This window comes from Sinohyriopsis cumingii, chromosome 19 (genome assembly GCF_028554795.1).
Source record: "Sinohyriopsis cumingii isolate HCF-2022 chromosome 19, ASM2855479v2, whole genome shotgun sequence".
NCBI classification, from domain to species: domain Eukaryota; kingdom Metazoa; phylum Mollusca; class Bivalvia; order Unionida; family Unionidae; genus Sinohyriopsis; species Sinohyriopsis cumingii.
In genome coordinates, this window is record NC_142979.1 from 44,496,497 (window position 1) to 44,566,160 (window position 69,664).

General features: G+C 37.4%; 1 protein-coding gene across 1 annotated transcript; it reads left to right on the forward strand.

The window, feature by feature from the left end:
* Positions 1 to 13,224: 13,224 nt before the first annotated feature.
* Positions 13,225 to 51,407, forward strand: LOC149775606 (sulfotransferase 1B1-like). The gene is made up of 5 exons (XM_089943040.1): positions 13,225 to 13,457; positions 17,296 to 17,616; positions 18,451 to 18,548; positions 48,888 to 49,068; positions 51,133 to 51,407. Exons 1-5 carry the CDS (start codon positions 13,283 to 13,285, stop codon positions 51,240 to 51,242), a joined length of 885 nt encoding a protein of 294 aa, XP_089799166.1. The 5' UTR covers positions 13,225 to 13,282; the 3' UTR covers positions 51,243 to 51,407.
* The last annotated feature ends 18,257 nt before the right edge of the window (positions 51,408 to 69,664 follow it).

The following is a 69,664-nucleotide window of genomic DNA, read 5'->3' on the forward strand; positions in this document are numbered from 1 at the left end:
AGCCATGATGACTTCACATACACTGGTTAGTCCTCGCTGAAGAGCATTTGAAAATTATGGTTGAGGACTCAACGTCTGTTCACATTTTGTCATGAGAACAAGTGAAGCCACGGGACAAGACACTGATATAATCCAATTGCGGATCAAAAGCGATTGAGATGATTTACCAATCCAGAGTCGTGTCGAAAAATTCAGGAAAAGTGCAGTCTCTCTTGCAATCAGAAAAAAACATTGCATGACACGACATACAGTATATATGTGCGCCAGCATTCGTGCACAGTGATTCGATGCAATACAATTTGAGTTGTGTGGAAACTAAGATGATGATGTGGAGCATGATAGCTACTAAAACAACCACAATCACACTTCCAGAAGAGAATGATTTTAATTGTGATTTAGCCTATTTGATTTCCCCTTTGCAAAAATTTATACCAGCACCAGTATCTTCACCACCTTCTCCATCCTTACCATGGTAGAGGATTCTAGAAAGAGACAGAAGGAAGAACTTGAGACATTTTTACAACAGCAGAAAGAAGCAGAGGATGCCTTTGTTATTCAAAAGGAACAGAAAGAAGTGGGAAAATGAAAATGAGAAGAAGAGAAGAGAAAATACCAAGGAGCAGGAGAGAAGAAGGATGGTAAAGTCAAACTTTGACTGTGCTACTAGCCTTTTTTCAGTGTTAATGTATCTGAGACAAATGTATCAGACTTCTTTAACTCGACCCAAGAGAAAAAGATCTTCCAGTGCCAAACATTCCCACCCAGCTATCACTACCTCTAAACTCACTACCATTGATATACCATCATCAGCAACATCTACCAAATCATCCATAGTATCAGGAGACGTTGGACTTTTGCATCAGCAAGGGTATAAGGCAGTTAAAGCCCATCATGTCTAGTCCAAGAGTTTGTTAAAATAACAAACATCCAAAGGTCTTTTCGAGGGTCTTGCACCACTATAGAATAGAGATACTTTTCGAAGATTGTTAAATCAAATAAAATATAAATCCCTTTTCTCATCATATTTTGATGTAGTATTTGATTTTTTGCCATATGAGTACTGGGACCAGGTTAATACTGATAAGCCAGGGACTCATCCTGACATGTGCAATAACTTTCAAATACTTAATTTCTAACTTCAAAAAGAATAATAAAATATCTTAAATTACAAGTAAGGAAGAAATAAATTAGATCTCTATGAAATTATCTTGAATTTCCATTTAGTAACTGAAAACCAAATTACTTACAATGTCGCTACCAAACAGCAGCAATTAGATTAAGATGATACCGGCTAAGACAAGTAATAGGAGTTTAAGCACTGACACTAGTAAAAAGACACAACCGGCTCAGAGAAGCAATAGGAGTTTAAGCACTAATACTAGTAAAAAGACACAACCGGCTAAGAGAAGCAATAGGAGTCTAAGCACTGACACTAGTAAAAAGATATAGTTACTCGCCTTATAACCGCACCTAATCACATGGAAGTATTCTCATCATGTCCGAATGGTAAGGAAACCGTGTTTGTCAAAATTCTACGGTTTAATGAGACATTTCCACACAAATCATCGAATCCAGAGAATCAAACAAGTACAACCTAGTGACGAAACGAATCAATAACTGATTGACACAATCTTGATGATGTCATAAACTCCCAATATATATTTGAGAGAAGAAACTGCTACCTTAAACCCAATTAAAGGGATTGAACGCGCCGGAACGTGGAAGCTGAGTGCGACTGTACATGAGTTAACACTCTCGTCAGACTAAAGAAAAAAACCGTCTCGAGATAGATATTAAGCTTATCCAAGAAGAACACAACACAATCTCTCAGGGAAATGCAAGAGAGGGAAACCTTCATGCCCTAACTTGAACACATCCCATAGCCTCTCCACCTCATAAGTCAACAGAATCAGCACAAATCCTAGCCAATCTGCCCCATAACGAAACGGAACCAAAAACCAATATCCCCCTACCAAACCTATGCATCAGTTCTGACAACAGTCGGGGGAAACATTCCAGCCCCAAACTCTCCATCATCTCGGGGAAAGTAATCAACTACCACCATCATACCTACCTTACCGAATTAAATGAGCACGGCAAAGTTGAAAAGAACAAAACAGGAGGAACGACGGGAAACAAGTTTTACCATAAACATAGAGTTACAAAGCATAATAACAGTCATTCATCAGCGACCTTATGCACCAGCTATAACCAGTGCAAATATCACCCCCCAAAACAGACGAGATGAGGACAAAGGTAAACGTAGAATGAATGGTCAACATAATAAAAAAAACTCACTAAATATTATAGAAGGAAAGATAGAACAGGCGTCAGAGACGACATTAAATGATCCACCTATCCAGTGGGAAAGCCTGCAGCAAGACATGTGGGGGGGGGAGGGGAACCCTCCCATACGTTAAGGGATTGCCAAAACAAAATAGCAATGTTCGGGGATAACCAGGTCTCTAGAAGAAAGACTCGTCAATTAGCCATATTTTTGTTTTGTATGTTTGCATGCTTGTATGTTTTAGTATTTGCATATCTTTCACAAAATATTTTTACCTTGTGTGTATGAATGTGGGTGTGATTGCATTTGTTAGTATTGTAGTGTGTCTATAAACACTTACTACCCTTGCTTTTGAGATAGTATTTGCTTTTTGTAAGTTTGGTGCATGCGATTATATCTTTTGTTTTTTTTCCTCAAAAACAATCCCTCACCCAATGTACGTTTGCATGTAGTTAAGTTTAGAAAGAGTTTCTTTTCATGTCCTCGCTATTATCTCTTTTGGATAGTTTGTGTGTGATATGTGATTTGCGCATGGGGATATTCTTCTTCACGTCTGTGTTTTAGGCATATAAAGCGGAGAGTTCGTCAATTGTATTCATTCAGCAGCGAACAGAACAACGAGCAAGACATGTAATCAGCAAAGGAGCTAGCGATGGAGATGATACCCGCCTAGGCGTTGAGTGCCCTAAGAGGCCTTGGCCTCTTAGTAGCCTCCATTTGGAGCTTAAGATCACACACAAGCAGGGCAACATACTATGGGACAAACCAAAAGAAGGAAGAAAATAGCCCCAGAGTCGTAGAGGTGGCAAAATGCAACAACAGAGGGAGCAACCTATGCAGACCCAGTTAGTGAGCAGCCTTCCGACTACAACCCGTGAAAAACACAAAATCAAGCAGCTAACCAAGCCATACACAGTAACTTCCCCAAATAAAGGAGTAGAAGTACATTTAGTGGACTGGCCAAAGGTCTTTACTGCTCAGGAAAAACTTGATCATGCTCCGGAAAAATAGTAACTACAATGTCAGGAGACATTTGCGAGTGTGGTAGCACAAACTCCTAGAAACAAAACACCACCAAAATGGCAGAACACTAACCGTAAGGTTCAAACGCATATTAGCATGGTAACCATCAGCGAACCCTCCCGTAGTCGAAGCAGACTTGGAAATTTCATCTTCTTCTAATGATGAAAGTCATGGAGAACAAGAGACTGAAAAGAAAGAAGACGAAGAAAAGGAGGAGGAGGCAATATAACTTAAATGGTGGAAGAGGAAGAAGAATTTCACCCATGAGGCAAACGCTGTTGGTCATTATTGCTAGAAGTGCATGATGACGTTAAAACGGCAGGTCATTACATCAGCGCTGAGAGAAAGTAGATGAAACCCAAAGTCCATTTTCAGGGTCACTATATTGCCTAGAAACAATATACTCTTCTAATATTGCCAGAAAATATTTGATTTTGTCTTTGCGTTGTATAAGTATTTTCTCTGCTTATTTATGTTTAAACAAAAACCACTATTGTCCCTATACATATTTTGACCCAATAAATATTTGTGACACTATAAATACTTTTGATCCTATGAACCCTTTTGACCCTCGAGTGATATTCCCATGCTAAACCTATGGACCGATTTAACATAGGATTTCACATATGACCCCCACTTGCTACGTTCTTTTTACATTGTATATCCATCCCATTGACCTCCAATCGCCACATGCCACTACTACCGTGTAATTGTATATCCATACAGCTATATAAATCAAGAGAAAGAATAATATTTAACCTATAAGTAGATATTGATGGTTTGAGATGTCCTACCACAAAATGACACGAATTCCAACTCAGTGCATGTGCCAGAAAAACTACACGCGCATGTATTGTTTAAATGTAACAGTACATTAAAGAAAAATGCTTAAAACGTGTGATCACATTTGAGATGATTATGCTTGCCTCGGGACATAATGACGAGAATAAATAGGCTCTAATCGGCAGACATGTTTTACCGAACGACTAAGACACATACTGGAAGACAATTTGAAATGTAACTAAACAAATATTGTTTCCTTACACTGAGAAATTTACCTCCCAACGACGTTTACTAGACATTATTGTTCTTTATCTATAACTAAGATACGAATTTAAAGTAATAATACATAACGTACACTCACCAAACTAGTGAGATCAGTAATAGTAACCTATTTCATTCCTTGTCACATATTCTGAAGTTGAACAAATATATAAAATGTTGTTTTTGATACATGAAGGAGAATGTGCAGAAATTGTATTTTGTTTTGTCATGCTGCTTTGTATATCTATATTGTTCATTTAACTATCGTACATGACCGACGATTGTGATGATCATTTTGAAAACTATGTATTACACAGCTAAGTTTTGTCTATGATTCTAGATTATATTTTAAGATAATTATCACTTGTACGCAAGCATGTTTACTTGGATTTGAGTTCAGGACATTGGATCTCTCCTCAGAAATTATTGAGGTAAACGTAGAATGAATGGTCAACTTAATAAAAAAAACTCACTAAATATTATAGAAGGAAAGATAGAACAGGCGTCAAAGACGACATTAAATGATCCACCTATCCAGTGGGAAAGCCTGCAGCAAGACATGTGGGGGGGGGGGGGGGAACCCTCCCATACGTTAAGGGATTGCCAAAACAAAATAGCAATGTTCGGGGATAACCAGGTCTCTAGAAGAAAGACTCGTCAATTAGCCATATTTTTGTTTTGTATGTTTGCATGCTTGTATGTTTTAGTATTTGCATATCTTTCACAAAATATTTTTACCTTGTGTGTATGCATGTGGGTGTGATTACATTTGTTAGTATTGTAGTGTGTCTATAAACACTTACTACCCTTGCTTTTGAGATAGTATTTGCTTTTTGTAAGTTTGGTGCATGCGTTTATATCTTTTGTTTTTTTTCCTCAAAACCATTCCCTCACCCAATGTACGTCTGTATGTAGCTAAGTTTAGAAAGAGTTTCTTTTCAGGTCCTCGCTATTATCTCTTTTGGATAGTTTGTGTGTGATATGTGATTTGCGCATGGGGATATTCTTCTTCACGTCTGTGTTTTAGGCATATAAAGCGGAGAGTTCGTCAATTATATTCATTTAGCAGCGAACAGAGCAACGAGCAAGACATGCAATCAGCAAAGGAGCTAGCGATGGAGATGATACCCGCCTAGGCGTTGAGTGCCCTAAGAGGCCTTGGCCTCTTAGTAGCCTCCATTTGGAGCTTAAGATCACACACAAGCAGGGCAACATAATATGGGACAAACCAAAAGAAGGAAGAAAATAGCCCTAGAGTCGTAGAGGTGGCAAAATGCAACAACAGAAGGAGCAACCTATGCAGACCCAGTTAGTGAGCAGCCTTCCGACTACGACCCGTGAAAAACGCAAAATCCAGCAGCCAACCAAGCCATACACAGTAACTTCCCCAAATAAAGGAGTAGAAGTACATTTAGGGGACTGGCCAAAGGTCTTTACTGCTCAGGAAAAACTTGATCAGGCTCCGGAAAAATAGCAACTACAATGTCAGGAGACATTTGCGAGTGTGGTAGCACAAACTCCTAGAAACAAAACACCACCAAAATGGCAGAACACTAACCGTAAGGTTCAAACGCATATTAGCATGGTAACCATCAGCGAACCCTCCCGTAGTCGAAGCAGACTTGGAAATTTCATCTTCTTCTAATGATGAAAGTCATGGAGAACAAGAGACTGAAAAGAAAGAAGACGAAGAAAAGGAGGAGGAGGCAATATAACTTAAATGGTGGAAGAGGAAGAGGAATTTCACCCATGAGGCAAACGCTGTTGGTCATTATTGCTAGAAGTGCATGATGACGTTAAAACGGCAGGTCATTACATCAGCGCTGAGAGAAAGTAGATGAAACCCAAAGTCCATTTTCAGGGTCACTATATTGCCTAGAAACAATATACTCTTCTAATATTGCCAGAAAATATTTGATTTTGTCTTTGCGTTGTATAAGTATTTTCTCTGCTTATTTATGTTTAAACAAAAACCACTATTGTCCCTATACATATTTTGACCCAATAAATATTTGTGACACTATAAATACTTTTGATCCTATGAACCCTTTTGACCCTCGAGTGATATTCCCATGCTAAACCTATGGACCGATTTAACATAGGATTTCACATATGACCCCCACTTGCTACGTTCTTTTTACATTGTATATCCATCCCATTGACCTCCAATCGCCACATGCTACTACTACCGTGTAATTGTATATCCATACAGCTATATAAATCAAGAGAAAGAATAATATTTAACCTATAAGTAGATATTGATGGTTTGAGATGTCCTACCACAAAATGACACGAATTCCAACTCAGTGCATGTGCCAGAAAAACTACACGCGCATGTATTGTTTAAATGTAACAGTACATTAAAGAAAAATGTTTAAAACGTGTGATCACATTTGAGATGATTATGCTTGCGTCGGGACATAATGACGAGAATAAATAGGCTCTAATCGGCAGACATGTTTTACCGAACGACTAAGACACATACTGGAAGACAATTTGAAATGTAACTAAACAAATATTGTTTCCTTACACTGAGAAATTTACCTCCCAACGACGTTTACTAGACATTATTGTTCTTTATCTATAACTAAGATACGAATTTAAAGTAATAATACATAACGTACACTCACCAAACTAGTGAGATCAGTAATAGTAACCTATTTCATTCCTTGTCACATATTCTGAAGTTGAACAAATATATAAAATGTTGTTTTTGATACATGAAGGAGAATGTGCAGAAATTGTATTTTGTTTTGTCATGCTGCTTTGTATATCTATATTGTTCATTTAACTATCGTACATGACCGACGATTGTGATGATCATTTTGAAAACTATGTATTACACAGCTAAGTTTTGTCTATGATTCTAGATTATATTTTAAGATAATTATCACTTGTACGCAAGCATGTTTACTTGGATTTGAGTTCAGGACATTGGATCTCTCCTCAGAAATTATTGATTTTCCTAATATTTAATAGGTTGCTTCGCTAAATGTTAAGTGAACAAACCTGACTTTGTGTACAGTTTTGAGTAATTTGCCCTTAACGACGACACAGCATTTTCAGGATATGGTTATTACTACATAGGTTAAGTTAGGAAGTATATAAAGTTGTTAATATCAGAAAGCAAATTTGTTTCGAAATGGATGCTTATATTCCTTTATCTATGATAACTGTGTTGATAAAGTTGATATATGCCAATCTGTTCTGAGAAAATGTACACAACGATTTACAGGAAGTCATTCAAACAATTTATGTATATATAAAGACTGATATAAAATGTATCCAGTTTGTAGCACGGGAACTTAACAATGTGAACATTTTTTCTTCTTCAGTTGACAAATCTTTTTTCTAATCTGCATATTTTTCTGTTTATTTTTGTTAATTTGTGGTCACCCTGAAATTGTAACATTAGGATGAGCGCTGATTGCATATGTTATCAATGTTACCAGCATTTTTTGTCATGGATAAATCAACTTGTCTACAATGCAAATGAGATGTATAGGTGACTTACATGTCTTGTTGAATACATATAACTTGTGTAAATGAAAATGAAACCAAACAATTTACCTAATTTAAATTGAAGCATGAAATTAAAGATATGAGCTCGTGTTAAAAAATAAAAGAAGTTTCTATACGATGTACATTTAATTAAAAGAACCCCGGTATAGATATTGAATGTTGTTTATGATTTACTTTAATATTAAGCGGATAATGGAATATACATGTATTAGCCTTTTTTAAACCTAAATATTCTGTAATCTTTTAGACTGTGTTTAGTCTTAAATTACAATCATGTGGTACTTAAGAAAGGACAAAAGTTTACATGTGTAAATATAACAAATTTGGTTAACTTTCTGACAAGTTGTACATCATATAAATAAGTTCATCTTTATAAATTCAGCATGCACATATTTAATACTTCTGAATCACATACACGCATATATATATATATATATATATATATATATATATATATATATATATATATATATATATATATATATATATATATATATATATATATATATAAGGTATCCAGCTACTTTTGGAATAGACAGGCACAATGATAGGACCTGAACTGTTTAACTTGATTTTTAAATTTCGTTTCTTTCATTTCCATTAGTTTGAACTGATGGAAAAGAATGAAGATAGCATTGATGCATATTTTATTCCTAATTACGACTTTTAAAAAAGGCACTATTTTAGGAAAAGAAGGACCGACTATTTAATATTCGGCGGTTAGGATGGCTGAGCTTTTTCAGACCAGGACATTTTTATTTTGTATTTTATCTGAAGATAATATATTTGCACATATCAAGATGAATATGACTAGTACTTTGTTCTACGATTCAGAACAAGAGTATTTTTACCAGCTATTTGGGTCCGGAAATATTGCTTAAAAACAGGCACAGACCCCCAACCCCACCACGAAAATTAAAGGGTCGATCTAAGACCCGTATCAATTTTCATTTTTTTTTTTTCTTCATATTAACATGCCATAGTGGTAATTTTCACGCTCTGTGATAAGTATCAAATTATATATTTAGAACAAAACTTGTATCTTAACATCAACCATTTGCTCTATTTAGGTCACGAAGTAACGCATCCATGCAAATTAAACACTTTCCCTGGCTGGATTGAAGGGTGGGTGGGTGTGAGTCCGGACTCCATCCCCATGGCTAAATATAACCCTAAACAACAACGTGCACTCACAAACGTACACTTATATTTCACTGAAAATGTAACCATCGTTTTATTGTTGCACATGTTTATTGGGTATTACGCACACTTTGAGTAAATAGACACATATACTTTGCTTACGTGCTCTTTCGATGAAGGTCGTAGAATGCTTTATATGTATGACCGGGATCAAATAAACTGTCAGCAAGTATTTATGACGTTTTATTATTTGTGTAGTGCGCCACCTTATAGGTCATGCATTTCATTTTGATATCTGGTATCACGGTATCAATTGGTTTTCCATATACTTCAATGCTAATGTTTTGTGAAATAAACATACTTTCTATCCTACATCAGCATGCGTGTCACACACTGTCATAAAGAACAATGCTACATTGTCAATTTGACAAGGACAAAACAGGTACTCCACTACATTTAAGAGAGATAACTCTGCTGGAACTAGACAGGGGTAAGAGTTATCTAGTCACAACACAGTTTTAGCCATGTGTACCACTTTTGTTTTAAAAATCATAAAAAATACAATATATGATCTGGATAGGAATTAACATAAAGTCACATGTTGCCAAGAGGCACAACTATTTTTTAAAGCTAAACAGAAATTACAACTCTTACATAATGCACCAATCACAGCTAGTCTTGTTTTTTTAATTCTTAATTCAATATTCCTACACTTTAAGCTCCGCCCACCTGACTTGTGCAAATGGTACCGTTAAACCAACTGTTACTGTCTTGATACATGAAGAGGTTCAAAGTTGGTAAAGGTTAAAGTTTCCTAGGAGACAATATAATCTAATCACATGATTGTTTGAGCACTGATACCGGTTTCTTATATAAATCTCGACCCGACCTGCTTTTACGACAGAAACTATGAATATATTGCAGAAATTGAATTACTTTTGTGAATTTAAATCACTTAACACATATGAAGAAAAATAACTAAGTTGATTCATTACGTTTCTTTTATTTTTTTATTTTTTTACATCAGTAGCATATCCACTAAACGGCCACTAACAAAACAAGAAGCTTTCTCAGAGTTAATATGATTCTGAATTTACTATTTCGTCGGCATAATCAGACAAGAGATTATTTCTCAAGCTATTAGTATATGACACTAATTTATACTTTTACGGTCAATTCTAAGCTCAGCAACATCAGTTTTAGACATGTTTGATGGCTCCTGCTCATTGGTAACAAAAATGTGTACTAGAATGTCAACTATTTATACTATTTACAATTTTAACCTGCCTGAAAATGGCATTTCATGAATAGGCTAATGCATACCACTCAGAAAAAATCCTTTAACCGGAGGAAAACTTGAAACAACGCGGCACCTTGCTTCCCATATAGGACTACTTCTTTCTACCGGCTTCGAATTATTAAGATATTTTACTAGTATCCTCGTGACACACACACACACAAGCACGTAGGCCCGTGCACGCACGCACTCAGTCAGGCACACACACATACACAAACTGTGGATTTGCTAAATATAAACCAACAGCTTGTTCCCTTTGTTGGTCTATTGTTCTCAGTTGTACGAACAAATTCAGGAACTACAAACGAGGACCCGACTGTTGCAGCTTTGTACCCAATGCATTCTTTTCTAAAGTAATACTTTGCCCATATTCCGGGTCTGGGTTCGAAGACTCCACCCACCAACCCATCTCCCACACACCTCCCGAGCACTAACATTCCTCAGTCTTAAAAACGTACAGTTAAAGATCTACTAGTGCACTCACACGACTTTCGTTTATATTACAAATTTAACCTTCATGAAATGATTTGTATAGGTATTGTATTATATACGTCATCATTAATGAAAATAATGACTACATTACATCAAAGCTCCGAGATGATTTCACGCTCGGTAATTTCCGTAAGGCAAAGCGGAAGTGACGCAGTGTAGGGAACACAGCTTCCAATTTTCATTGTAGTTACGTTCGACAAGTGGAGCCAAACACATTTTTCATGCATTGATTTTGTTTCAGGGACTAGACACACCATCAAGCAATATTGCTGTTGAATGTCAGACTGACATGATACTTAAGAGATCCAAGAGAATTCAAGCATTAGTGAGAGGAAAATACATTAATTTTGGTAATAATAATACATACAAAACTAGTTCCATGAATGAATGCACCCTCCACTACGAGATATTTCAACTCATCAAGTTTAGTAATATCTTTCATTCATGCTGTGCATGTGTACTGTTGTAACTCAATGATATAAAGAGACTCAATGCTATAATCTCACCATTAAAAATTAACAAGCAAATGACACGGGTAACATTTTATTAGTTAAGTTCAGTATGATCGTGTAAGCAATTGTCTCAGTATACCAAGCAGTTGTCCACTTTTTGTTATTGAACAATAATACACTGTTATTGATAAACATATCCATGAGAATTACTCATCTGTGTGAAAACCATGATAATCAGTATACATATGTATTAATTAGGTCACTATTTTTGGCATTTGAAAGCGGTTCAAACATTGCATGTTCATAGTCGTTCCAGGAAATACCTTCTCGAAACAATGAAAAATAAAACGCCTCAATCGATGTTAAGTGTTTTTGTTTGCTGTGATACCCATAAACACGCATCCATTTCACTGACATACATGGTGTTAACAATCTGCATTCATGTATGCATCACTTTGTTCAATTTCAAATTCACAGACATACACGGAGTTGACAATCTGCATAAGTGTATGCATCCCTTTATTCATTTTTAATTTCACCGACATGCGTTGTGTTAACAATCTCCATTCAAGTATGCATCACTTTGCTCAATTTCAATTTCACTGACATACGTGGTGTTAACAATCTGCATGCATGTATTGCATCACTTTGTTCAGTTTCAATTTCACTGACGTGCGTTGTGTTAACAATCTCCATTCAAGTATGCATCACTTTGCTCAATTTCAATTTCACTGACATACGTGGTGTTAACAATCTGCATGCATGTATTGCATCACTTTGCTCAATTTCAATTTCACTGACAAACGTGGTGTTAACAATCTGCATACATGTATTGCATCACTTTGTTCAGTTTCAATTTCACTGACAAACGTGGTGTTAACAATCTGCATGCATGTATTGCATCACTTTGTTCAGTTTCAATTTCACTGACATACGTGGTGTTAACAATCTGCATGCATGTATTGCATCACTTTGTTCAGTTTCAATTTCACTGACATACGTGGTGTTAACAATCTGCATGCATGTATTGCATCACTTTGTTCAGTTTCAATTTCACTGACATGCGTTGTGTTAACAATCTGCATGCATGTATGCATCATTTTGGTCAATTTCAGTCCAGTCTGAATATAAATATCAGTTTGAAAGCAGTTGTATGGTTTTGGTTCAAAAGTTCTTAGCATTCGAAAACTGGTGGAGACAGTTATAAGTAAATGCACATGGTAAGAGGGTCATGCAAAAAAGGCAGCCCTAACATGGATAAGAGTTAATAAAAGAATTCGTACCTGTTTCAAGATGAAAACAATAGCAGATAGAGATACTTCAAAGAAACCGGTCAGGCCGGCTTTATGTACAAAACATGTCCAAAGACGTAATGCATAAAACAAAAACGTCAACACCTCTGTTGAAACCGATTATGCAATGCACACTCGCATGTTACTACCACAATATGTCTGCATCCAGGAAGGTAAATTGGTTTTGTTGCATTACTTTAATTGCAAGCCTTTATATTATTTTAGAAATTTAAAAGAGAAAATAGGCCATCGAGAAGTAAAACATAGTTATTCGTGTTATTTTTAACATATATTTCTATTGCTAGATGCATCTGTAAAATTTGAACATTTTCAACTGAACGTTTCCCCGTCAAAGATGACTTATTTTTGTTGATATTAATGAACGACGTTGGTGCTTAGCTTCTTTCTGGATCCTACCCATAAACAAGATAAAAAGTAACTAATGTCGCTCTGGCATACGATTTAAAAGCAGACTTAATTTTCCATTGCACATTCCAGTGTATGGTCAGTTTATGGAATGTACTAAGCGTGTGACAACTCATTTCAGCTCGAAGATAGTAGTTGTATTGAATAGTGGTGCATTATCAGTTTTTGTTTTTTGTTTACAAGTCTAGAGAGCTGTAGCTTGTACCTGTGTACTTTAGCAGATGAGATAAGTGCCCATTGCGCTATACAGTACACAGGTAGAAATCACTGTAACCGCTCTTCTAGTGAAATCAGCATTACCAGCACAATGTCGGTAATTAAAATAGCAGATAACGTGGGACACGCCATTACCATGACGAGCTTCGATGGATACCACATAGCTTCATTCAGTCCACCCGAGATTCTACGAGAAATTTTCAACAATATCCCACATTTAAAATGTCGAGATGATGATGTGTTCGTTTGTGCTCCACTTAAATCCGGTACGTAACCTATGTATCTCTGTGTCTTTATTATTGTCATACTGTTTTTATTTTACCACCTTCGAGTGTTATTCCGTCCGTCAATTTGTGGATTCACAATACAACTATATTATAGTTTTCTTGGTCGAAAACAAAATGCAGGACAAACGATGTAGCTCCTGAGCTTTACTTGCTGCACCTTTCGCATCAATTGAAACAATTGAATGGGTGGGGTAACAGTTGTTTTATTATTATTATAAAAAAACAAGAAAGTTTTTTAACGTTACATGTAGCGTGGTTTTCCAAACTGCATTCCATCTGCGATTAATCATATGTACCATTTACCTGTTCTGTTGAAAAAAACATCAAATTCATGGTATCATTGTCCTCTCCGCCCTCTCCTCCTCCCCAACCCCGGATTTTATATATATATATATATATATATATATATATATATATATATATATATATATATATATATATATATATATATGCAAGAGAATCCCCCATCCCAAGCTCCTCAGATTGGGTTTGGATCGAATTTCCAAAACCATTTTGCGCACGTACAGTCCTAATCATATCCCTAAGATTGGAATCTTTATCTTGAAAGATGTAGGAGCAGCTGTGCCACAGTACACATCTCTTGCAATCACTGCAGCTTATTTCTACAGTTACATATAGGTAAATAGGTATCCCTCCATAATGGACCGAAATTCTAAACACACTGATCGACAGTCATACCCATGTGTATTAGGGATATATTTTAAAGGGAGTAGGATAAGTTGAGCAAAATGTATACACTCTACGGTAGGAAAAACAGAATCAACTAATCCGCATCTTTGATTCAAACAACGTGGGAAATTCACAGAATTCTTGTAATCGCATAATTCATTAGAGGATTGTGCTCTTGATGTAAAATGCATTACCCTTTTTAAGCAATAAAACAAATGTCTAGCAACAGTAAAAGTCTAGTGGACTGTCACGTAAATTTTGAGTTGAGAGAAGGCTTTTAGTTTCTATTTTTTATTTCTACATTCATGAATGTGCGCTCGCGCGCGTGTGTGTGTGTGTGTGTGTGTTGGCAGGCTTGTTGTCAATTTCGATTGTCACTTAATTTCAGTTTGCAGTCAATAGCGCTCAATGTCTGATTTCTCCATCATTGTCAGACATGATTCTGATTATGACGACAGTTTAAATCACTATTTAAACAATTTTAATAGTATAATATACAATTTGCTCTTAAAACAATTTTTACCCTTTGTCCTAAGTGTTATAGGCATACGATATTGTACTACGGTGACAGAATATCGAAAAGCAACTTCCATGCAAGTATACTTCCATCCAAGTATACTCCTTTCCTTAGCCTCTTTTTACTCATTCTTGATTTCACTGTCTCATTAATTGTATAAATGTATACTAAAGAGTCAACAGTCTTGACATATTTTAAGATGTATTAATCACTGTAGAGAGAGAGAGAAAGAAGTTGTTAGGCACTTTGTAATATTATTTTTCTCCCATATGTATATTTAAATATCTAACTACGAAACACATAACTATAACAAATAGAGAATATCTACGATTTATAGATTTTAGAAAGGTTGCACGAGTCAAACGGAAACATTGTATTGCCACAATTGGTGAATCAAAATGTGACGTTAGAAAGCGTTTCTACTTCATGTCTGAAATATCTTTTCTTACATCTACTTAAAAAAATGTGTTAAGCAAACTTTTTCTTTTTTGTATGGATTGTTTTTCATTATGTTGTCATGGTATCAGCAGCTGCATTATTACATTGATAACAGGATGTCCCCAAATGTTACAATAATTGTAGAACAGAGATTAATTGTAATGATGGTGAGTTAGTTGCAGAATTTTAGTACCATTTTTGAAGTTATTTCTGCATTTTACTATTAATTTTCGTGTTGGCAATCTTGAAGTCTTTTCCAGTCACGGATCTGCAAACAAACGTCGAAAGTTAGCCTACATTACTACGGTTTGCAACCGTCGCTCATCAATTCCTGATGTCTCAATTGTTTTCAGCCATGATTATGAACGTGATAACGTTGACAGTCCCTACATAAACTTTTTATTACTATGTGGAATCAAGCGTTTTATCTTAAAAATGTGTGAGATTTGTCTTTGCGTCTAACATGTATGCAATGTTGTATGGGTTTCCCAAAATAACAAATAACAGCCGGTCGCGTAAGTTCAGTCACGTGCAGTTTGCATGATTCATGTGAAAATCAGTGATAAGTTTGTTAACACTTGAAGCTCATTTCGTTGTTGCTGTTGTTTAGAGTTCAGAATTTGGCATTCCTGATGTATCCGGCACATTGATTACAAACACGCATACCAGAAGTTCAACAATCTTAACACATTTTCAGGTCTTTTCATCCTGGTGGTGGAGAGGGGAAGCAAAAATAAAATTAACCCAAATATAGAAATGTAGGTCTGAATAAGATATATCGTGGCATACATACTTCCTTAATGGAAATAAAGTAGTTCAAATAGTAATATCACCACTGTGGCGATAACGATTGCATGGCCAAGCTGGCGACATATTTTTTTCTCCCACTGGTTTTCGTCAAGATATCGTTACAAAATGTAGGATGCTATCTCGTTATTGCAAACTTGTATTTCGTCAAAAGTCTCAGGTATTTTTAACAAAAAATAGAAAATAGAATATTTCATCCTTAATATAATATCGTACATACAATTTACAATCTTAATCTGCATGAAAGTCGTAAACTACTATTGAGCACTTTGACGCAGAATATCAACGCAAAATCTTTGCGGAATGGAAACTTGAAAAATTCGACACACTACTTCAAATGTAGGATTATTTGTTTAAACCGGCTTTGAATTTCGAATTATTAAATTATTTTACTGGTATCCACCCGCTGTTTTGTGTTTGTTAGACTACTAATCAAAGACCTCCAGCTTGTTCCCTTTGCTGGTCTATTGTTTTAATTTGTACGGAAAAAGTCAGCTACTACAAACGAGGTCCCAATTGTTGCAGCTTTGCATTCATGTTATTTTTTCGTGCTGTTATAATACTTCCATTTTCATGGTCCTAGGTTCGAAGGCACAACCCGGCAACCCTACCTCCTACCCACACCCGAGCACTCCCATCCCTGTACTTTAAGACCGGATACTTGAGGACTTTATTACCATTAAATTCTAGCCTTATCCCTAAGACGTTGTACATGTAAATAGCATTCCTCCACAGTTATCTAATTTGTCGAGATACGGGAGTATATTTAGGATATTCAAAAGTATCTGTAATTAGTGTATATAAGTAAAATGTTAAGTGGCTGATGCACATTATGCCATAAAGGACCGGATAATTGAGGCGCTTACACGTTCGATAATACTGCACAAGATTAAAGTTCGAACTCTCATTGTATCCCTGTAGGATTCCTCAAAATGAAATTGTCGTGCAACATCCCTTAAAAGAAATACATACACATTTCAGAGAAAACTTCTGACATACGTTTAAAAAACTAGAATTAATTTCGTGGGAATTGGCGTATGCATTGTTTCTTCTAATAATTCTGATAAATCATTCCTACATATATTTACCTTTGTTAATTTTCTTGTGCATACAGACTAAATAATAGATTTAGCGTGAGTAAAATATTTTGAATCTTTCCGGTAATTATACCCGTTATTTACTTACATATAATGAGCGTCTTACCTCCGTGCCTTACACTTTTAATTCTACTGTTTCATAAACGACAGTCTGAGCTATCGCGAGAGACTCTTAATACTCGGATTCAGACTCTTCCCTCGTGCTATGGAAAATGTTTGGCAAACTATGTAATATTCATATTTTAATGCATTTCTTCTCTATAACCAGGAACACACTGGACGTGGGAAATAGTATCCATGCTATTGAATGGCAAAGCTGAAATCATTCATAAATCAAAGATGACACTGATGCTGGAGGCTGTACCAACTGAAATGATAGACGATGCCCCTTCTCCGCGTGTCCTCAACAGCCATCTCCATTTGTGCCGCTTACCCAGGGAGGCTCTAGAAAAGAGGTGCAAAATTGTCTTAATCTTGCGTGATCCTAGAGATGTTGCTGTCTCGCTTTACTACCATTGTAAGGGGGTTCTTAAGCATGAGTATGACGGCATGTTTGAAAACTTTCTGCCCCTGTTTCTTGAAGGAAAATGTAAGTTAATATTTAATCGTAGGGACAGGGCTGGTATACAGTTTGAATATATATATATATATATATATATATATATATATATATATATATATATATATATATATATATATATATATGCGTACTTCATCAAGTCACAAACCCCAAAGAAAATAGAGATATAGGATGTAGAACCTTTAGTAGTTAAGAGTGCTATGTGTATGAAACGTGTTTATCGGCACATTTTATCTTTCAATATTTTGATGAGTATATTGCATCCTACTTTTAACTGGTAGCATCCATAGTTCTACTAATGGGTTAATTAATTAATTTTCAAGAGTAGTAAATGAATAATGCCAAAATCGTGAACTCGCTAAAATTGTCAAATTTCAATGGGTTTGTTTAACAAAACATTCGGATGTCAGAGTTTAATGTATTTGACTGAACTTGAAACATTGCAGACAGTTAAATATGGTTAAAACGTTTGTCCAGGTGTGGCTTGTTATATAATTCTTTTTCTTTTGATTTGATGCCATGTAATTATAAATCGCTGCGTTTGTGCGGCTAAAAATATCAAAATTTGTTAGACAGGATTTCGTGTTTAAAAATTTGAGGGCGCTAGTGGTGGTCGCATATCAAAATTTGTTCAACCGGCTCCGCTGATGCGCCTCATTTTGCGATAGTAAAATAATTATAAGCAACGAAATGTCATTCCAATATAACAATACTTTCTCTTACTTACCTGAACCTGTTATTTGAGGTATGTGTACAAATGTATGCAATAATGAGTGCTGGAGAGCAGTTTCAAATGCAGCTGTTTATTCAATAAAATATAAATCTTTATGAATTTCATTTCAGTGATGTACAATAATTATCTGGATTATGTTGCTGAATGGGAGAAAGCAATGGAGGAGCGACCAGAAATCCATTTGATATACTACGATGACTTGAAAACGGTATAATCTCTCGCACATCTCTTTTTCCCTCCGCCTTGTTCCTTTTAATGTATTCTTTTTCTTCTCGAACTTCAAGTGCATTTCTCTTCTTGCAAAACTGATAGACACCTTTAATTTCACAAACAACTAGGTACATTTAATCCAAAACATTTTTCAATTTTTATAACTATTGTCCCGTCGTAACTTTTTAGTTTTGAAATAAAATAACATTAAATGCTTATATTTAATTTTTCATTATGAGAAGAATATTAACCCAGGTATCCAAAAGAAATCGGTTCCTGGCTCGAAATAAAGCCTTGTATTTTGTATATTTCTGAAAACTAAAGCAATGGAAGCGATATATTTATCGCTGATTTTAAAACTGCTCTCTCATGCTCCTAGGAAGCAGGTACTTAAGCTCCTCCTATAATAGTTTGCAAGTTACCGCTCTTGAAAATTATAATTATCAAATAGATATAGTGTAGGAAATCTAAATCAATAAGTTCTATAAAAAAAAATACCCCTAGAATTTGAAGAAGAAAAAAAGGTAGAAATATGTTTTTTGTATTCTATTTCATACAAGAATAAGACACACGCGATCATTGTGGAAACAAAACACAGTTTATGTGAAGGTGTGTGAAAACATATCCAGAAAAAATGTCATATGCATGTAATTTAGTCTGTTCTCCCCCAACACAGTTCTGCAGAATAGCCCATCCTTCATACAATTACAAAAAGTCTTGTTTCATCCATAATACTTACCCTGTTACTTTACCTTATTTTTGTCAACTTTTCGATAACATTTACAAAACATTACAATTTGATTATCTTTACGTCATTGCGTTTAGTCAAAGTCTTTCAAGGCTTAGTAGTTCTTGCTCCTCAGTCTCCAGTATCATGCACAATTCCCACTACGGTGATATGGAATTAAAGCCACAAGGAAACTGCTTATTCATCGCTATGGCTGTCTTTGAAACATGATGCTGCAAACAAATACATAGCCCTACAGGAAGACAGGCAAGGTTGGTTACTAGAGGTAAATTATTAGCAGTTGTTTGTTATTATTCGAAATCACACGGGATTTGACATCAACCCAGAGGTTAACATGCCGGACGGAGATGAGTAGGGTCATGCCATGTTGAAAAGGTCCTTAGGTTTAACACGGGGTAAGGTATTATATGGTCAAAATGTGTTTGGGTCAAAAGGATTTGTCACAACGTGGGATGTTGTGTGACCCCCACTCCTTGTGATGCTTTGGTTATCATTATCGCCCGAATCGAGTAAAACATAAATAAAATATGAAATTAATGGATGGAATAACAGATCGGAGCAGACATACAGAATAACATGACAAGATCCCTCATATGTAAATTATAACAATTGAATCAATTACATAAAAAAGGAAATTGAATATGACATGTGAATGTCATATTCTCTCAGGAATAGAGTCACACACTATCCGTTCTGTTATACCAATACAAAAATATTACATCATATAATCGCTTGGCTGATTGAACTCAAATTGCCGGCATGTCGGTTCTCTCTTTCTCTCTCTAGCCACTTCCAATCAACAACTGTCTTGATTGCAAGCTGCGAAACTGAGCTCCTTTCCATCGTGCAGTACACGTATGAAGCTATTTCCTTAAATATAATAACCAAGCTAAATAGGTGCCAGCGTTTTCAACTCCTGGGATCGAACAATATTCCCACTCGTTTTTACGTCAGATATCGCCCATCGAAATTCAGCAGAACGAAGCTGTGGTCAGTTCGCAACCTAATATAAACCATCACATCTCGTTGTATGCTGTAAATTATTAACTATCCCAGTCGGCACTCGTTCCTATGATAACACCATCGATTAATGTACTTCACGGCTTGTCCTAAGTACTTTCCGTGCTAATTAGTGACTCATTGACATACATTTACAGACATGGAAAAAACAATTCTCAGCATACATTCTACACATCATTTAAGATAGCTAAATTTATTCTGACAAGTTGTATCAGGGTAATGCATAACATCCTACAATACATTAGTTCTAGTGCATACCCCCCCCCAAAAAAAAAAACATATCTATATACTACATGAGTAATATAATATTTGAGACAAAGGGATGCAATCTCTTAGCTTCCAAACTGACAGAAAACGTTGCATGAATTTAAAACGAATACATTCAACAAATAATTACAAGCTTACATTAATGTTATACTGTATGTGATTGAAACTATACCCTTGTGCCTTCCCGAGCCCCAGCTCGCTCATATCAGATAATTCTCTCTATCTCTTTTCTGGTTCCAGATCTCACAAATTTCCTTTGGACGGTGTATTCAAACAGAGACATTACTTATTAATTTTACTCGGAGCTATATTCTGGCTTCCGTCAGAACCTAAACTGACTAATTCTGCGAGGGAATTTCTTAAAACTTTGAATTCTGTATAAGGACACACACGCAAACACACACACACACACACACACACACACGCACGCACGCACACTCGTTAGCTTAGCCGATCAGGAATTTTTCTATAACCGCCAAAACAAATTGATGTTCCTATCGAAGTCAGAATAATCCTCTCTAGTCCGCCTTTATCATCAACGTTTTTGGAAAGTAATATTTTATAACACTTTTTTCAAGTGTCCCAAGATTTCTCAAATTTTTGCTCTGGTTTGTCTGTCATTTTTTGTTATTGAACCTTACGTTGACATTCGATTCCTCCATCTTTCCTATCGTTATCGAACTTACTCTAATTAAAATCAATTCTTGCTCCGAACAGAGCATATCCCATCCCTTGTAGTCAGAAATTTTATTGCGAGCCCAGCCCATACGTCAATCTTCATGTTTAAGTATCACTCTGACCAAGTCAGAATGTACTGTGTAAGTTTCTATGCCATTTTTATAGTGTAAAATGTATTACTGTGTCAAACTGGAATGGCAGTGTGAAGTTTTGCTTTAACAATCCAAACACACACCTTTATACAATACAACACATCGCATATACTATCCAAACATGCCACATGCACAATCCAGCACCCGCTTTTTGATTGGTATCTAAACACACACTCCTACAATCCAAATAAAATGGTAGGAGCTATCGATATACATACTTTAAAAGAAACATAAAAACAATATGACACATTTTTCCTTTTCTTGCTGTTGAAGAACAAATACTTGTTTTGGTTTATTTCTACGGCTGCGAAATGTTTTCAATTATTCTTAGTGTCTTTTGCTGAAATCATCCACCAACTGTAATGATGAAGAAGGAGGTGAAAGTAATTATATCGTCACAGACAAACATCCTTGCGGAGACGACACGAAATCAGGGAAAGCTCAACTGATTGCGACTTCTTCCGAATAAAGAATTCTGGTTACAGCTGCTGCAGTATTCGTAGTCATTGTACTATTACTCCGTGTATACAAGGAATTATCATCACACGCACCAGAATACATTGTCCTCATCATTTTTGTTTTAGTCATAGATATGTTACTCAAATTCCGCCGCAGTGGTAAACCGCTGAACCGTGTTGCTCCTATATATTGACAAGGACGTAACACATATGGTCACTTATGAGTGGAAGAGAAAACCCTACGCTCTGACTTAATTTTTTAATATGCATATCGATTGCTATAACATCTCTGATCTTAGGCTGTATATAAAAATGCATTGTCCCATTATTTCACCTGTTCTCAAGACAACTCGAGCAAGATGTTGACTAGTGTATAGTCATCAGACATTGTTTTCGGTATTTGTTTAAATCGGACTACCCTGTGCATATAAAGTCATTGTGTGTTATTAGCAGGGTAACAGGCAAAGCAATATGAAAGACGATCATATATGTGGACAGTTATCGTTGTTTTGCATGGAATTTACCCCATTTTTGAATACGTGATATGTTATAGGTTGCGGTCATTATTGTTCGTTGATGAAGAACCTGCGGATACCCCGGGAAAAACCATCCACCCATAGGAAGCTACTAGTAAGCTTTCGTACATATCCAGATTGGCCGAACTGGAAACTCGCAACTACGCATGTCAGTGATCTGTAAAGGCGAACACTATAGACCACTCGGCCACCCTATGTGGGAAGATAAAGATGTCTGAAGATGGTCTTTATATACGGACGCATTTTGCAAAGTAGCTTAAGAAAATGTAGACGAGTGAAGCCACTTATGTTAACAACCTTTGACAAACACAATCCATCTGCCATTTTGAGGGCCAACCGTTTCAGATATAAAAGTGATACTATGTATATTTACCAAACAATTTCGTGATGCATGTTTTGTGCATGTGTATGTTTGTATGTGCTGACAATAAAACCCAATTACCTCTTAATTTTGTGATTGTATATTTATATGTAGGGAATAGTTATGTTTAAATAGATACTTCGTTACCCTTGTTGTGTGCGATAGTATATTTATCTGTTTGTGTGAAAGTGTATTTATCTGTCCCTCTTTTATTACATCATATACCCCTCTTGGGTGATACTATTTTTGAGTGAAAGTATGAGCATTAACACTTGATAGCATTTTCGTTGGAATGGTGATTGGTTGGATAGTAATATGAAATCGGATGTTGGATGGTGTATGTGGTGTGTCTGGATGGTATATGTGTTGTGTTGGATTGTAGCGGTGCATGTTTGAATTGTAAAAAAACATTAGGTTTAACATTTCCTTTTGACTCCATACAACTTTTGACCCTATAAACAGTTTGACCCAATACAAACTTTTATTTTACAGACACGTTGACCCTCTAAACACCATTTACCATGTAATATCATCCCCCCCCGTCAACACTATGGACTATTTTGACCCCATGTTGCCTTCATGTTAACCCATCAGCTAATGTTAATTCCCCTATGAACCTTAGTTCCCATGTACAGATGCCTTTATTATTTAGAATATTGTCGAAAAGTCGAATAAAGCACTGCACATGTCCTTCATAACCAAATTCTACATATTGCTTTTGACATGTTGCTTGGCAGTAAGAACAGTGTTGATAGCTTGACCAACGCTTTGAAATTTTGGTCTTGCAGTGATGCAGCAATGAGGTGCAGAACGGTTTCATGTCGATTCAATCATATAACCGCCTTATTCGTATTCACCTGCTCATGATCCTGAAATTTGACCATGGGGGATAAATTGAGAGAAAAGTGTTAAACTACGAACTGAACTGAAATGAATTCCGCATTGATTGGCGAGTTTCTGGCTGGCAATATTTCACTGCGACATACAGACAGCCTGAGACTCATTATTTAATATATGTGTCACAGTTATTCTATGAGGAAACGACATAATGGAGAAAACGCATTTGGGACTAAATATGGCAACATAGGGATTCATCACCTACTGCCCAAGGTCCAAGAAGCTAAACATTTAACAACAATATTTTAAAACAAACGTCAGCTCATATCATATCACACATAAATAAAGACTTGACATGGTGTAATAAATATCCCCCTCCTCATTATAGTGCACTACTTGCTAACCATGTGGATATGACAATATCTTGCGATTAAGTCATTTATATAATATGCCGAAGATGCGAGTGAGCGCATATGTAAACCGGTTGAGCATATTTAGTGCTTTGGGCTTGTGATCCGTTCAGAATAGGTTCAGTCGTATCAGAGGTTGTGATATTGGCACGAACAAATTGACCACCCATTAGCTTGAGCACATTCGCTCTATATGAAGATCTCCCATTATAATCATATTTGTCGTCACCATCGGATTCAAGCCAATTCCACTGAATTCGCTTTGCAGGCAAAAGCACGGCTATAGAATGTGCACTCTCTTGGAACATAGATAAGAGTGAAATTGTATTACTGGTTGACAACGATGTGGGCGTGTGAATAATAAGTTGTCTTTCAAATTTCTCTTTCAGAAGGAGATTTCGTTCAGTCATTTCCCATATTTCTGCACCAAAAAAAAAGTTTACTCTGGTTTTCAACAGACCTTTCTTACAAAACACAATTAGCTTTACATTACTCAATTCAGTAATCTCCGTGTATTATGCAAGCAAGTAATGTATGGTTTTCTTGTGAACGATATCTGGTTTCTTGGTTGTTTGGCGTATATTGGTTGTGGTGTTACTCTACACTTGGAGGACTGCCAATCCAGAAGACTCCATTTACATTAAACATATGAAGTTCTGACAGTTTGGTCAGTTTCAGTCGTTGTCATCTAGAATACTCAAAACCTTTTAATATCATTCTCACCAGATACATAAGTATGTGCAGAATTCCATCCTGCTTACTACTATGTCAAAATGACATATAATACGTACTTTTTAGAATGATTGCTTTCAGTAGAATCTAAGAAACAGTAACGAATCGCACTGTTTTCAGAACTGTGAGCCTATGAATAGTCATATCGATAGTGTACTTTCACCAATATCAGTATTAAACATCAGTACAATTTCATTTCCATGAAGCTGTGCTCTCAGGTCAGGAGTTTTTCCTTGCTATTACTTCTTCGACCTTGTGTCGCTTTTCAGCAGAAACTTTGATCCACCTGCTAGAATGTTTCTAAATCTGATAGCTTAAAACACAGAAAACATTTAATCGCCTCTGTGTTCATCCGTTTAAGTTGACAGCTATTCGAATTAGTAGTTGTAATGTTCTGTTTGCTCCCTATTTTGTGCATTCGATCTTATGTTGCTAAGACTAGTCTGCAGTACAGTAAAATAGTTAATGATATTCGGCTTCTAAAGTATGCATGCCATTTTCTGATAGCATCGTCATAGGTTTCTGTCCTCAAATTGAACTCTTTGCTCTACTGAAAATATCTGAATATCCCGCAGAAGCACACTACGTACATATGTCGTTTCTGTGATTCTAAATCTAATTCCACCTTGGTTTATAGGTTATCCACCAGTGTAATCTGATAAAGAGTACAAAAGACACGATCTTTAACTAGGCTTATACTCTCATATTCTATGTATTGTACTGAAGTTCTCTCTCCAAGCACTAACAAATTTGCAATATTTTGACATTGTTAAGAGCTGTTTGTAGTTCAACATTAATAGATCCGATAGAATATATTTGAGTATGCTTGCCTAAACTAGTAACAAAATAGGAATGAAAAGGCAAAATAGTCAAACACATATAATTGAAAGATTTAATAAAACATGAAGACAAATGAAACCCATAATTATGACAGGGACACTGCTTCTTAAGAATACATAATAAATGAGGGAAAAGACGAGAAAGCACAGGTTATCAGCACAGTAACTTGATCTAGGTGTTTGTATCGTAACCAGTTTCATAGTGGAAGGACTTCGGATCTTGTGCTTCCACATGGGTTGAGCATGATTCGATAACTTTCTGCTATCAAACTCGAGCGGATTGTGCTATATGCTTCTGCTATCAAACATCAAACTCGAGCGCGTTGTCCCATATGCTTCTGCCGTCAAAATCTAGGTGATGCAAGAGTTATTGTATAGAAGATGTGTTTATAACATACCGTAAACGCTGACATAAAGGTGCATGTCAATATCAGGAAACGAAGCCTTATTTTTTCTTTTTTTTAATATAAAATCTTTATTCAGTATGTACATGTTAAAATACACAAATGATTACTTATCGGTCTGTATATATGACAAATGTGTCCAACTGACAAAAATGTGTTTAGTTATCTTGCTTAACTACATGCACTCACATATACACACACATACACACACACATACACACAGACAACAACAACTGAATTTTGCATTCAACAAATATTTTCGTGGTATATATAGATGGATATATAATGTGTTTAAACCGCAGTACGGGGTCAACTATCAACTGGTTTTCGTGCATGTCGCAGAATGAGAGTTTAAAAAGATACATATGATTACAGCTATTTATACGTGATATATGTGTCAAACAACTACAGGTGTATATATATATATATATATATATATATATATATATATATATATATATATATATATATATATATATATATATATATATATATATATATATATATTATTGAAAACACACATTAAAATGCACTTACGTACATGTAAAATATACGTCCAACACATATCACGGGTGTGCCTATTGACGTATATATATATATATATATATATATATATATATATATATATATATATATATATATATATATATATATATAGTGTGTGTTTGAACATGCATTACCGGGTCAACGTTTATTAACTTGGCTTTCGTACGTGTTCCGTAATGAAGGTTTAACAACAGTAGTGAAGTGGGGCACTCTAGGGACAATGGAACTTATCATTAAAAACACCCCTGAGTCACTCTGGGGACTATGTAAATTTAACATGGGGAAAATTGCTGGGTCATTCTAGGGACAAGGGAATTTAACATGGGAATAGATTTTAGGTTTGTCTAGGGACAAGGGGAATTTAACATGGAAAAAAAAACTACTTTAGGGACAAAGGGAATTGAACATGGGAGAAAAAAAAATAGCAATTCTATAGACAAGGGGAATTTAACAGGGGATTTTTTTTAAATAAAAAAAGAAAAGAAAAAAAAATGGGGTAGGCAATTGAAAGTCTATCTCTTTTCGAGAGATGTGGGTGGCCCTGAAAAGGGCCTTTGGGTTTATATATGCCCTTAACATAAAGGGCATCTGTGACTTCTTCTTGTCCTTAGGCTTCGTCTCACTGTAGGACCGTAAATCAGGACTCTTTTGAGGCATCCTTGCCTCTCCACGTAAATCCTACGTATCCATAGGTTGCTGGCAGTCCTATGGACAACTGTCCATTCGGATCGGACATACATCGGTATGTCCGTCCTGAACATCATTGTTGACACAAGGGTGGAAGATTCAACGTCAGTCCACATGCTGAGGCGACGAAAACAGGTAAATCAATGCAGTGAACTGCGCTTATTTATAGGTAGAGGAAGGATTGAAACGGATTGAGTTCATTGACCAATCCAAACACGCGTTACAAAATTCAGTCAGCTCGCATCCAATCCGAAGAGAACAGTCTGTGACGTCACGTGGTCTATATAGATTCGCTAGCGCCTGTGCGCTGTCAATCCATGCAACAGTTATTCAACATGACGGAAACTCAGAAAACGATCAATTGGGGTGCACCAGCAGTGGAGACTACACAAGGGAACCCGGACTTACTTTCAGAAGAGGTGAATTGGGATTTTGTGGATTTTCTTACCTCGCAAGAATTTGTTCCGGAACCTTCGTCACCTTCATTACCACACGTGGAGAATTTTAGACAGAGACAGAAAGAAGAATTGGAGAAATTTATACAACGACAAAAGGAAGCGGAACAAGCTTTTCTTTTACAGCAAGAAGAAGAGGTAAGAGAAAAACAAGAAGAAGAAGAAGCAGCAGCAAAGAAACAAGAGGGTGAAAATCAAACGGTCACGGTACTGTTAGACATTTTAGCGGAGTTAAGAAGTCTGAAACAAATGTATCAGACTTCTTTATCACGACCGAAGAGAATACGACCTTCCCGAGCTAAACACGCCAACCCTGTGACTAAGCCTACCGTACCACCCTTAGTGATTTCAACCAAATCATCATCATCAGAAGTAGGCCTCGGCCGTGGCAAAGGTTTAAGGCAGTTAAAGTTGATTGCTTATACTCACCCCTACACCAAAAACCAAAGGCCCATTTCAGGGCCACCCACTTCTCTCGAAAAGAGATAGACTTTCAATTGCCAATAACTAAAAAAAAACAACCCTATTTTACCCGTACAGTACGTGTATATGAGTGCGTGAGTGTAGCTTCTTATTTAAAATCAAAACTCAAAGACACTTACTTTTTTATACCTAATTTATTCTTTTATAAATAGTTACAATCCAATTCACAATTCACAACAAACCACTTTAAAAAGTTCATAGACTTCTTTTGTCTCATTGTTCACTCTCTCTGTTTTTTGAATTTCTTCACCGTCACAGTCTTTTCTTCCTCTTCCTCCTCACTTTCTTCCCTTCTTCTTTTCTTCTCCTGTTTCTTTTTCTTCACATGTCTGCTATCTTCCTCCTCTTCTTCTTCCTCTGAAGAATCCCTCTCTTCTTCTGACTCCTCTTGTTTCTTTTTTAGGAAATCTGGAGACCAATGTTCTTTTTCTTGATAATAATAACAGGTATCTTGACTTTTGTCTCTTTTAGCCCCTTTTTTCTTTTTTGACGGTCTGGACACTCTGAAGACCAATGCCCTTTCTTCTGACAGATATAGCAAGTATCTTGACTTTTATCTCGCAAGGAAGGAGAGGAGTCCGAATGCTGGTCTGAAGAAAATTTTCTAATGACCCCTCGCAAAGCTCTGATGAAATGTTCGATTTGTGTAGTCTCTTCCATCGTTGTGCTCGGTTTGAGAGTGAAATGAATAGTGAAAGGACAAGACACACACCCTTTTATATACGCTGGTCTGCCATGACTATAAATTTGTCTATGGTGTTTAAACTTTAGTCTTTTGACGTTTTGCACTCAAGATGAAACGATCCAATTCATTTGAGAAGAAAGAAGTAGAAAGTAAGAGGCAGAAACGTGATCTATCGCCTCGTACCAGGGCTGAAGTCTTGGCACAAATTCATGCCAGTGATTTTGAAGAGGACATGAGTGAACCAGAATCCAAACCCTCTAAACAAAGTTCACCACCTTTAGTCAACCCTGAAAAGTACTATTCCATTCGAGAGACGGAAAAGCGCTCCTCTAGAAAATTTAGAACCACGGCTTACAAATACACGGTGAAGTTTAAAGATTTCAAGGCTGAAGTACCGTTAGAGAAAGCAGAAGGGTTCATCACCGGGATGTGGGATTCTTTGCTTACCACACTCAAGCGACAATGTCAACCCAAAGAAGACGATCGCTTGAGACTTTCCATACAACGCGACGGTTTGAAATCCCCTGTTTGGATCGAGTTTAGCAGCCCTGCAAAGTTGACCGCTTCCAAAGTCATGGACAAGATTCAACACGTACAACAATCCAATGACCAGTTTGACATCACCGATGGAAAGCCACACTCGACATGACCCACGTCTCTCCTCCTCAAGGGACCGGACAACGCAATAAGGTGTTATTGGTGAACGACCTTCGCATCACCAAAACGATCCTCGTCCGAATTAACAACCCTCAAGACCAGATGTGTTTAGCCAGGGCTATCGTGGTGGGACGAACCTATGCCAACAAGAACGACACGGCAGAATGGAAAAGAGAATGGGAGAACATCCGAAAATCGAACCGAGACAAACAACGAAACGAAGCAGAACTTCTGTTACAACAAACAGGCCTGTCCAAAGACTCACCCTGTGGCATTCCTGAGATGCAAAAATTGCAAGATACCCTAGCTCCACGCTACACCTTGAAAGTGCACCCTCAAGAAGTGCGTGGGCCTCTGTTGTTTCGAGGCCAAGATTTTAAGGACGGAAAATACATTCACCTTTATCATCACGATGAACATTTCGATACCATTACCAGTATCATTGGATTCCTGGGATACAAATATTACTGTGAGAAATGTGACAGTGGTTATAATAATCGAGAACAACACAAACATTGTGGATCGAAATGCTCAGGATGTTTGGCCTCTCAACCCTGTCTGAGCGAAGGGCAAGAACCAATGCATTGTCCTGCTTGTCTGCGCACGTTTGTCAGCCCTGCCTGTTACCAACAACATCTGAAGACCCAAGGTTCACAGAAGAAATGCGCTTGTCAACTGCTGAGATTGTGCCTCACGTGTGGACAAGGCATACGTACCAATAGTGCCAAGGCACACGTATGTGGAGGAAAGAAAAAATGTCACATTTGTCATCACATCGTGGACTTGGAACACCAATGTTACGTGCAAAAATACCAACCCCAACCAGAGAATGAGGACGGTCACAAGAAGAAAGACAATTTCATCTTTTTCGATTTCGAATGCATGCAAGAGACTGGCATTCACATTCCTAATTTCTGCGTGGCTCATCGAGCGTGCGAAAAGTGCATTCACGAACCTATCTTCAGTCATTGCCCTCACTGCAGCAAAATTCCTGGAGGGCGTGAAAAAAATCTTTCGAGAACCAAAGACGCTAGATAATTTTGCCAAATGGGTCTTAGACCCCATCGACAAGACGTGGAGCAAAGAGGACATCGAACGTTACGGAGATTGTCATCGTCATGCCACGGTGATGGCTCACAATTTCTCCGGATACGATGGACAGTTTCTTCTCAGATACTATACGGAACAAGGCACCGAGCGTACTAAAGTCACTTTGAACGGAGCCAAAATCATTTTCATGCAAGTGGGACAAGTACAGTTTAAAGATTCGATGAGCTACTTGGCCATGCCTTTGAGCCGAATGCCTAAAACATTTGGAAGGACAGAAATGGCTAAAGGGTATTTTCCTCACTTTTTCAATACGGAAGCCAATCAACACGCCGTTCTACCCCATTTACCTGAGGCTCACTATTACGACCCTGACAACATGCGTACCGAACAACGAGACGCTTTCTACGCTTGGTACCAGGTTCACGCCTCGGACCCTTTCGACTTTCAGGAAGAAGTGCTAAAGTATTGTCGTTCCGACGTGGACATTTTACGGCGTTGCTGTGGAAAATTTCGAGAACTGTTCATGGAACACGGAGGGGTCGATCCTTTGAAAGAAATTTGCACCATTGCCAAGGCGTGTTCCTTAGTGTACCGCCAACGATTCATGCCTGAAAACACCGTGGCTGTCATCAGTCCTCAAACGACCAACTATGTCAAACGTCAGTACTCGGTCAACGCCCTACGCTGGTTACATTACTTGTGCGACAAGCAAGACAAGTGGATTCAGCATGCCCGCAACGGAAGGGGCGAAAAGACCATCGGAACGCATTCGGTCGATGGCTGGGACTTAGAAAACCCCAAGATCGTGTACGAGTTTAACGGCTGCTTATTTCACGGATGCCCCGTCTGTTACCCTGATCGTAGCTAAAAATCAGTTTTTGCAACGAACCATGGAAGACTTGTACCAGGACACTTGTCAGCGACGCCTAAAGTTAGAACAGGAAGGATACCAAGTGGTGGAAATGTGGGAACACGAATACGATCACCGTTTGAAAACCGATCCCGAATTTAAACGCCTCGTGGAAAGCTACCGGTTCATGGAACCCCTGAACCCAAGGGATAGTTTGTACGGAGGAAGGACCAATGCCACCTGTTTGCTGTACCAAGCCGACGAAGAGAAAGGAGAAGAAATCAAATACTTGGACGTGTGTTCGCTGTGTCCCTATGTGTGCAAATATTGTCGCTTTCCTGCAGGACACCCGCAATTGTTCACGGAACACATCGACCTGAAAAACATTCGACAATACGAAGGCTTGATCAAGTGCAAAGTTTTGCCTCCCACGAACCTATTCCATCCCGTTTTACCTCACCATTGCCAAGGCAAACTGATGTTTCCTTTGTGTCGTACTTGTGCGGAAACGTGCAACCAAGATCAACCTTGTCAGCACACCCAGGAAGAACGGGCCTTGACGGGGACGTGGGTCAGCGTAGAATTGTTCAAAGCTCTGGACATGGGATACCAACTGTTAGAAGTGTACGAAATTTGTCACTTTCCCAAGACACAACAATACCACAAGGGTGACCCCATTCAGAAAGGAATTTTCGCAGAGTACGTGGATGCCTTTTTGAAACTGAAGCAAGAAGCCAGTGGCTATCCTTCCTGGTGTCACACTCCCGAAGACCAAAAGACATTCAAAGAGAAATACTGGGCACAAGAAGGCATCACTTTAGATCACATCGAGAAAAACGAAGGCAGGCGATCGTTTGCCAAAGTGATGTTAAATTGCTTGTGGGGTAAAATGGCACAACGACCGTGTTTACCCAAGACGGAATATTTGACCGAACCTTCCCTCTACTTCCAGATGATTCACGACAAAACCAAATTCATGAAACACGTGGACGTCGTTCGCGAGGATTTGATTATAGTGAATTACGACGAAGATCTGGACTTTGTAGAAGCCGACCCCTTTGGAAATGTCATCATTGCGGCTTACGTGACAGCTCATGCTCGCTTAAAATTGTACGAAGCTTTAGAGCTGTTAGGGGAACGCGTCCTGTACTTTGACACGGACAGTTGCATTTACATCGATCACCCGAGTCAACAGCACCCTGACATCGAAGGAGACCGTTTAGGAGCCTGGACAGACGAGCACCCCGACGACAAGATTCTAAGTTTCGCCAGTGGTGGTCCTAAAAATTACGGTTACGAATACCGAGAGAAACAAGGAGAAGTGCACACGAAGTGTAAAGTGAAAGGATTGACTCTGATTTATCGTACCAGTCGAGTGGTGAACTTTGGCGTATTGAAAGAAGCTTTGCAGTCTAGAGAAAATGAACACTTTAAAGTGACCACCTAACAACCCAACAAGATTGTACGTTTTCCCACTCACCACATCGTCAGTCAACCCTTAGAAAAAGTCTATCAAATCGTGTACCAGAAGCGAGTGCGACTTCCCAATCATTTTACCTTACCGTATGGACACGTCGGTATTGGTCTGTATATAAAAGGAACCCTAGGCAAGATCGATAGTTCATTGTGACTACCAAGACCAAGCGAACAAGATGAATACTTTCAGAGAAACACAAAACAAGTTCAGACAGGCACAATTCAAGTTTGGGGCTTCTGAAGTGGAATGCGATTGTGAGCCTTGCGATGGGAACGATGCTGTATGCTGTGACCTTAGCGATGCCGTAAAGCATCATGGGAACTTTGTTCTCACTGCCCCTATCATGGAAAGTGATGCTGTGCGTGTCAAACCTGAGGGATGCGAAAGCGATGCCGCTCGTCCTCTTGGACACTTTACTGGGTTTCGTTTTAAAGGTGAATGTCGACCTTCACGTTTACCTCCCTATGGATGTCATCCAGCCCTGAGCAAACTCCTGTCCATGTCACCCAACCCTCATCGATACGAACCTGTGAAAGACGAATATTCGTTCCCTGTGCGTTTGTCGGAATACTGCGACTTTGAAAATCGTCTTCAATCGTTCAAAGGAAAATGGCCTAAGTATCTGGGAAGATCGACCCCCGAAGAATTAGCCAGAGCCGGATTTTTATACTTGGGCGAAGGGGATAAAGCCAAGTGCTTCAGTTGCGGTGTGTCACTTCACCACTGGGAACCACAAGATTCGGCCTACCTAGAACATGATCGATGGTCACCGAATTGTCATTACTTACCCTTAGTGGGACGGAGACATTGAAGTAACTTACCATGTCGTTGACGAAGAAGAAGAAACCAGATTGGTTAGGAGTCAAATGTTGGACATCACCGAGACCAGTATTTAAACTTCATTTCAAAAACGATATTGAATCATTACCTAAAGAACTGCAAGAAAAGATTTACAAGGATGTTTGGCAGGGGTTTGCCAGAGTGAAATCTCAATGGGTGACTGTAGAACTTTTGTGCCGAGAAATTCACAAGAGGAAAATGAAAAAAGTCAACCAGTGTGTTAGATTTCTCTGGGTCAAGTGTGCATTCGTCCTATTATATTACTCTAGACCGTTTACATCAAAAGAGTTCAATGAGATTCTTGGACGTTACCCTGAATGGCAGTGGCCAGAAATTACTCACTATGTGGATTACTTTTGCTCTAGGAGAAGATTGTGAATTGTACGGACTGACCTATTCATGGATACTTTACAAGAGAATATTTGTGCTTTGCCTGTGGAGTTGAGAGAACGAATTTACCGCGAGCTGGTCAAAATACAAGTCAAACGTAAAGAACAATTGCATCCGTTACATCACCAGATCTTTAGCCACTGGTACCTGAATGGTATAAGAGGACTGATTCGTCAGAAATTGTTTCAGTGGTCAGACCTTGTTCATCACTTTCAGTTAGTGAATGAACTAAATGTTCGTAATTTTGGTTACTTCGAGATTCACCTAGGGCAACGTATTGAGAAAGACGAGTTAAAGGATTACCAACATATTTTACGTGGAATCTGCTTAGCGGAAGACGAAACATCTAGACAAACTCTGAAGTGTAGGTTACAGTATGCAAGATTTAGATTCCCTACTGGAGAACGAAGATGTCTAGTTAGAAAGTACCTTTATTGCTTCCGAAATAAAGAGACTATAAAATCAGGAATCCATGCCACGGCTTATGTCACAAGTGATTGAACAGATTCCGTGGAAGGAACTCAATGACCATATTCAAACCGTGGATCATTACCATCAATTATTACAAGAGCTGTATCCATTCAATTTGGGTCAACAAGTGGTGTGTGTCTTAGTGACTTGTTTTCTGGGATTTCGTTTACCACCCGATTCCTTGTGGACTCTTTACGAACAGTACTTACCACCCCAATGGCCTTAAATGGTCACGAAAAACTCCTTTTGCTCAAAGCCTTGCGTTTTCATCTGGATACTTCTCGACTTCAACAGGAAAAAAGATTCGTCAACTTTTAGCTACCGAAGACGTGTATGACGATGTGTGTGTAGCATGTGACTTACACCCCCATTGGACAGATGTCCGTGACTGGAAAAAGGGGGTTTTGAGGCTTGGACCCAAGAAGTGGCCCAGTATGCACGAGAGTTGTTCAAGGAAAAAAGTTACTTTTCAACCTGTGTTAGTGACAGTGCCAGAAGAACACGTCACCCAGGACAGGACTGTCGTGGACATGCCTAAAAGACCCTTTCGGGAGGACACTTGTGTGACCTTACCCCATATAGAACTGGTCAGAACATTACCCAAAACATGGTGTACAGACACTTGTGTTTATTCCACGTTGATGGTTATCATGTGCCTTTTATCGTTGTACTTAAGCCTTTGGCTTTTATGTATTTTTGTCTTTCGTGTTCATGCTTAAAACATTCAATAAACGTGTTCTGAAAAAGGTATATAAACTCTTGTCTTGTTTGTTTTCGTGTCACAAGTGACATTCCTGACACTATGGCTACTTCTGCTGTCTCTGCTCCCTCTTCCTCTACTGTCAAAGTCATCGACGAACACTTAGATCGTGCCAGTTGGGAGGATTTGTATCTTCGCTATCCCTTTAACATGCTCATTGCTGGACCTAGCGGTTCAGGCAAAACCGAATTCGTCAAACGTTTGATCGAACATAAACATCATTTGATCGATCGACCACCTCAACGCATCGTATGCTGTTACAAAGAGTGGCAATCGGCGTACAGCCTCTTGCAAGAAAGTCAAGGCGATTCCATCGTGTTTGTGGAAGGCATTCCTAAAGAAGACGACGGCATCGTCTCTGACTCCCGTCAAACCCATTTGGTCATTTTTGACGACATGTTAGGAGAAGACGAAGAAGAAATTAAACTGTGGTTCACGCACAAAGGGCATCATCGTAATGCCAGTGTCGTTTACATCACCCAAAATTTGTTTCAACAAAGTAAAGCCCATCGCACCATCAGCCTCAATGCACATTACGTGGTCTTGTTTAAAAGCCCTCGAGATAAATCGCAAGTGCACGTCTTAGCCAAACAGTTAGGGACGCCTTGGCTGACTCAGGCGTACGACGATGCCACTCAAACTCCACACGCCTATTTACTCGTCGATTTGAAACCTACGACCCCCGATGATTTGCGATTTCGTACCCACTTGTTTCACCACTGGTGCCAAGACGGAGGACCTGTCCTGTACACGTATCCGTCCTCGACTTAATTTCACTCCAAAAAAAAATCTATAAAAACCTCAGACACTTTTCGTCTGTCTCACACAGTTTGAACATGACGTCCCTTCAGTCGCATCTTCCCGTCAAATTGATTCGTGCCTTGTATGGCATCAGTCGAGAAAAAAATCCACAAACACGAGCTCGTGTCTTAGAAGCTAGTCTCAAAGAAGTCTTACGATGGTTCACGGTGACTGCACGTCAATTACTACAAGGGATCATTCAGATTCCTCATCAAACCAAACGCTTTTTTGATCGAAACAAAGTCGCTTTGACCCAACTGGCCGATCCTCGCATCGACACTCAAACCAAAAAACAAATCATTTTGAAACCTGGAGGGAGCGGTACTCTAGGAGGGGTCATCATTCGCTCTCTCTCTCTTAAGATGGGATCCTAATGCACCCAAAGTTCTCCCAAAGAAAAAAGTCAAACGAAGCTCCAAGAAGAAGAAAAAGACCAGGTCCCCAAGGAGAACTTCTCCAGTGGCGGGAGCCTCCTCTTACCAGACGCCACCCCGGAAAAAGAAAAGAAGCCCCCAGAAAAAGAAACGTCCACAGAAGAAAACTAGTCGCAAGAGGGGCACTTCGGCCAGGACGCAACTTTACACTCGCAAACCACGACCTGCCACAGCGGTGACCGCGTCTCCAGTAGCCTCAGGTTCATTCACTTCTCCGCTGATGTCACCAAGAACTGAAGAGTACTTGGAGACGTTGATCACACCAAGAACTTCTCCGTTGATGACCCCAAGAACTTCTCCAGTGGCAGGACCCTCCAATTTAGTGGCAGTGGCGGCTGTTCACAAAGTACCTTCTCCCAAAATCAAAGTCCAAGAAAGATCGGGCATGTTACAAAGTTTACTGGATTTGTCCAAGCAGGAACTGGCTCGATTTAGTCCGTTACGTACCCCTGCAGGACGTGTCATGCCTGTCCTGAAGTTAATACGACGTAAAGACAATCAGTGGCGACGCGTTCCAGTATAAAAAGGGTGTGTGACCGAGTAAGGGTATCAGTGTTTTGGTGCTCCTGAAGATGTCACCCTCCAGAAAACATCCCTCTTCTAAACAGCCCCAAGGAAAGAAAAGGAAAGGACTACCTCCACGTTTAGTCAAACATGGGGACATGTTATCTGTCCTGTCCAGAGCTTCTCCACCCCTACGAAAAAAACTCATTCAATCAGCTTCCAAAGAGGTCACCGATACCGTGTGCGAATGTTGTTTGAACGTATTGAAAGGCACGATACCTTTGTCCAAACACCAGAAACAATGCTTAGGCAAACATCGTCACGTTCTTCGCCAAATGGTTCAAAAAAAATTCCCATTCGTCAAAAGAAGAAGATGTTGGTCCAACGTGCAGGCATTTTACCCCTCTTGCTAGGCCCATTGCTGAAAGGAGTCTTGGGAACCATGTTGGGAGGACTGGTGGGAGCAAGATAAAAAGGCCCTCTGAAGTCCCAAGATCTCAGAATCGACCCTTGACAACCCCATGGAAGGACTAAAACTAGCTTTAGTGCCTTACTAACGATGGATGGAATACCATCGTTGGCAAGAACAACGCACCCCGCATTTACCTCCTAATCCCCATTTGAGCGAAATGTCCCAGTTACAACACGAATTGCAGTCCTTGATGGATCGCCAAGATTTGTCCGAAACAGTAAAATCGCAAAAGTACGGTCAACTCTTGCAACGACTGCAACTCTTTCACCAGAAAGCTTTAGACGAAACAGCTCTACCCACTCTGAAAGATTTTAAGACCTTGATGAAAAGTTCAGCACCATCACCAGTACCACCACCACCACTACCAGTGACCAAGACAGAAAAAAGAGAAGAAGAAGAAGGGTTTCAAACTCCACCAGAAAAAGTACGCAAGTTAACAACACCACCTACCTCCAGAATTGGATGGATTAAAAAGATGATGACCACCCCTTCTTCATCACAAGAGAAAAAGGAAGTGAAGACAGAAGTGAAGACAGAAGTGAAACAAGAACCGATATCCCCTGTTCCGACATCCTCCTCTGCGACACCTATTGCTGATCGCACACGCAAAGCATTGCAATCCAAGAAAGTACCCCAAGAGAAAAAGAGTAGCATCTTCCAAGAGTGGGTGCCTTATTAAAACACAAACAAAAAATGGAAAAAGTCTTAGCCATCATTTACTACGATCCCTCCCATCCTGCAGGTTACGCAGGAGTTCAAAAATTGTATCGTGCTGCCAAAACTCGACTGAAAAGTCTCCGTTTACCTCAAGTGGAACGATGGTTACAAGATCAAGCTACCTACACTTTACACAAACCCATTCGACGCAAGTTTTCCAGAAATCGCACCCAAGTGGAAGGCATCGATCATCAATGACAAGCCGATTTAGCTGATGTCTCTCATTTAGCCAGCTACAATCGTGGCTACAAATATTTGTTTTGTGTCATCGACGTCTTTTCCAAATTTGCCTGGGTCGTACCCTTGACTTCCAAATCAAGCAGTGAGTTAGTGCAAGCCCTGCAACGAGTGTTGAAACAAAGTGGTCGTCACCCTCTTCGATGGCAAACGGACAAAGGCACCGAATTTCTGAACCAAGCTTTCCAAAAAGAATTAAAGAAACGTGACATTCATTTTTTTACCACCGAGACTCCTAAAACTAAAGCCAACATCGTGGAATGTTTTCAACGCACTTTGAAAGGACGCATGTGGAAATAGTTTACTCATCACCACACTCTGAAGTACATCGACATCTTACCGCACCTGGTGCAAGCGTACAACCAATCTTACCATCGAAGCATTGGACGTCCCCCGCAAGAAGTCACTCCCGAGAACGAAGTGCTGGTGTTTGAGTGCCTGTTTGGTACGTCCCCGACGAGGGCTGTCCCCAAGAAAAGTGGAGTGTTGGCCGTAGGAGATTGGGTGCGCATTGGCAAAACCAAACGCACTTTCGACAAAGGTTACTTACCTAACTGGACGACCGAATTGTTTCGCGTCACTGGACGAGTGCATGGCCGTCATCCTGCCGTCTATAAATTGGAAGACATGAACGGAGAAGTGCTTAAAGGAACGTTTTATTTGACCGAGTTACAACGTGTCACAAAAAAAGAAGACGACATGTACGACATCGAAAGCATTCTCGAACGCAGAACCCGTAAAGTGGGTAAACGACGTGTCAAAGAAGTCAAAGTACGTTGGAAAGGATATCCACCCAGTTTTGATTCTTGGATCGACGCTTCGCAAGTCATCGACTATAAAAAGAAGTGACCATTATGCCCTTTCACACAGACGCAGCTACGTCGACCACTCCTTCACCCAGTTCTTCTCTGCAAGATTTACAGAAACAACCCTTGTGGGTGTGATGTGGAGAACGTGTGCCTAAAACGCAAATCGTCTTTTTCTGCCAAATCTTCGTGGTGTATTGTGTCATCGGTGCAGCCATTGCCAATTTGAGTTTGCAACAAGGAGACAAACAATTGTGGACCATTTTATTGAGCAGTTGCATCGGTTACCTGCTTCCCAATCCCTCCCTGAAATTCTCTTCCAACGGGAACAACGGAAACCTTGTGTCCAGTGCCAGTGTCAGTCACCACTCCAATAACAACAACAACCCTATTTTGGGCGGAGACACGCCTCTGACGTCCAGTAACCCCTCGGACAGCCACAGAACTCTGCAATTATGAGTCACCAAAACCAATTTTACTTAACCTTACCCAGTGACAGTTCCATGGAGGTGTTTCCCAAGAACACGTTGTGCTGTTACACGGCCAAATTATCACAGACCATCCCATTAGATCACGAAGCCCATTGGGAAGTGGCTTTAGTAGAAATCATTCACCCAACCCAAGTCCTCAATGTCCTTCCCAATCAAAATAAATTTGATGTGGAAGTTCATGACGAACAATTGCAACAGTACTTGGATACCTATGGTAAATATGACAAGAAAACCCCTGGCACAAAAAATCAAAAGTACACCACCTATCACTTGTTCGTTCCCCCAGGCTATTATTTTAGTGGTCAACATTTGGTGAGCACCATAACCTCCAGGTTTAATGTCGTGTTTCTGAAAGCTTTGGAAAGTGTCAAAAAAGTGTCACCATGGAATACCACAAAGCAGCTCGTCGCTTCTTGATGAAATTTGACAGGAGTAAAATCGTGTCCATTTTATTTTGTCCTGAATTGTTTGACATGTTGGGCGGAGACATGGACATGAAAATGGCCATGCTCAAGAAAAACGAATTGCCAATCATTTACGACAACGAGTCTTTTAGCAAGTTATTTCGTGCCCCGGTAGAACTGATCCATGGACTGAATTTGATGTTTGTGTACTCCGATGTGGTGGAGTATAACTTGGTGGGACACACCTCCGTACCGTTACTGCGTGTCATTCCTTTCAAAGTAAATTCTGCCACGGCCACTGACGAGGAAGGTGGAAACACTTATCACGTCCACCGCGAATTTGTACATCCTCATTATTTGCCTGTCAGCAAGTCGTATTTGGACACGGTCAACATTGCTATAAAAGGAGATCTGGGACAAAATATTCCATTCACCAAAGGAAAAGTCACGGTGAAACTCCATTTTCGAAAACGGTTCTCTCACGACTCGTAAGTCATGTATCCAGTGTACCGAGGGGTTGCTCGACAGCGAGGACACGGTTTAAGAGAGATGTTAAAATTGGCCTTTCGTTCGGCGGCCCCTGTGTTGAAACCGATGGTGACACGCGGATTGCACGCCTTGAAAGATGCGGCACTGACGCAAGGCAAAGAATTTCTCCAAAATGTCATCATCGACAAACAAAATCCTAAAGAAGCCTTCATGAGGGCAGGCAAAAATGTATTGCTGCAAACGGGCAAAGACTTTTTGGGCCGACGAGAAACACCTATAAATGCCCTGCACGCTACCGAGTCAGGCATTCAGCAAGGACAAGGCAGAAAGAGACGACGAAGAAAACACCCTTTCACCAGACTTCACACGTCTAAAGCTACAAAGGCAAAGAAAAGAAGAACCGTTCGAGACTTAGACGTTTTCGATTATTGAGAAAGAGAAAAAAAAATGATGCATCGAGAGTCTTGCGCCTGTTCCAAGTCGGAACTGGATCTGTTTGCCATGCCCCCCACCATGATGACCATGCAAGAATCCCAATGGGTGGAATTTCATCCCGTCTCCTCTTTGACGGATTCCGCTCCCATCGAGTTTGAAATCAAAGGACATCCCGAAGATTACATCGATCTGAATATCAGTTACCTGTATTTGAAAGTGAAAGTGATCAAAACGGACAACACCAATCCAGGAGGCGATGCTAGAGTAGCTCCTGTCAACAATTTCATGCATTCCTTGTTCAGAGAAGTGGACTTGTACTTGAATAACAAACTGGTCAGCAGCAGCATGGATACTTACCCATATCGTGCCTACCTGGAAAATCTCTTGACGTACAGAAAAGAAGCCAAGAATACTCATCTGGATGCTTGCGTGGTATGGAAACCTGACACGGCAGGTGTAGCCACGTTTAGCGACACAGACCTGTCAGAAGATGACAATCCTCACAATGTGGGGTTTAACGACCGTCGTAAGAAAATTCTGCAAGGGCGAAGTTTAGAACTGATGGATCGTTTGCATTTGGACATGTGGTTACAAGAAAAGTATTTGCTGAACGGGGTGGATATCCGTCTGAGACTGAATCGTAGCAGTGCCGCTTTCCATTCGATGGCCCATGCCAATGAATACAAAACTATCATTCAAGAGGCCCGACTTTACGTGCGTCGTGTGGAAGTGTGACCTAAAGTGGGAAACGACGTCAGTCAGACATTGAGCAGAACGACTGCCAAATATCCGATACGACGCGTAGAAGTGAAAACGTCCACCATTCCCGCTGGACAGCGATCTATGATCGAAGATCATCTGTTCCAAGGACAGTTACCCAAACGTTTGATTGTTGGTATCGTCAGGAATTCAGCCTTCAACGGAACCCACGATCAAAATCCTTTTGAGTTTCAACATTACAATGTGTCCAAGATCGAAGTCAGTCGCGACGGCAAGACTTTGTGTACCCGACCCTTTGAGCCCAACTTTGGTGTCGCGAAGAATTATTTGAGATCGTATTTGTCCCTGTACGAAGCCACGGGACAGTTAGGAACCAACACCAATCACGGTATTTCGTACGACGATTATGCAGGAGGCTATGCTTTGTGGGGTTTTGATTTCACTCCAGACCAAGGCAGCGACGAGGGACATTTCCACCCTATAAAATCGGGTCAGATTCGTGTGGAACTTCAGTTTGCAAATCCACCTCCAGATCACACAGCGAACGTCCTCCTGTATGCAGAATTTGACAATACCATAGAAATCAACAGTTTGAGAGAAGTCATTCTAGACTATTAGAAGCCATGGAAGATTGTTATCTCTCTTTGCCTAGTGGAAAAACTTTGGAGATGGAATGTGAGGAGACCGGGGAAGAAGAAGAATCCCAAGACGAAGAAGTTATCATGATGAAGTCAAGATGTCCAGAACAAGAAGCCCATTTAGTCTCCTGTTTTGCCAAACACTTGGTCGAAAAAATGACGGAATTGATCAAGAAATAGTGCTATGGATGTCAGAACGATCATCCCAGTCAAATTCAACACGATAAATACCTGATGCTGAGTCAAGAAGAAAAATTAAACGTGTATCTGGACGAAGCTTGGAGTCTCATCTCGGACGAAGTCGTGTTGCATCAGTGGTATAAAGACTTGCGTGAACATTCTTGTCCACCATTAACCACTCAAGAGATCCATCGTATCGAAACTCTTCTGAATCAGAGTGGGGAGACGAAGCTAAACGCCTTTTACTTGTCAGACATTTTCAAGCAAAAAGTCAGGATCGAATTGATCACTTATCATTACCTGTGAAGAAGAAGAAGAAGAAGAAGAAGAAACCACACAAAACATGGATACCTGGGAACTTTATTACCTTTTGAACCACAGCTCGTACACGGCTTCTTGGAATCCTGTCGTCTGTGCTAAAGATGAACTCCCTCATCGCAAACCTCAAGACCATCTAGCTTATGTGATGAACACGGACGACAGTCATCTCCCAGGAACCCACTGGGTAGCCGTCTACTTTCCTCAAGAAGGATGTGTGGAATATTTCGATTCGTATGGATTGCCCCCTTTGGAAGACGATATCATTGACTTTATGAGAAGAAATGCTCAGACCACCCGATTCAATAATGTGAAATTACAAGACACAGATTCATTGGTGTGTGTACAATATTGTGTGTATTTTCTGCATCATCGCAGCCTGGGTTATTCCTTAGAACATTTAGTGACTCATTTTGATCCTCGTTCTTCTTCTAGAAACGATGTGAAAGTAGATCGATGGTTTTGTGACCATTATGCTTATCTTTTGTCTCAAGCTAGGAAACGTAGTGTCCATCAATGGCCTAATGACTTCCAACAGTGGAAATCACAATTTCATTCACAACGTTGTCAGCCCTGTCCAAAATAATGTGTGAGTTGCAAAAAAAATGTTTGTCATTTGAAAAAATGTTTGATGTTATATTGTTGGATTATTGTTAAAAATGTTAGAGTTGTTTGGTAGTGTTAAATGATTTTGAATAAAAAGTTGTGTTTTGAAAAAATGCCTTTGTCTTTTGTTTGGCTATAGGAATTTGACTTCTTACTATCCCTCTCATGACACTCATTGAACGGTCCGACTCGAAAACCGTGTGGGGATGTTTTCCTTCACGTCTGCGCTTTGACTTTAAAAACCGGGGTAGTTTCCAGTCTAACCATCCATTGTCGACTCATCCTCCTACGAGGATGTGCTCCAAACTAGATAAGCTAAACGAAGCCTACGTGAATTTGCATAGGATCAGACACAGTCTGATACCGAAGCCAGAAGAGACAGAGAATGTGAGAATTTTAAAAGTCACTGAAGACCTGATAGAAGAGCTCTTCAGAGAAGAAGTGAACAGGGAAAAGGAAGAATGGACAGAGAAGTACAGACTTCAGAAACAGCAGAGAGAGCAGCAACAGCAGCAACAACAGCAGCAGGAACCTGAACCTGACAGAGACTTTGTCGATTGTCGTATCGACACCAAAGAGTTCTTCTTCTCTTTCCGAAGAGGCAGACCTATCGTCAGAAAGTCTATCGTCAGAGGACGTTTCATTCTTAGAAACTAAAAGATTGCCATAGCAAACAAAAAAACAGCCCTTTTCAGGGCTACCCAATACTCTAGAAAAGAAATAACAATTGATTTGCCAATGTATGTATGTAGAGTAGTGTGAATATAAACACTGACTCTTTTGTGGTGTGAGTGTATGTGTTGGTGTGGATAATAGATAATGATAGTGGTTTTTTCGTGCTGTTTGAGGTGTGTGGAGAGTAGATTTGGGGTTTGAGTGGATCGCTTTGCGTATGTGGATAGTATATTGAAGTGATTAATGAAAATTTTTTAATTAGTAATGGATAGTAAAAAAGTGAGTGAGTGTTTCTTTTAGGTCCGCGCGTTGTTTGGTCATGATCTAGGTAAGATCAATTTTGTTTTAGGGAGATGTTTTCCTTCACGTCCGCGCTTTTAGTATAAATTGAAAATCGCCCGGCAGTCTAGCTACCTTTGTTGATTTATCAAGAGAATGAACACCAGACTAGCAAAACTGCTTGATCTTCATGTACACCTGGAATATGCCAGGCGTATAGTGAATGAGCTGGCTGCAGAGGCCATAGTAGAAGAGGGAAGAATGAAAGAGGAGGAGAGAAGAAGCAAAGAAGAGGAGGAGAGAAGAAAGAGAGAAGAGGAAGAAAAGGAGAGAGGAAATTTCAGAATCCCAGAGACAGAAGATTGGGATTCTGAAGCCACTTATCCCGCCTCTGCTCTCCCCCCAAAAAGAGTGAAAGGAGACTGGGGAAGAAGATGTGTGTGTGGTGCCAGGCCTGGAAGGTGCCATCATTAACCAGGTGTCACTGGAGTTCAAAAAACAAACAGCCCTTTTCAGGGCTACCCAATACTCTAGAAAAGAAATAGTAATCGATTTGCCAATGTGTGTATGTAGATTAGTGTGAATATAAACACTGACTCTTTTTTCTTGTGTGTGTGTGTGTGTGTGTGTTTATTTGTAAGCGCTCATGTACGTTTGTGTGGATAGTAGATTATTGGGTTTCATTATAATGCTTTGCGTGTGTGGATAGTAGATTTGGGGTTTGTTTATTGCTGTTTCACTTATGTCGATAGTATATTATATGAAATGAGAAAAGTAGGAGATGTTTTCCTTCACGTCCGTGCGTTTTAAGTGATAATCTAGGTAATATCAATTTTGTTTTAGGGGAATGTTTTCCGTCACGTCCGCACTTTAACTATAAGAACCCACAGTGTTCGTCGATCTCACCATTCTACGGAATAAAAAAAAGAAGCTGGAAGTGTCCCAACTGTTTAATGATTTAAGGCATGTTTATTTTTGGATGGTGGATGGTGAATATGGAGTTGAAAGGATTGAAAGAGATTGGAGGTTAAGAACAAGTGTGCACTACGTGAACGAACTAAAAATAGTCAGGGAGATGATAGAGGGATTAATTGAAGAAGAAGTGAAGAGATTGAGAGGTCTAATAAATCCCCCTTATGTCAGAGTGGGGACATTAAAAGAGGCAATGGAGAAGGTAGAAGAAGTAAGAAGGTTTTTGGAAGAGATAGAAAAAAGGTCAGAGTGGCCCTTTATCAAAAGGAGTGTTGAAAGATTGAAAAAAGGGGAAGAAAAGATGAGAAAGGTAATAAATGAAGAAGTGGAGAAAATAAAGGACAGGTGGGCTAAAGATACAAAAGAAGAAGAAAATAGAAAGAAAAAGGAAGAACTAGAGAAACTGAATGCTAACTGGATGAAAATCCAACAGAAGTTCCAAGCCATGGGTCACCCGGACTGGATACCGGAAAATGAAAAGAAGAAGAAGAAGAAAGGAATGATGGAACAAATAAGGGGATGGATAAAGAAGTTGAAGAGTTAGAAGAAGAAGAAACCCAAAGGCCCTTTTCATGGCCACTCCAGTCTCTCGAAAAGAGATAGACTTTCAATTGCCTACCCCATTTTTTTATTTTTTTTTTATTTTTAAAAAAAAATAGAGACCCCTCCCTGTTTCAGTTTTCACCTGTTCCCTTTCCATAGACCCATCAGGTCGGGACCGTATTAAAATAGGGTCCCGACCCTGTTCCATTTCCCCTTGTCCCTAGATAGACCCACACTCTATTCCCATGTTAAATTCCCCTTGTCCCTAGAATGGATATTTTTTTCTCCCATGTTAAATTACATAGTCCCCAGAGTGGATATTCTTTTCTCCTATGTTAAATTTTACATAGTCCCCAGAGTGGATATACCCTTTTTAACATGGAAGTCCCCTAGTCCCTAGGGTGTCCCCATTCACTACTAACAACGGGTAGGGATTGTTGTTTACAGGGTGATATCGATTACATCCGTTCTACCAGAAAAATGTCCAAGAAAGGTCCGCAAAACATCTTATAAAACTAAAACAGAAGAATGAAAATGAAATCGCATGTTCCTAATTTTAATTATGCGCACAATTTTGCAAGCTACACATCTTGGAACCAGGCATTTAGGAACTATAAATTCGGATTACCAGCTGACAGAATGAGATGGAAGTTTACCAAACCATACTTTGCAATATGTGAAAGTCATATTTTGGCATGATATTTATATGCAAATTGTTAATACTAAATTGGTAAATTGCAACGATAATAGATTTATCTTCCTTCTGATAATCATCCAAACAAACTAACATTACGGAGATATTAAATATAAGTCAATAGAAGCCACTTATATCTTCAAAGACCGGAAAATCTGACAACTCTTACAAATTATCCAGATCTGCAAATTACAATACATAGAGACATTTTAAGAACGACCCTCTTAGTACTTTACATATCTGTCAGCACTTTTTAAGATAAGTATAAATGATACCCATTTGTACCCACACAGATCACGTATGTCCTGCGTTTTTATTTGAATAGACATACAAGCAACTACATTCCGGCCAATGTTAGTTATTTTATACAAGCTCTGCTGGTCACACATCAGAAGAGCTTATGGTATGGTCTGTACCGTTCCGTCCGTTAGCAACAGTTTGTTATCGCTACTCCTCCTAAACTGACTGAAGGACTGTTATAAAGCTTTACATCGACATTCATATTATGGTCTATTTTGGCGTAAATGCAAATGGGACCATTCAGACATCCGTATTCGAAATATTGGTATCGCTGCTACTTCAGGAAGGAAAGTCATATTGACATGAGGTTTTTACAAGAAGAGTTTTATGATGTTGAGTTGGCCGAGGATAAAAATGGCGAGAATTTTATTTCCAATATTCCCGACACTGCCGTCATCTTGATAATCTTGTTTTTTTCTACCACTCTTGAACAAAAAGTCATAATCACATGCAGTTTTCGCCAGAACACTTCCTACGAGGTTAAGTTTGTCTTAAATCAAAATAGTTCAGATCTAATAGCTAATATGATCGCAACAGCTTCCATCTTGAAAATGTTTGTTACCACTATTTCACTGTATGACGCTTTATGATGACTAGTTGGTGTTAAATGAAAATTGTGTTGATATGATATCTAATATGGCTACCATAGCAACCATCTTCAAAATCAGTTTTATCTTTACCCTTCCTGAATAAAATTAAAAAAATCTATTATCGTCACTCCTCCAGAGACGTTCCTCTTGTCAACAATGGGTCTTTCACCAAATGACTTCTTATGATGTCTAGTTGGTCTCTAAATGGTGCTGCTCGGACATTCAAAGTGGCCATATTGAAAATCTTGTTTTCACTACCCTGCATGAATGGCTAGTCATATTGATAGTGTGCTTTCACCAAACTACTTAATGTTACGTCTAGTCGATTAAATATGACACGATGACAGCTATCTGAACAGTCTGGTTATAGTGACTTCTCCAAAATAGAAACTTATGTAAACACTGAGTTTCATTCAGAACACTTCTTATGATGTCGTGTTCATCATACATGATGTATTAATTGTCCTATATGAACCTGGTGCCAATTTGAAATCCACGGCAGCTAATTTGAAAATCTTGATAACGGTTAAGAATATCAGAGATGGTTTCAACAGTTAAAAGGAGGAAATGGTCTTATCTTAAATTTCTGTAAAATCTTTTCAATCAGTAGAGCGTCAGTCACATTGAGGTGCTCTTGTTAATAAAACAGAATTTACATATTCACTATAAAGTAGTTTCGATTTATTTTCTACACTATAAGATGAAACATTTGTCCACGATTAGAAATGCATAAAACGAAACAACAAACAAATGAATATGTTCATTCACGTTCCTTTCATGTTTTTTATTTAATGTTATGAGGAAGGTACTTATTTTAGTAACACAGGATTTACATAGACAATCTTACACAAGTGTTAATATGTTATGAAATGTATCCAAATAGTTGAATAACATATGCAGCGTAATTGCATTCAGTGGGTGACGATATCTTATTGTCTTCGTCAATACTTGTGTTATTATGCTAGTAAATAATTTTCATGCACTTCCTATATCAAGCACGCGTTGGCAATTTTGTTTATTATATAACGTCAAGAATTTTGCAATACTAAATTAGATTGGTAGGAGACTCTACTAAGCGGTACGCTAGAAAGTGACAAACGATTTTTATGCAATGACTTCAGGACCCTAATACAAAAATAAAGCTGAGCTTTATATGAATGGTATGTAAATTAATACCAAATACTTGTTGATTTCATCTGCAGTGATCCTTCTCTTAACAAGTCAAATCTTCTTCCACAGAACTGTATTGATGAAGTCGGAAAGCTTGCCCTGTTCCTTGGGGTACCTTGTTCTGATGACCTAAAAAGGGAAATATCAGTCAGGTGTAACTTCCAGCAGATGAAGGACGATAAAGAGAAGCATATTCCGGAGGAAGTGAGAAAGACGTTATACAAGAAAAACTTTTCAATGTTCAGGAAAGGTATAACGTAGTTTTTCAAGAGAATTTAGTGTAATTAAGTATGATGCAGTACTTAAGAGATAATTCGATTTATTCTTGGAATAAATAGCAATTTTCTCACCTGTCTGATATCATCAGTGTCATTCTATATAAATTTATTTCTTATAATCGTTTGTCCAAACAAGAAATCTTTTTTTCAGTGCGAACCGTTTACCTCTCTGGCAACATCTGTTATACGTCCACCTCACCAAACGCTATAAATCATTTACTTTTAATGAGATTGCATAATTTGTTTTATGTTGATAGTACTGGTAATTATTGTCATAATTTACGTCTTTTAGTGTATAAAAAATAATAGCATATTTCCACATACAATAACTTGTCATAATATAAGAATAACAATTCCTTATTAAAACAATGTGTGTGTGTGCAGGATGTACGTATTCTTACCTCATCTCAGGTATAGCTTATTTTATCTCTTTATTTATTTTCTTAAGCATAATTTCCTATTTTAGTACAAGAGTTTATACTATTTAATAAGCACTTTTATAGGTTCTTGTTGTTATTTTTGGGTTTTCAGTGTATGATAGCATATACAGGGTGGTCGGTTTAACTGGTGGAGGAAGAACCCGGGAAAACCCCGGAAAGAATCACCTTCCCAAGGGAAGCTAGCGGCAAGCGTTTTCACATACTCACATATGTCGAGCCCTCACGAACAGAGGTGAGATGGCGGTGATCGGTATAGGCGAACGCTTCAGACCACTCACTCGGACCCCGTATATAGACTTTCTATATGTGTATATTACGCTTGCTGTTTTATTTTAGTTTTTGGCAAACAAAAATATAGAACGGTCGCAATCTTGGATTCCATGTAGAACAATACTATGTTCTGTCAATTGTGTTCTTCCTGCGTCCATACTTTGAGCGTCCAGTCCATCTATTATCCACCTGTGTGTCAGTAAGTTCTGTAGTGTGTGGTGCCTGGCCTTATTTCATGAGTTGATGTCTGGCTTGTCTCAATATTATAATACTATATTGCGCATTTCTCCATCACCTAGCAAATCGATACCATCATTTGACTTTACACTATGCTGCTTCTAGACACGCTTTTTGTTTCTGTTTATTATTACTACTTAGAAAGACTTAAGACTCTCTAACCTGTTATATTATATTGTGTGTGTATTTTGTGAATATATATATAGTATGTGTATTATTTTCACAATAAACGTTTTCGTAAGGGTCATTTAGTTAATGACATTTTGAATGCAAATGTCCAATGAATAGTTGTGTACTGTAAGATGAATAATGCATCAAATTGTTTCATTTATGGGTTTAAAGATTGAGTAAGTTTATAAGTACACGTAAATATCACGTGGTCAGATAGGGACATGAGTCTGGCAAATGTCAGCCTGACGCGTTTTTGATTAGCCATAATAAAAACACTGATTAGTTTTCAGGTAAAGTATTTCGAAATGACAAGATGATGCATTCAAAGCCACGTATGGTATTTCTCTGTACTGTGTGATATCATAATATGAAATAGAATTGTTGCTTTGAATTAAATCCTTCTTGGTAGTATTACCAGTACTGGAAGTTAATTTATTCATTCGTTGGAATAATAGTTATCTAACATTCATTTGAGACTATTTGGATATATAATTGATGTAACGGAATTACTGTGAAACATTCAGAGACTTGTGGCTATAATGGAATTACTGTGAATTTATTTAAAGACATGTACGCATTATATCATACTGATTTTATGACGTCATTCACCATTTTCTAAGTAGTTTGTAATTCTTTCACTTTGTATTGTAGGTAAATAAGTTAATATTTTCAAATATACAAAAGTTGTTGATTTCGCTCTTTCTTGTCCCTCAATTTAAGAGCACTGAGTCGTAACAATATATATATATATATATATATATATATATATATATATATATATATATATATATATATATAATGGTGTTCCCTAATAAATGCAAAATGCTATTTATCAGATACCCATTTTTCTCTCCGTACGCACACCATTTAAAATATAGAACGACTCGTTGTATAGAAATGATGAAATATATATTGCAGGAACGGTTGGGGACTGGAAGAATACCTTTACAGTGGCCCAAAATGAATATTTTGATTCTATGTTTTTGGAAAAGATGAAGAAATCCAAGTTACTGCGAAGATATACATAGATCACATCATTACCTTGTGATTATTATAAACAACGTTGCAAAACATGTATTCATTCATTATAGACTGTTCCAGGTATGCCATTAAAATGACTTCCACAGTTAGCAAGCATATAATAGACCGTTATGACTGAATGAAGGAACTATGGTAAAAGACTTAAAATTAAACATTATTATGCATGTATAGATTTAATAAAGCTTTCTATACAGTCTTGCTATAGATTCCAATTGTTGTAGAATAATCTGCAATATATACAATACAATAAACTTAAGGAACGTTTATCGACTTTTAATATAATAATGAATTTCTTTGAGGGTAAACTTTTTCACCGCTGTTTTTTTTATGCATTTAACGACGTAGAAAATATAATAGTCTAAAACAAGGTACCGGATTGAGTTTTAAAAAAAAACTGAGGAAAATGTGTCACATATGTTAGAATAATTGTTATGTTGTATGCAGACGACGATACTCAACGCTAGCTGAAAATGCAAGGTATCTGCAAAGTCATTTAGATTATATCTTTCTGATATTGAAAATATTGGAATCAGACTATTCATATAAGCTACGCAAAAATTACATTATTCGGTAGTCGAACGAAAATAGCTGCACTTCTCAATTTATGTGAAAATCTAATCGAAATCGTATATTGTTACGAGAATTTAGGAATGTGTTTTAAAAAAATTAGACAAGGCTCCGGTGGCCTTAATTGGTTCTAGCGTCGGGTACGACAGGTTGCGGGTTTGAACTCCGAGTCATATCAAAGACTTGTAAAAATGGTACTAGCAGCCGCCTCGCTAAGCGCTCAACATTAAGAGGTTAGTGTTAGGACTGGTTGGCCTGGTGTCAGGATAATGTGATTTGGTGACATGATGTCACATGTCTGCGGCATGATGCTCCAGTGCTGGACATGATTGTAAACCGCCACACTGCAGACATTCAAAACACGCAGACACATACAAATTAGAAAGTCTTCAAAGCGCTAGAAAATCGTAGGGACAAAAAGCAAACAGTGCTCTATACAGCAGTTAAAAATCTCGATATCCCTATTGATTGACAACTCAGATTATTTTACCAATTAATTTAGTATTAGGTTTTTCATTTCTGTTAGTTGGGGGAGTCGAAATTACATGCTCAAAGTTCTTCACTCTGTGTTGCCATCTGACGCCCATAATCCAGCGCAGGGCTCTCGTGTGGAAGCGCTTAAGCTGTTTGATATGCTTCTTGTATGTTGTCCAGGTCTCACATCCATATAGGAGGCTTGTTAGAACAACTGTTTTATACGCTTTTATCTTGATGGACAGTTTGATATTCCTGTGGCTCCTCACGCGAGAGCGGAAACGTCCTAGTGATTGACTGGAGCTGCTGATGCGTGCCGTTATCTCTTTGTCTAACGATCAATCGGAAGATATGAAGCTTCCAAGGTATTTGAAGTGATCGACAGTTTTCAGCTGGGTGTCTTTGATAGACACAACGGGGGGGGGGGGACAAGCTATGGTGCCTGGGACAAGTTCGTGAAGTACCTCTGTCCTGCTCAGACTGATAGTGAATCCGAAGAGTCTAGAGGCTTCCGCCAAGCGAGTAACGATGATCTGGAGATCTGCTTCCGTGTGTGCCATGAGAGCACAGACATCCGCGAAAAGTGTTTCTAGAATAAGTTTCTCCATTGTTTTGGACCGGGCATTCACGCCCATATAAACGTTGAATGGCTCAGAGACATCCCCGTTGTAGAGAACGAGTTTCGTCCTGACGTCGTGGAAAAGTCGGATCATCGTAATGAACTTCCTAGGGCAACTGAGTCGTGCTAAAATGACCCATAGTACATCTCTGTTGACCGTATCGAAGGGTTTTGTATGGTCTATGAAGACACCGTAGAAGTTCAATGCACTTTTCCTCTATCTGTCTCACTGTGAAGATCATGTCGATTGTGCTTTTATCTGGTCTGAATCAACATTGGGCCTCCGCCAGTATGGCTTCCTAGACATTACCGACCAGACGGTTGAGAAGGACGCGCACCATAGTCATTCCTGCATTCGACAAGAGTGATATGACTCGATAGTTGCCGAAGACAGCTTTGTTCCCTTTGTTTTTATAAAGGTGACAATCATTGCGTGTTTGAATTTCTGTGGCTTGGCCTTAGGGCCAGCTGCTTTGAAGTGTTCAACAGGAATTCCATCTGCGCCTGGTGCCTTGCCTGAACTAATCATGTTGATGGCTCGCTCGATTTCTTCCGTGGAAGGGGGCAAGTACAGGTCCGAAATAGTTGGCTTCGGGACAATTGCGTCTAACGCTGCTGACTCTACGGCGGAGGGCATGTTCAGTAGGATGGAGAAGTGTTCCTTCCACCTTTTGGTGATACTTCCTTTGTTCTTGAGCAGAGTGATCCCGTCAGAAGAGATTAGCGGGCTACTGCAGGCTTTCGACAGTCCATAGACATATTTCAGGGACCTGGAAACCTCTTTTGACTTGCTAATGTCTGCATTTATTATGGGACTTTCTGAATATGTCAGCATTACTTACCCTTAATTGATCCAGACTTCATAGAATCCCAGTCTAGACAACATGCAATAAACTAAATAACCCCAGTTTACCTTATGTAATGAACACATGCTAAATCAGCCAGCATTATGTTATAAATATATCACATTTACTGTTTATCCTAAAATGTCAAACCTTTAAGCCAGTGCTTGAAAATAACAAAATATTTCTTTATAAGTTTACCATAAATAAAAAACTTTTGTGCTGGTCGTAACTCTTACTAACCTGTCACACAACTGAAAATATATTCTTTCAGTATGATTTTCAGTTATAAAGCTATTCCTCACAATAATACTTAAATATTCAATATCGGCGATATTAATCTATCGAATTGACTCTTTACATAGTTCATTTTCAAAGTAGTAAATTTATATATGTATCTTTGCAATAGCAAAATATTGCCTCATCTGGCCAACTCACATAATTTTGCTTCTCTAAAAGCATTGAAAATAAGAAAGGAGAAAGACACTGACCTTGTCTTACACCTAGAATAAATAAACATTCATTCGACTAGAACTAACCCTGGATTGTGCAGTATCATGCATAGATTTAATAATATCTAAAATATTTATCCGTAGACCTAACTTAATAAGGTTTTGCCATAAATTATTTGTTACCTCATAGTGAAATCAAATAAAATCGCTAAAACCATAAAGCAATCATTTCCTTGAATGATTTTATGTGAAATAAGTCTTGTTAAAATAAAAACGTTACCAATAGTACTCGTATTTTTTTATAAAAAAAACCTGCTTGAACAATGTAAATGTACTTGAAAGTGATACAGCTGTTCCATAGGGTTCGTACCCCGTGGCGCTGAATGATTCATTACAAGTTGTTTTTGAGCTATAATTTGAGTAATGTACCAGGTGGGAGTATATGCTGAATGGTCACAATCATGCTAGAAATAATAGCTGTGGCTACCTGTCTTTCATGCACACCGATTAAATTAAGTGTATTTTATTCAATTTGTTCATGATAAAATAAATTAGTTGTTGATAATCTTGTTCATCCCCTCGATAAAGTAATTTGTCACTAGTCATTTATAATCTCGAACAAACGTAGATTTGTATTAGTTGTTTCTCACCTTATGCTGCTATTACTGTTGTTGTGAGCGTATTATTTTTTTTGGGAGCTTGACACATTGTGTTCCCACTATTTCTAACGGATACTACACCCTTTTACAGCCAAATGTCCACTATTCTGCATGAATGTCCATTTAATGTTTGAGAGCTTCTAACTCATTGTGTACCGTTTTTCTTTCATAAATTAACTAGTCTATTGGCTTTCAGTGGGCCAGTTTCCTGTAATGTCTTGAAATCCGTGCCTGTAACAGTTTGGATGTTGATACATGAGGGAAACGCGTTTGTTGATAATAGCTTTATCGTTATATAGAATATGTTAGTCATACAGCATGTAAACAAATAAAATGATAAAGAGAACTATTCCGCAGCTGGATGCCACAATAATGCAATAACATGTACTTTGTGACGTTTTCTTTTCATTATTTTCTCGCAATGACGAAACAAATTTTTCTTTACTCACTTTGTTTATTATCTGCACTTTTTCATTCTTTCTTTGATTTTCTCTTGCTTTTTCTTCCTTTCCTTTACTTTAGTAATTTTTTCTTTTCAGTTGCATACCTGTTAGCTCTTTTTGTTGTTATTATTTTGTTTTTCTTTTAACTTATGGGGATTTGGTAAAATGATAGAATGTACTGAAGCATAAATGCATCCATTTTGATACATAGAGAGCACAATGTTATGAAATGCAAATTTCAAAATTGAAGCACGAAAACTACAAAGTCGTGATTTTTATTTCTAAATGTAACGTATTTATCTCGTATAAAACTAAAATTAAGCGACATTAAGTAAGGATTGTTCCTGTAAACTGCGTGTATTTGTTTGTGAAGCTTTTAAACAAGTATCAAATCAATATTTCTACCTCCTTGACAATTATTTATTGTCACAATGACTTGAAGGTCTACACCATTCAAATGGCTCTCTCAAAAGGACAAGGTTTATTTTCTGACACTTTTCGTATTGAAAGTGATGGAACATATTGCACTACCTTTCTGAATGTCCTGCGAATTCCAGATGAAATGGTATGGAATAAATAAGATATTCAGAATACAATTTTATGAAAGAACGAGATTCGGAATAAGATGTTGTGTTTGAAAGAGATTTGGAAAAAGATTTTGTGAAAGGAAAAGCGGTTGACTCGAGCAAAACTTGGGAAATAAAGTCATCGCTTTGTATGTGTCATGCAATATTTTGTGCGGTCCCAGAGTGTCACGCACTATCCTCTTTGAATGACTGTCGCTCGATCTAATCATATCCATCAAACATAACGTAGCAATGATTTTAGTGCCTACACTAACAGTATTTGCTTAAATTAAACGTTTCTTATTATATAGGACAGGTTTACCGACAAATTGTTAAAACTATTAATCTAACTCATTGATCTATTTTATCATTGTAAGTTTGATGCATTCAAATGTTGAATAAAGGCTGATAATATGTCGCTTTATTTCTCTTTGTCGCATTGCTGTAAGGAGTAGCTTACATCTTTAGTCTCGTTCTCGATCGAATCTGAGCACCGGAAAGTACATTAAAACTGGATTACGAAAAGTTTATGTTCGCCGAAAGAACGCTGTAACAACATAGGATAATCACTTTAAGCAGAGTTTAGCAAATTTAAGCGATAGTGTATTATACTCAACGGTTTGAAATTGATAGCAGAGTATATTTATCTTCTCAGACATAATAATTTAAATACAATTTGCAAGTTTTTTTAGGTCGATATATTTGCAAATTATCCCATATTAATATCAGATTCAACTCTTTCATGCAACGTTGTTTAGTCACATAATCCCTAAAATTCGGGGCATCAGCGTTCGATCACACTCGGCCTTTCCCATACAGAGGCTGCTTGTATCACGTGATTCTTTGACTTCTGTCGCAGACAAATTGAAGGCCTCGAGATTTTCAAACAGGTTTCCATGAAATGTAAGCTATGGGAAAATACATTGTCTGGTAAATACTGTATATTCTGTTTTTACTTCGTCTTATAAAAATGATACAAGTTTAACTGATTGACTGATAAGAAATATATGTTTATGGATATCCTGCAGATAGGTTACAATGTAGCTTCAGTTTGCTAGCCCGTTTAATGCGGCTCGACTATGCCTCTATTGCGTGTTATTCACGAATTCCATTTTTTCTATAGGGAATGCACACTAACCTCCCACATTAACGTATCTACTCAGATATCTAAAACCGGGTGAGAAAGCTTCGTGGAAACTTAGACTAGATTACGTATCCAATACAGGTTTCTGTAACACCTTTAAAATATTGCATGACAAAATTAAGATCTCAATTTACAATTTAAAAAACAAACAAACATTTCATTTTAAATATATGAAAGGATTAAAAGCTTAAGACACATAATGCATTTGTATATCAATACAGCTATAATAGACGAGGAAAATAATATTCAAAACATAAGTAAATATGCATGCTTTGAGATGTCCTCCTCCACATGACACCAAATTCCAGCCCTATGCGTGAACCAGAAAAATAAATTTGCAATCATTATACAATTTAGATTTATCAGAACATAAAAGAGAAATGTTTAAATTGTGTGACGTCATATCCATACTTGCTTCGGGAAATAATAACGATGATAAATAGGTTCTACTTGGCAGACACGTTTGTTTGCTGAACGACTAAGACACATACTGCAACTAAATGTGAATATTATTAATACAATTTCATATCCATGCACTGAGAAATTTACTTCTCAACGAGTCCTACTATATTTTGGTTTTCTTTTGCGATAACTAGGACATAATTTTAACAGTAATACTATATGACGCAAACTTAACAAATTAGTAAGATATTTGAGTTCTTGTCACATTTTCTACAATTAAACAAAAATATAAGAACAGTGTTTGTGGTAAATTAAACAGAAAATTTAGCAATTATATGGACTGCCGACCTAACACACAGATAGTAGAAACGTAGCTGACATACCATACAGATAGCAGAAATGTAGTCAACAAAACGTATAATAAAATAGATTCATCACTATGTCTCAGGACATGCCATGGCTTTCCAAGCATAAGGTATCATTTATCAGCAAAGAGGGTGAACAAACCTTTTGCTAGAACGTCATTTCTGAAAAATTAAAGCTTCCTACGAAATTGAAAGATATAAGCCAATAACGCCAAACCAAAGCTTTTATCAAACCGAGAGTTTCTCTAATTGGTTAGTTTATTTTGTTACTTTATATTTGTCGTTAGTGTTTTTCTAAATTTGTATGTCTGTTTTCCCTTACCGCGGAATGTTTCATTTAGGTCGCACCCTCTCTGCTGCTACAGATGTGTGCTTCTATAATTAAATCAATCTCTCATCCAGATATTTTATCAAGACTAATACGATATTGTGATCATGGATCACGTAAATTTATTGGTATAAATCCGTGTGGAGTAGATTGTGATTTTGAAAAGAAATTTCTAAATCTAATTATGTCCATATCTCCGCTGCACCAAGTCTGATGAATATTTCGCAGAGTATGTGTATCAACGCCGTAAAATACAATTAAAATATTACAGTTATCTCTGATCACTTTAGGTATTTGTTTATATCGCTGAGTAACATAAATCATATCAGTATTTTTATGTCTGTCTCGAGAAAATATCCGAGATGGATTTGATTGTTTGTCCAGCATCTTATCATCGTATACAATTAAACTATTAATAAATCCATCAAGGTCATCTACAGATGGGGCTTCATCAATATCGGTGATAAAATTATTAATATCATTACCATGTTCGTCCAACAATTTTGCATCGTATCATCCTGATTATCTACGGCTGGAGCTACTAAATATAACTTATTCCACTTGAACCATCTCAGTACCAAATTAAGTAATAATTGCGTTTTACCAGACCCAGATGGTTATATTATTATCATTTTAATAGAATTTAGTAGCGCTGGATGATGTTTGACTGGTTCTTGTTTTTGTGTCGCTGAGAAATCAATGACATCCATGTTGTACAAATATAATAAATAATATGGATTTATATTGTGTTCGATGTAGAATATCCGCATCCACACGTGGACTAGCAAAAATAATAACAAAAAATAAAAAGCGTGCACTTACAGGTAAAGGTGTAAAATGTGGTACAAAAAATATAAATTTATCTCCCTGACACAGTCAGGACACAAAGTGTCTGGTGTTGATATCGCTGCTTCATTTGAAAAATTACCCGGATCTCCATGGGCTAAATACCTAGGAAAAAAGCATCTTTCTGGATATAATTATTGCGGTCCTGGAACTCGACTGGATATTCGACTTGACGAGCGAGATCAACCAAGACCTGGTGAATATCCAGTAAACGTTATTGATAAAGCATGTCATATTCATGATGTAGATTATAAAAGTAACGATCTGCAACAAATACATATTGCATATGTGAAGTTGATTCATGCATTAAATTCCATAAAACAATAAATCTTTGAAAGAATCATTATCTAATTGGTTGATGAAATATGGGATGAAAGGTAAATTATTATTCGGAGCTGGTAATTAATCAACCGATTATTATAAAATTATGGAATCGATTGATTATAGCCCAATAGCAAATGTTACACGTTCTGTTGCTACATAATGGTTAGCACGACAGGCAATATGGAAAATTTATATACCACCACCTAAAAAAGTTCCACATGCACATTTTGATGTTAGCACTCCTAATGAAGTTCATCAGGCAGATATTTTGTTTTTTACCACATGATACTATTAAACTTGGAAGACGTTAATTAACATAGAAATACACGTTAACTGTCGTTGACGTTGCACGTAGATATAAGGAAGCAGAGCCCTTATCACCTAAAACAGCAACTGAAATTTCATCTGCGCTTGAACGAATTTATCAACGAGGATCTGGGCCACAAGGTAGTCTACGATGGCCACAGCTATTACAAGTTGTTCCTGGCAAGGCATTTCTTGATGCAATATCGTCGTTGATGAAAAAACATCATTTGCTGAACGTTTATTAGGATATCAATATGCAAAGGAAATAATTAAGAAAGACAAGAGATCTCGCGAATGGGTTGCAAGATTGCCAAGTGTAATAGCTGCATTAAATAATGAAATAACTCGAAAAACTGCAATGAAACCTATTAATGCAATTACTAAAATAAAACATATACCAATACTACAATATGACATTTCAAAACAACCAGTACTACGTAATGTTACTATCAGATATTTATATGAACATGGTGAAGTCGAAGGTGGTAAAAACGGAGCGACTGATCCTATTTGGAGTATTACAATACATACAATTTCTAGCGTGGTTACATCTACGGGTAGACCTAAAATATACATTTTAGATTCAACTGCACCTCAACGTCGATTTGTAAGCGAGCAATTACAAGTAATTCCTGAAGACACACAATTACCATCGCATTCACTTTTGTAAACTAGCACTAGGATGCCAGCACTCGATTACATTCAAGACAGGTCAGCATTACACTTTCAAGTGTGTGATCAAAATTACTATTAATTCTGTCTACGGTAAATTTTATATTATTATTTGAATACTGCCACAACATTAATGTGTTACAGCTCTCATAATGATTATTCTGTTGTTGTTTCAATGTTCTGACAAATTTAGCATCGAGATGAAAGTCGCGCTTCTTTTATTTTGTCACACAGTTTATAACTAATTTTATTGTACTATGTCATCGTTAGTTTCCTGAATTTGATTATTATTTTCTGTGACATCTATGATAACCATCCGCAACTGAGATATTCTTCTGATTCGAGACACTGCGAGATAAACTAAGTTTGACCATTCGTCATAATCATCGACGATCCAAACATTTGTATCAGATATGGCTAATCCTTATGAAGAATGAATCGTCATTGCGTATCCTAGCGTCCATGGAGTTTTATTCCAAAGTTAACGCGCTCTCAACAACACTGACAGGGACTAAAACAACATCAGTTAAATACAATATTTTGTTTTTCTGACGATCCTGGTATATCAACGCGATATTCTGTCGTCGCGTAACTGCTGGTCGATAACACAATGGTACATGTAGATGTTATATTTTTTCTTTACGTAACATAAATCTTGTTGAAGTGTACAACGAACTATCTTGCAACAATCAAATCATTTGGTCTCCATAAATTCCAAAAATTATTAATAGGGGTTTCTGAAATTTTTTCACGCATTATTTCACATTTAGTTTTATTCTGTTGTAGACTAATTCATTTCTTAAAATTTCTTAATTCTGGATCAAGTGCTTTATGAACATTAGTTATTTCTTCATAATAATCTAGAAAATTATTCAGCCATTTATGTGGAGACGGTCCATCAAAAGGCGATGGTTGACCATGATCGCCACACATTATCACAGCAGTATTTTTTGTCAATAACCAATCAATAAATATTTTTTAACATATCCAAGGATTCCGTGCATATTTTATCCCAAACAATTATTCTTGGAATATATTTATCTTCCATCCGTTCAGGAGTCCATTTATCTCCCTTCTATCGAAAGAATGTATGATAGTATGCATGAGTTAATATTTCTTTCTCTCATTTCTCTTGCGAATCTGTGTGTAGGTGTTAATACAATTATATCAAAATTCCTAAATAATTCGATCATTCATACGAGTTGTTTGGCCAGAACCCCAGGCCCATTAACGTAAACTGTTTTATGTCCAGCTATATGATCATATACAGATCGTGCAGATGACAATTTTGATTTTTGATTTTTTGGTAATAAATATCTTTAATTTCAACGTCGGCGGATTCAGAACAATTGAGTATATTTTCTTGTTTTATTCTCAATCATCCCATGATGCATAAGTGCCGATATGTAACTGTTCTAGCAATCCTCTATTCTTGTTGATATAAAATGAATCCGTAGCGACTCTGACAGCAAGCTCAGAAATTTTGTTTATCATCGATAACATTTTTATCGAAACGTACGCGAGCATTGAAGATCTAAAATGAGTAAACAAGGTGACTCACATCAATATAACACACAATTGTACCGAATTTATTTCCGTCCGATAAGTTAATATTACTTCTACTTATAAATGTATTTCTATTTGTTGGATCAGCATTTATAAAATCAAGTTTAGCATCATCTATGATCAATATTGTGCAATGTCGTTTATGATCATATGATCCTCCTTGGGTGAATTTACCGATTATTTTTCTGCAAAGATCTTTTGTGATTTTATTCTAAAATTCAGTAATATCGGGATTTTCTTCATCAGAATATTTCTTTTGTTGTGGTAACAAAACTTCTTTCTGCGGACGATATAATACAATTGCTTCATTTACGTTCGACGATAATAGTATTTTAAATCGAGCATATAACGTAATAAAACTATTGGTGCCCACTTCTTCTAAAAATGTTTGACAAACCAGACATAACAAACCGGATGAAGATTTTCAGCAAACTAAAATTACTCGATACAAGCGAAACAAGTCAAATCAAAATCTGGTAATGGTCCATTTATCGATACTCTGGCAATTTCGTGTGTGCGATGTCCAAATCGCTCAAAATACTTAGAACACTCTCCCATTCCAAGAAAACTTCCCGGATAACATGCAACCATATCAAAAGAAATAACATCCATATAATCATATTTAGTGTTCCATAATCCACCGTGTCTATATTCGACCCAACTCGATAGTATATCATTCAGAAAATCAAACCTCGGAGGCTTCAATAAATTTCTCTCTCTAGCAAAATAAGCTGCGACTGATGGAATCGTAAAACAATTACTGCGTAACTTTTCATGTATGACATCGTCATGGGTATATTTCAATGCATGATTTTTCATTTTTGTATGAAGAAATTCTGTTCGATAAATCTCACCATTAGGTCTGACAAACTGATCAAATATGATTTTTTCTTGATGCAGATACTTCCATCAGACCCTATCAGTTCATTGTCATCTTCTGAGCTTTGAAGCAACCACACGAATACAGGATCACTTTTACTAATCTGATTAATAAAATCAAATATATCACCGTTATAAAATTTAACAATTCGATTTCGTGGAAATAGTGTTACTGCATTAGTCCAAGCACGCGCATTATGATAATTAGTTTCAATCGAAGCTCCTTTCGATTTATAATTTGATTCGTATAAAATCTCTCCAGTTAGCGTTCTTACTATTATTGGGAATTTTCATTTCTTTCCTATTTCAGCAACATTGTTTATTGTAGCTCCTTTATCCTTGACTGATTCAGCCATTTGTTTATTTTTTCATGTCGCTGATACGTTAAACCATTTCCACGTATCGCGTTTGTAAAATGTTCCGTTACTTCTTCGGCTACAACATTTATTTTTGAAATTTCATCGGTTTTAGATTATTAACGCTGGGTTTATCATTTATTGGATAAATTCCATAAATAACCGCGGTTACATGATATGCTTTTTCATAATACGGTTTTGTTAATACTAGTCAACATTCCTGGTCTGGAACTTTCACTTAGTATGGCAATTTTTTCATTATGAAAGACAGGGACACGTATGTCACTGATAATCAAAGTATTATTGCTTGTTTCTGCTAATACCATAAAGTTTACTCTGAAAAAATATCTTCGATTGTCGAGATATTTAATAATCGTTGCTGCTTTCTTGTTGTTCATTGTAGCATTGATAACATCGGTGCTGCGTACGATTTTAAACCTCGACCACACATTATATGCACTATCTTCACTAAATTCGTTCTTGGCGTCATGAATATTATTAACCAAACTTGTATTTGTCGGATCAACCAGATCTCGCATCGGTAAGTCAAGGGATATTCTATCATGATTAAATTTCTCTTTAAAATTCTTTATCTTAATCTCTGTTAATTCTTTCATATTATAATTAAGACAAGCATATATATATATATATATATATATATATATATATATATATATATATATATATATATATATATATATATATATATATATATATATATATATATATATATATATATATATATATATATATATATATATATATATATATATATATATATATATATATATATATATATATATATATATATATATATATATATATATATAATGATTCAAGCAAAGTATAAATGCGAATGGCTTATGGTAGGCTCCATAACTCCCTGTGATAAGGTTTGTGTAAACAAATTATGTGTTTATCATTTACAAAGTGTACGGAGAGGGAGTTTAGGACCAAAAGCCGTGTTTACTGCGTGGTGTTGGAGTTAGAGGAGAAACCCCGTCGTGTGTGCAATCTGATGAGGAAAAAATACAGACAGCTCAAAAGATATTATGATTAAACAAATAAAAACGACAATAATACTAAAGTTATAAGAAATGTGAAAGATTATCTAGCTAGATTCTAAAAATAATGATTTAAACAGATTTTTTAAACAAATGATATTATATATAAATGGAGCAAAAACAATTTTTGAGGCATCCCATCATCAAGAATTATGAAACATCTCGTGATGGTATCATCAGGCACTGTCGACTAAATAAGCCAGTCGGTAATGTCACTACTACTGGTTATCTCATGATCAATACTAAAGGGAATAAACATTATTCCAGTCATAGGTTCGTGTACGAATGTTTTAGAGGGGTACTCGAAGACGGTCTTGTGATTGATCATATTAATAATCTAAAACTCGATAACTCTTCAGATAATTTGCAGGCCACTAGACAAATCCAGTACAGCAGATTTGGAAATACTGGCAAACTTTCAAAGATTGCAAGACTTGTTAAGTCTGTAATTACAGAAACTGGTGACGAAATGATATTTCAATTAATGAACGCGGCTGGCAGATATTTTGATATTTGCCAGTATTTGGTTCAGCACGTCGAGAAAAATATAAATAGAGAAGTTTTCATTAATGTTGAAGGAAGATAACTCTGTCAAGCTAAGCTATCTCCGGTAGTTGTTACTGATATTATAATTACTATTTAATTTTTTGTTTATATTCTGCATCGTTAAATCTGAAGTTTTTATCGTTGGTGTTACAAATATATAAATTACGATAAAATTTCAGCAATGTTGAAGGGAGATAACTCTGTCTCTCTTGTAGAGTAACTCAGTCCTTACCTCGCTTGTTACTGCGAATGACCTCAAGAAAAGATATAAATCTGTAGCTTTCTTTCTCCGTTGAGCTTAATTTTTCCCATCGTGATGAAATTAATAGAACCAAATCGGTATTTTCAAGGAAATACAAATGTATCTTAGTTCAGAGTATAACTCTATCGTAAGACAAAGTAATTTAATGTTTTATGACTTCGTCAATGATATACTTGAAGGGGAATAATTCTGTTAGAAAGGTAAAGCTTGTAATCAAGCAAAAAAAAAATTATTTTATTGACCAAAAATGTCCTCTTTGCTTGATTTTTAAGAAACATTATCTTTATTTTTCTATGTTAGTCAGGTTTCTTGCTTCATCTAGATATTATAAACGATAATAATGAAAAACAACAAACAATAAATAGACCACAAACACCATTGCGTTAGCTACTTTTAGATCTATTTGTAATACAGAAATATAATATTTCAACTTTACTTTGTTAGTGCAGAAATATAAGTATACAGTGTGTTTTGGAAAATCAGAAATAAATCCACGCCGTAATTTTACTCAGTACTGTAGCAATCCAGCAGAGGTAATTTTATAATAATTTCTGAAACATATATTTTAAGATTGGAAAGTAGCGCATTGTTAAAGCAGAGTGCTCTCATACTCGACGTTTAGAGTTCGAATCCTGTGACTGACGACTGTCAACGGTAGCAATATTTCGCGATTTTTCATTAAAACATATTTCATTAATTGATGGGGTCCGCCAAAAGCTCGAATTTCAACAGAAAAGAATACACCCTTAGTCACCACGTGGTGGGTCATCTTTTGCACTCTCCTCGGGGTTGATTATTGGGGTGTGTGTTAAAATCTGTCGGACGTAGAGAAGGCCCCTACTATGTATTGTGCCGTCCATAGAATTAAGATTGTATTTACACTGTAAATATGCTACTATAATTAAGATTATATGTTGTGTCGTCCATATAATTAAGTTAATTAAGATTAAATATTGTGCTGTCCATAGAATTAGATTAATTAAGATTATATGTTGTGTCGTCCAAAACAAGAAACAACAAAACGGCATAAAATTCAACTTAATCCAGACAAAATTATTTGTGATTTTGAATCACTGCAAACATGTTAATTTGAAGATAGATATACACTTACCAGCAGAATACATGTTGATTAAACTCATTCAAGAAGCTATGTTCCAAAGGTGGAAGCTGTGAAAGATACGCAAATTAAAAAATTCGTATCTCTCAAGCGTGATCGAATAAATCAGATCAGAATTAGTTCGCGAATACGAAATGAAAAAAATTTTAACACGCGCGGGAGGCAGATAAAACTTTTTCTATCAGATCGTGAAAATGAAAATAATGACAAAGTTATTAATGAAAGTGAAAGCATTGACAACGTCACTGCTGAAAAGGAAAGTTATGGCACTTAGGGTCCCTGTGGTGGTTAATTATCCTCTGAAATGATTCTACCTGAGAAATAAAACAAAATAAATTGACTTGACTGGTATATTTTTTTCGATTAGAGTATACCCATGAAATATTTAAGATTAAAGGTCTATGATATGATCTATGATTTGATCGCTGATCTTACGTAGAGATTTATATTCAGAATTTCTCGACGTAAATCAATTAAGTGTCCGGATTGGTCAGTTAGTTTGAAATGTATCTTTGACAATACATTATTATGACACCATAGATAATCCGGATTGATCGGATCTTGTACAATCAAATATCCAGGAGGTACTTGCGGTGTAAATGTATATGAAATAGATCCTTGTAGAGCCTGACTAGATTTGTCAAGGTCAACTTGATAGTTGCCATCAATTTGCATTACATACAGGATTGACTGCAATCGTTGAAGTTATATTTACGGTTCCCGGTGAAATATCTCTGCCGACACCGTATGGATCATTGTTATGTCTGAGAATACTTAATGGCGGGTTCAATTTGTTACATGCATCAATGATTTGTGGAAAGTTTTCATTGATAAGATCGTTGACTGATTTTTTTTAGATTGTCGGTTTTAAGCACTGGTATTACAAATGTTGGTAATTGTTCTTCGGTTATTTTAAAAACGTACGAGAAATAACCGTTTAAATACGTTTTTGTGTATGCTAACATTTGTCACACCGAATTCTTCCCTACCTTGGTCAATCTCTGTTTTAACGATATTATCATCAACATGATCAAGATCTGATATAACCTGGTTTAGATGTTTTGTTGTTTTAATGATCTGTTGTTTTATTTCGTAAGAATACAATTCTGTTATACCGGAAAATAAATTTCGTAAATTACCTAGTACATGTGTGTGTTTAGATTTAATCTCTTTAGAAACTGTGTTAATATAATCTCCATCGAGATATACTTCTCCAGTTTCTGGTATAAAAGCATACAAAATTCTTTCTAACACAGGAGGAATCTTATCATACACAGCAAAATAACTTTTAGCTATTATATCATGTATAAAGTGTATAAACTGTTTCGATATTCTGGAGTGTTTAATAAAGTTTTCACATTAGTATGAAAATCATTTAATTTTGGTTCTGTGGTCCTTGATAAACCAGTGGAATTTCAGGCCATCCTTAAACACTTCGGATTGATGATTGAGATATATCAACGGCGTAATCTTGCGAATAACTGTGCTGTAACATCAAGTTGAAGGTTGATCGGAAGGCTCATTTTATTATGTGGGAATTTAGCTATTGATTCAAGACACCAATAATAAATCAAGCCGAGTTTTTTTTCTCCTCCGGTTCCACACTAAATGTTTCCTCGTCGTTTTCATCTAACATCACTAACATATATCCAGGAGATCCACCTGACGAAGTTAGTGGATAACGCCGTGAAATTGTGGTAGATATTATAAGATGCTATAAATGTTACAAAACCAAGTACAGAGAGCCTGTATATACCGGTAACCTCAGCGCGACATTTAATGGTTTTATTGAGTGGTGACCATAATGCTTGGTCAGACGCTACTGTATATACCACGTTGATAATCTGCTTGTGAGGAATTTTAATCAGATTAATTTTTGAAACGATATCAGGAATTCGACTTATATCATCTTCTAGTTTTCTTTTAATACCATTGATATTACTCTAAGCTACCGTAATTAACTCTGAAAATGATTTAGGATCTCCGATAACACCCAATCGTTTATTAATCGTTTCAATATCTAACATAGCTGTTTTAATATCGCCGAGTTTTGTGTTAATATCAATGAGTTTCACGTCAACAGTCAACGGACTTCCGAAGAATTCCTCTGCGATTTAATTAATTTTTCTAAAATTTCTACGAATATTTGAAAACATATTTACATGAACGTCATACTCAGCTCTCAGCGTGGTTAATTTAGTATATACTGTATTATAGTTATTGTGTACATGTTTTTGTTACGGCATCTTCATCAGATGTTGGCTATCTTAAAGCAACTATTTTATTTCCATTCATGCTGAGTTCATCTGTCGCTGTATCTAATAGTTGAGATTGATATATTTGAGTCCTTGATTTTACCGCCTTCAGTACATACTGTAATATTATCTGTAGTATCTCCGAGAACTCTACGAACAATGTCATTCCACTTGATATTACTCGTCTTCAAAACACCATGTTTATTCTGAAAAATAACCTCATCTGGATCAACTCCAGAAAGATTCATAATATAGGCAAGTTCATCTTTATTCGCGTAATTTGACAAATCGATAGCATCTTTCTTTTTCTAGACTCCAGTGATTGTAGAAGATCTTCCGTAAATATCTATCATTATACTTTAAGATCTGTTTAAAACGATTAACGGCTACTTGTATGATCGTGTACGACCTTATGAGGTGGTAATGTTGATCTTGATACAGCGTCGAGTACAGCAATTGCTTCACGGCAGCATATTGGCGAATCTGTTTTTGTTTCTGTTGGCAATGCTGAATACCAAACTGGAGTTTTTATTGTTTTTATGTACTTTAAGAATTCTTTTGGTGGCGCTAATCCATACGAATCATATTAAACAATTCCACGTGGACCAATCTCGTATGCAACCAAATGAGTACCGCGGGGAGAACTTTCATCAAGATTAATAATTCCTGTTTCAGTATTATTTGCTCGTTCTGGTAATTGATCAAGTATAAAACCACCTCTAAAATGTATGATATTTAATCTTTTAGCAGCATCAAGTACATCAAAATTTGACATTGGAAAGATTAACGAAGTGTTCCTGGAAGTCTCAGACCTTTTCCGTATCGATAAGGGGTTCCTGGTAATCTTAGACCTTTCCCTCTTTTTAAAATCCTTTTCCTGTTGCTTTCTTTAATGCCATTCCATCAGAGGTTCCAGCAGCACCAAATGCTGCTGATTTTTCAACAGCTGGAGCTTCAGCAGCTATTAATGCTGGTATAGCCCGAAGAAGTGGAAACATACCACCTGTTTTATTTGAGTCTCTAAACGCATCCGCATAAAGACAAAGTTTAACGCCAGTCTTTGACTGTTTGGCGCTATTGAAATGTCTGAGTTGACGTTCCGACACTGATAATTTTGACCACCTGTGATATGATATCACTTTAGTGATATTTTGATACCGCAGTTCTTTACTGAACTTGATTGAAGCTTTTTAATCTTATCAAGAATCAGACTGACATAAACATGATGATATGACATTATAAATATCGTGAGTGATTTAATACATGTTTAGAAAATATTACATATTTAGAAAATATTACATATTTTTAACTGGGGCATCAATAAATCTCATTCGTCCACCAACACCTTCAAGCAA

Excerpts from the sequence above, each read along its gene's own strand:
- LOC149775606 (XM_089943040.1), top strand. The coding sequence starts at position 13,283 with ATGTCGGTAATTAAAATAGCAGATAACGTGGGACACGCCATTACCATG. Across the intron at positions 13,458-17,295 it reads TTGTGCTCCACTTAAATCCG|GAACACACTGGACGTGGGAA; the intron begins GTACGTAACCTA and ends CTCTATAACCAG. Across the intron at positions 17,617-18,450 it reads CCTGTTTCTTGAAGGAAAAT|TGATGTACAATAATTATCTG; the intron begins GTAAGTTAATAT and ends ATTTCATTTCAG.